This window comes from Phoenix dactylifera, chromosome 15 (assembly GCF_051530095.1).
Source record: "Phoenix dactylifera cultivar Ajwa chromosome 15, Ajwa_hap1_PhDact_Kaust_v1.1, whole genome shotgun sequence".
NCBI classification, from domain to species: domain Eukaryota; kingdom Viridiplantae; phylum Streptophyta; class Magnoliopsida; order Arecales; family Arecaceae; genus Phoenix; species Phoenix dactylifera.
Window position 1 is genome coordinate 9,953,131 of NC_143204.1, and position 72,089 is coordinate 10,025,219.

The 72,089-nt window shown below is 39.7% G+C and overlaps 2 protein-coding genes and 3 non-coding genes across 5 annotated transcripts; all 5 read left to right on the forward strand.

Moving 5' to 3' along the window:
* The first annotated feature begins 7,200 nt into the window (after nucleotides 1-7,200).
* LOC103724266 (truncated FRIGIDA-like protein 1) lies at nucleotides 7,201-11,875 on the forward strand. The gene is made up of 3 exons (XM_008815475.5): nucleotides 7,201-8,098; nucleotides 10,871-11,046; nucleotides 11,132-11,875. Exons 1-3 carry the CDS (start codon nucleotides 7,330-7,332, stop codon nucleotides 11,717-11,719), a joined length of 1,533 nt encoding a protein of 510 aa, XP_008813697.1. The 5' UTR covers nucleotides 7,201-7,329; the 3' UTR covers nucleotides 11,720-11,875.
* LOC113461091 (small nucleolar RNA SNORD96 family) lies at nucleotides 9,587-9,675 on the forward strand. Its single transcript, XR_003383121.1, has one exon. It is a non-coding gene; the product is annotated as a small nucleolar RNA SNORD96 family (small nucleolar RNA).
* Nucleotides 10,006-10,095, forward strand: LOC113461092 (small nucleolar RNA SNORD96 family). The gene has a single exon (XR_003383122.4). It is a non-coding gene; the product is annotated as a small nucleolar RNA SNORD96 family (small nucleolar RNA).
* On the forward strand, nucleotides 10,501-10,591 carry LOC113461090 (small nucleolar RNA SNORD96 family). The gene has a single exon (XR_003383120.1). It is a non-coding gene; the product is annotated as a small nucleolar RNA SNORD96 family (small nucleolar RNA).
* A 38,992-nt stretch (nucleotides 11,876-50,867) lies between the features above and the next one.
* On the forward strand, nucleotides 50,868-51,323 carry LOC149751213 (uncharacterized). Its single transcript, XM_089927618.1, has one exon. It carries the CDS (start codon nucleotides 50,868-50,870, stop codon nucleotides 51,321-51,323), a length of 456 nt encoding a protein of 151 aa, XP_089783744.1.
* Nucleotides 51,324-72,089: the final 20,766 nt, after the last annotated feature.

Genomic DNA, 72,089 nt, shown 5'->3' on the forward strand with positions numbered 1-72,089 from the left:
ATGAGAAACATTGAAAAGTTACTTTTCCATGAGGCGGAAATTACTCCATTTTTATTTTTTTCCAAAAAGACCCTTCAGCATTAAAGAAACATTAAAGAGGCATTAAAGACCTAATTTTTATTAAGGGCATAATACGAATTATACATAACTTTCTCAGAAAAGTGAATCACCAACTAAACATAAGCACTTTGGAAATTTGTCACTTTTCCATTATCAGCCAAATATGCCAAAAGTACTTTCCTAGGCATCATATTTCTAAGAATTTATTTTTCAGGAATCATATTCTTAGGAGGGAAAATACTTCCCGCGAATCAAACGAGCCCTTCGTGTTTGGCGGGATCGAGAGTTCGGGAATATAGAAGTCGCGGAAGGTGGGTGTCTTTTATCCCAGACGTGCAACCAGGTGGGGTCACAGGAAGTCCATCGGTAGGAGGTGATAGAGTTGGAAAAGGAGACTAGGATTTTTGAACAGAAATTGGGGTCAGATACAATTGGGTGGGTGGAGAAATCAGTAGATATGAGATATTATCTGAGCCTGGGTTTGTGTGGGGCATTTGCAGGTATATTGGTCTTTTAGATTCGTGCCATGTAAGGAATGGTAGTAGATGTTGTTTCATATTCTGATTTGGATATCAAACCATATATATTTGACAATTCAGACTATGCTCATGCAAAATTAATATGAGCAGCCAATGTACCAAAAAAAAAATAATAATAATACATATGCAACATATATCAACCAAGGTCACCAAGCAGAGTTACGGATGGTATGAACCATAACAGCATGGGCTTGTAGAAGGAGAAGGTTTGAGTAGAACCAAACAAATTTTTACATACTTCAGTAGCTTACTAGAGGGAAGGATCCACCCTAAAGCTATAGTAATTTTTTTTTCCTTTTTAAAGAGCTGGAGGGGCTCTAATCCCACCTACTACTCTATACCCCTAATCTCGCTAAGCTAGAGCTTAGACTCTTCATTAGATCGAGCCAAAGCTCATGGAATTGGGACTATACTAATTGAGAATCAAAGCAAGGATTAATACCACACGAAATTGAAGCCCCAATTTCTTTCTCAAAGGGCAAAAGGTAAAACTTTAGATGCAAGCTTTTGGTGATTTGCAATTTCGTATCAGGCACTGGGGAGTGGTCACAAGTTAGTATTTGGTTTGGATTCTTTAAATGTGCCAACAACTTATCTTTTATTTATTTGTTTTTTAAAAAAAAGGTGATCCAAGATGAAAGGAATCCAAAGAAGAAGTAGGAAACCGATCCCGAGGCCAAGGGAAGAGAAGTCAGTTCCTAAAGTGGAGGACCAATCCAATCAAAAAGTAACACGGGCAAACAAATGTCTTCGACTCTTTTCTTTTTATCTATGTTTGTGCATGTTGCTTTTTAGTTGAACTAACCTTTTTGATGAGCCGATGGATCTGGCCCAACTACTAATTTTTCACAAAAAAAATGAGTTTGAGGAGATCTGATTGAGAATCTCTTCACTTTCATGCATGCCTTTTGGAACATGCATAAATGCATATATGGACGGGGTGATGCTTTACGTGACTCGTCTAGCTAGAAGCCGTTGGTTTGTTTTCCTTTATTTCCTCCCTCTTAAATATGAAGGATCTTGCTTTAGTTTACTTCACTCGCAGCTTCCTACTACTTGCTTCTATAATTTGCGGCAGTAAAATTTGACCAGTCCAAGAGAATGACGATCGTATACCTTTTTTTTAGGGGGCGATGAATCCACTGTTGGATCATGCATGTCTCAGTAGTTTGAGATCTTTGCAGGGCATGAACCAATGGCGAAGATGAACCCTTCTTTTGCACGAAAGATTCAACCTAATCCTTTTTGGGCTAGCCAGGTTGTGGATCAAGAGTTATGAAGGTTGACTTAATATAAATATTTTTTTTTGCTTAAATTTTAAACATGTTGGGAATAGGACGGTGTGAGAATATAGCTTTATTGGGTCAGGTCAGGTTGGATTGAGTCCAATTATTTGGAAAAGTGTGGTTAATCCCTTTCAGTTGCTAGCTGTTTATCTTGAATAGAGTAATAAAGAGGAGTCACATGAAATGGGTCAACTTGTTAGCTTAGGGTTATACCATGCAGAATAAAGTGGCCTATATAAATGAGTCCAACGATTCATGACCAGTGCGCGGATTTGACTTGAACTGTTGCAAGCCCTAACTCGGGTAGCAACATCCCGTGACTTTGCCTGGCCATATACGTGCCAGCCCATTATTTTTTGATATGCATGCCTTGTAACTTTCAAGGGAGGAGCAACCTTACATCCAAACGTTATAATAAATAAATAGTTAGATCCCAGCTGCAAAGATAGTAGAGAAGCCAACTGCAAAAATGCTATTAAAGCCACAAAATATGTCACAAGCTACAATTCCCAAGCTTATAGTATTAAACTGGTAACCTGTCTAGGCCTAAACATTCCTACTTGAGCTAGGTTCTTTGCCTAGTCATGGGGGAAGGTGGTACCTGCAACAAGGTGGTGAAAGAAGCCTCAGAACGAGTACATTCATTCATATTTTATATGAGATCAAAATCTGTTTTCTTGGTAGGAAGAGGATGCTTCCAGGTCGGAGATGACTAATTAATCCAATCCCTTCGAGTTCTCTAGAGGGAAGTCCAACTTGGGGAGCATGTTTCCTTGGTTGCAATTTGAATGGATGCAGGTGCTATGGTTAGGTTATATCATTATCCTAATATATTCTATTCTTGGTCTCTTGGATGGATCCCTATGGATACCTCCGCCACACAATTCCTACTCGGTCTTCAATGCTGCACCTTGAGCACACACCCGTTTAAGTGTCACTGAATATACCGATTATTAGCTCATCCAATGGACGGTGTAGAGAATAAGAAAAGGATGAGAAAAAATTACACAGATTTTCCTCCAAGATTGGGCCAGTTACACTTAAAATTCTAAAAGTTTAAAAAGTTTCAATTCGTCACCAAAACATCATTTCCATTGCAATATGGCCTAGCCGTCTATCTAGATCTTGACATCGTTGATGGAGTGAGAAAATGACCTAAATATCCTTGATTCAGAGAGATCAGATCTTAGTTTTTATATGATCTCAAAGCGTTATGTCCTTTGTGATTAATCCACTTGCACATATATTAAAGCATTGTATCCTCTATTATTCATCTATTGCATAGATCTCAAAGCACTCGATCCTCTATCATCCATCCGCCTGCACACAGATCTCAAAGTGCTTCATCCTCTATCACCATTCACTTACGTAGATTTTAAAGCGCTCAATTCTCTACTATTCATCAACCTGCATAGATCTTAGAGTACTTCGTTTATCATCTATCATCTGCACAAATCTCAAAGCACTTCATCATCTATTATTCATCCCTTGCACATATCTTAAAACAGTTCATTGTCTATCATCCATCCACTTGCACAAGTCTCAAAGTGCTCCATCCTCTCTTATCTATCTATCTGTATAGATCTAAAAACACTCCATCTTCTGTTATCTATCTGTCTAGATAGATCTCAAAACGCTCCATTCTCTATCATCCACCCACTTGCATAAATCTCAAAATGCTCCATTCTCTGCAATCCAAGCATCTACACAGATCTCAAGGCACTTCATCCTTTATCATTCATCTGCATGCATAGTTTTCAAAGCGCTCTATTCTTTATTATCCATCCACATGCATAGATCTCAAAGCACTCTATCCTTTATTATCCGTTCATCTATACAAATCTCAAAGTGCTCCATCCTCTATCATCTATCCATTTATATCGATCTCAAAGTACTTCATCCTCTCTCATCCATCTATTAACATAGATCTCAAAGTGCTCCATGCTCTGTGTTGCATCCACTTGCATATATTTAAAAGCACTCCATCATCTATCATCCATTCACCTACATAGATCTTAGAGCGCTCAATTCTTTATCATTCATCCACTTACACAGATCTCAAAGCACTCATTCTTTGTCAACTATCTATTTGCATAGATCTCAAAGCATGCAGTCCTTTGTCAGTTATTTGTTTGTATGGATCTCAAAGTGCCCTGTCCAAGTGATTCTTCTTCCCTTCTTTCACTTTATGCTAAAATAATAGTCCTTTGCTAAATTAAAAGGAAAGGCAATTTTAAAATTTTACAAAAGTTTAGGTATTATGTGATCCTCACATGATATTATTTTATAACGACGATGGATGATTGGGTCATATTGCAATGAATTTGAAATTTTGGTCGCTAATTGACAACAAAGAGGGGTATTTCTGTGATTTTGTCAAAGAATAATAATATACAGTGTATATTGAGAAATACTTTTAAAAATATCTGATTATGTCCAAATCTATTTTTGATAAAGTATGGCATAATTTCAAGATATTTGAATGACTCGACAAATAGCTAGTGTTAGCGAGCAAACATTCTATATAAACATCCTATATTTGAGTCTTCTCCCAAATTAGCTGGACTCTTGTAATAGGGTGTATTAACCAAAGAAAAGATTGGAGCCACAAAGGCAATGAGTATCATTCTCAAACTTCTACATGGTATCTATCAAAAGAGAACTCCTGAACAGGGAAGATAGGAGGAGGCAGGTGATATATCAAGAAGGAGAACTTCTGAATAGGAGAACAAAGATGATGAGAGGAAGAACACTACTTTTATTCCTCCAAAAGTTACACCTTACATGCATCGGATCTCTATTTATAAACAGGACTTAGTTACTGTACACAGTTGATACAACTCTACCAACTAAATTCAGTTATCCCAACTAATTAGCTGAATTTAGTTGTTAGTTAGCTTCCTCCTTATCCACATCAGCTCCAGCTCGGCTCCAACTTCTTGTAGCAATCCGCATTAGCATATACAGTGGCGTATCAGCCATATCAGGAACAAAGCAATGAACAGAGCACTGAAAATAGTGAAAGTTTCAATGATATATATAAGCTGTTTTGGTTCAATGTACACTTCATAACCATTGAATTTCAATACTCCCCCTCAAGAGGAGCAATGAATGTTGAGAATACTCATCTTGGACAGGAGGAATGAAACTAAGCAGAGCTGAGTGACTTGGTGAGAATGTCTGCCAACTGATATTGGGAACGAACATGCAAAGTGTGAATGAGTCCAGAATGAATCTTTTGTCAAATCGATGGCAATTGATAGTCCCTAGACTCTACCACAAGTGTATCGGTCGCGACAAGTAGAATGGGGCAAAAAGAGTATCGTTTCCACGACCTCCTCATTGCTAGCCCGAGCAAAGAAGAAATGGGAGGTGGGCAAGATCTTGGCTTCCTTCCTCAACTGATCCAGCAAAAATGGATAAAGAAAACAAAGAGAGGGTGGGTGGGTTGGGGGGGAGTAGAGCAAAACAAGAGATACTCTACACCCGTCTTAAGGCATTTCACTGATAAAGACCAATGTTGGTGTGAAGTAATGTCCGAGGCATTCTAGGTCTTAATAGAAAACAACACTTGGAAATTAGTGCCATATGATCTAACTAAAAATCTAGTGGGATCGAAATGGATATATAAAAAATAATAGAATGCAGATGGCTCACTAGGCATATGACAAAGCTAGATTGGTGGCTTAGGACTACAATTCAATTGATGGATGGATGTTTACAATAGTTTAATTAGTTTGTAATTGGATGGATGTTTGATTTAAGCAACTAAAATCGGAAAAATAGAGATAAGGGGTTAATATGCAATCCTGTTTATTTTTTACAAAAAAAGGAAGGTATTTTTTGATAGGCTAGGTTCCTTTTTTGCTAAATTTTGTTGAATGAATAATGATAAAAATATCACATTCATCTCGAATGTTTATAAACAAAATGTAGGAGGAAAATTCAAATCTGACATTTTTGGCTTGACGAAAATAACTTTATTTTTATGTCAATCATTGAAATTTCTTTCTTCGGCTCTCAAAATATAATCAAATAGAGTCATGTATTTCATAAAATTTTTATTTTTATTAGGAAAATTTCATGTATATAAGAAAAGTATGATGTCCTCTAGTTTTTATGCATATTAGGAAGATAGGAGAGAGAAAGCCGATTGCTCTACAAAATTCACCAAAAATTATAGAAAAGCTAAAAAAATTCCCATTTAGAACATCATTCCCTACCACCATATGAAATTTTGAAATAAAAGAAAAGCTTGAAATTGATGCCGTGTTGTTTCCTTGATTACAAGTCACTTTATTTGAAGTTTTTAGGACCTTTTCACTTTTTCAAATGTTATAATCGTGAGAGTTATTTAGTAAAGTATGTTGACATCAAAATACCTGAACTTTTGGTGTGACATTTTTATAAGCCTTCTTCGATCATTAATAGGACTCTTTTCAAATAGGCTTAATATTCTCTCAAACAAGTAGGTTAGGTCAAGTGCATATTGAACTAGGTAAGCAATGTTAGTCCTAAGATCATGAACTGATAGTATCAAAATAATTAGTTACTTCATAAGAAAGACCATTTATCTTTACAATAGCTCTACTTATGCTTTAGGTGTAGGAGAAAAGACCTTTTTTTAAGATAATTTTTATTCAGAAATTTAATAGATCTACTTTAAATATATTATATACATGTACGTACGTATGTATGTGCATATGTGTGTAGAATCTAGATTATCTTATTTTATTAAACAAAAAACAATAATAATTTTTGTATAGTTTATATTGTTAATTATCAAGAATTTACTATGAATTTTTTATGCAGACTATGGTTAATCTTTTGGAACTGTCACTTCAACCTGCAAACTTGGTACCTGATTTGGATCAGACCCGGTGCCAATTAGACTAATTAAAATTGAGAGATGGGTCTGGGTCCAAACTAGATGGACTTTGAATATGGCATGGCTTGTAACACATCCCTAATTAAAGATCTTTATCATTTTTTTTCTTATTCAAATTGACCCAGCTTGATTCTGCTAGGCATGGAACAAAATTTAGATCTGCAACCGTACAGGTCTAGATCCATGGCTACTATTAGCAGGATCCAATCTGAGTATCAGGAGCCGCATATGGTCCGTCATTCAATGGTGTAATCACTTGTGCTGACGGCGGATTTGATCGCAAAGAAGATTTGTACAACCCATTCCGCCGCCTCTTCTACTTGCAACCCTAATCGAACGCAATCGTTTAACAAACTCAAACCGTACGATGAAGATCTAACGTCGGAAACAAATCTCTCCATCTTATATGTAACCGCTTCCATCACCCCCGCTTTCTCCCGTCCTCAGGCCCGCGTCGCGACCCCACGCTGCGCTAGTGTTAGGGTTTCGTTCCCGTCCGCCTAAGGTTAGGGTTAGGGTTTCCTTGATCCTTTAGGGTTAGGGTTAGGGTTTCTCTATGGCCGCGGAGATGGCCGCGGCGGAGCTTGCAGAGGCCATCAAAGTCATTCCCTCGAAGAAGGAGGAACTCCGGAAGGCTTTCGAAGCCCTCCAATCCTTCTCCCCAGCCCTGGCCTCGTTCACCCTCCAATGGAGGGACCTCGAGGACCACCTCTGCTCCATCGAGAGATCCATCGAACTCCGCCTCAAGGAGCTCGAATCTAAGTCCATCTCCGGCACCACGCCCCCTCCGGTGGCCGCCGTGGTGAAGGTCGAGGCCGAGGCCGAGTGCGTCCCCCGGCCAGAGCTCAGATCCTTCTGCGTCAAGATGGACGGAGTAGGGTTGAGGTCGTACGTAGTCCAGAACCGGAAGGATCTCCCAGCGATTAAGAACGAGCTTGACACCGCCATACGGTCGGCCCCGGACCCGGCCAAGCTGGTCTTGGACGCCATGGATGGGTTCCACCGTCCGAAATCCGAGGGGGAGAAGGACGGTAATCTCCAGGTGATCAGGAGGACGTGCCTCAATCTTTTGGAGCGCCTCCGGGCGGTGGCGCCGGAAATCAAGCCATTTGTTAGGGAGAGGGCGAGGGAACTGGCGGTGGAATGGAAGGGGAAGATCTCGGATGGTGCAGATAATGTTCTAGCTTTCTTGCAGCTCGTAGCTTCTTACGGGTTGGCTTCAGAATTCGATAGGGATGAGATCTTGGATCTCTTAATTTCCGTATCGAGAAGGAAGCAAGCTCTTGATCTCTGTAAGATTCTCGGAGTCATGGAGAACATGGCCGGTAAGAATTGGAAATACCTATGTCCGTATGATTCATATTATTATAATTTCGATAAAGTTTCCTTGTTGCTTTGTTTTGGTTATTATATGTATTTTGTTTTCGAGTAGTTAGAATTGCTTGCAAATAGCTGAAGAGATTGTTCCATCATCTAGTTGAAAAAAATTCCCGTGTTTTAATTGAAAGGCTTATGCCTTTGTGGTATTTGTTTTTGCTGTTGCTCCTGTACGCAATCTGCTCGGGTGCAATGTTGAGGTATATGACTTGGAGAATTATCTTAGAGAACCTCAAATGCCCCTTTTGAATGATTGCGTTTTGTTTATCGGCAGCATTTCGGGCATTGTTGTGGCTTATATATTTTCTGGTGGGGCTTGTTTTCCGCTTTTTAGGATTATTGGAACATTGGTGGTAGCCAGTTTATTTGGAGTTGAAGTGATATTTTTCTGCATATTCTGTTCAATTCAATAGCTGGTGCATTTCATCTCCTTATTCGTTTTTCTGATATCATGTTTGATTTCCTTTTTACTGTCATGTTATTTTAAATTTGCATTTAGTTTAGTATTTTCCAGCAAAGTTGTTTCTATCCTTCTATTGCACCAATTCGGTCACAATAAAATGTGTCAAGGAGAAGCGGGAGAACGGAATAAAGTAAAGGAGTGAGCTTCTTCTGCAAAATCATGTCATTAGCCTGTCCATGAACCAAACTTGATCTTCAGTCCTTTTCCAATTGCCACTTTGGTTATCGTGCTTCTGCCCCTGATTGTAATCTTTGTTTCTAAGTATCAAATATGGAAGAATGATATTTACATGTTTCTTGTTGACATGTGCCATCACGTTTTTTACATCATTTATTTATGTTTATTTTTTTTTTAACATTTTCTTTTATATTGTCCTTTTCTGATAAAATTCTTGCATACTAATTTTTCACTATGTGCATGAACTTTTGCATGTTTTACATTACTTTTCCCCGTTTTGGGCCTAACTCTTGGTTATTGCATATCACATGTATTTTTTACAGCATGCAATTTTTGTTTGCATGACTAACCTCTTGTATTTTAACTATTTGAGTGTCTGGTTTGGTTTATGCTCTGACTACCAAATTTTTTTATTGCTGATAGTTGATTTCATGAATTTCTATGCAAGTAGTAACAGTTAAATTTTATGCACTAACAAGTAGGTGGCTCATTTAACGATTTTTTTCTTCTCAAAAATCTTTAGCACTTATGGATTGCCTTGGACCTATAGGTTCACTCGAGAATTTTAATAATGTATTTTATTTTGCAACATTTTCTATTTTTTTGGGTAATGGACTTTTGAATAAGAATGTCACTACAGCTGCTAGCAGATCACTACCTGCTATAGTCTCTGAATAAAAATAAGGTGAATAAGAAATAATTTTTGATTATTATCATTTTGGTGTCTTTTTGTGCTTTTATTTGCACTATTTTCTGCTAATTTTTGGGAATCTATTTCTTTCTTTTTTGCAATCCATTGCCCATGATGATACCTTATATCACTATACCATCTTTCGGGACTGATTGGTGTATTTTGCCAGGATGATATTTTGCAATCTGAGGCACATTTTATTTCCATCATTTCACTATTTTATTTTCATTGCTGTTACATTTAGAAGTACTTTTTCTGGTCAAAATCTTTTCTTCTTTTGATGTTTATTCTTGTCTGTCTATTATTGCTTATTATTATTAATATTTTGTTAGCTAGGAAGATACCTAATACCAATATGTCATCTTTCTGGACTGATTGGTGTTTTATTCTTGCTGGAATTCTGCAATTCAGAGGAATACATGTTTGATGTCATATCTTCTGTTTATGAAGTCATTTGATTGAATAATTTGTCTATTGAAAGCATATGCTTTGTATTTTCTTGTAGTCATTTTTATAAAGTCCTTTTGCCTATGAAGATACCTCATTCGAAAACACCATGTTTTGGCACTGATTGGCATTTGTAGCCATGATGCCATTCTGCAATTTTGAGGCATATGTTTTCTGTCCTCATAGGCCCTTGATTCTATCCCATAAGGTTACTTGTCATTTAAGAAGTATTTTACCAAGATAAGTTTACTAGATTTATCCTGATTAAGGGAATTATATCTCATAATTTTATATGATCCTCCTCTTTTGCAACTTACAACATCATTTAGTTGTGATTATATCTTCTTTCTTTTTCTTTTTTATTTTTTCATCTTTTTTTACAGTGCTTTATTTGAATTTTTTTTCTTAATCTGTATTAGTCAGAATGCTGATATCATATTGAATGTTGTATCTAATTAGCTCAACACTTGGATTCCAATAGATAAGCAGCACATTATACAATAGAAAACTGTGATGTATCTTGTGTTATGGTGCTTTCATTGGTGAACCCACGTACTTTTGTTTTAGTTCTGTGGCCAATGAAGATAACCAACTGGAAAAATACCATCTTTCGGGACTGATTGGTATTTGTAACCATGCTGTCATTCTGTAATTCAGAGGCCTGGATTTTTTTCCTTGTTCACTTGCTTGCACCTCCTCTTTTTCTTCTCATTCTTCTTCTTGGTCACTTCTTCTTTACCCCTTGACCTTCTGATTAAGAGGTTAAAAGGTTTGTTGTTCAACGGTAATCATAACTGGTGCTTGCTTTGGTAAGATACTGGCTATAATTTATCTGAATTTATCTATTGCACATTTCATGATAGTCATTGTAGATGGGTTTAGCTCCCCCCATGAAGTTTAGTGTGGAATTATGACACCTGCAAGCATTTTTGCTTGTGGCAGATCTCATTGGGGGCTTGAACAGCAAGGGCAGACAACTTGATGCTGTCAAATTTATCCATGCTTTGAATGTTATGGATAAATACCCTCCAGTGCCTATCTTGAAAGCCTACTTAAAAGAATCCAAGAAGGCTGCTCAAGAAGTGCGAAAGAAAGGAAATAATTCTATTAAGTCACAGGTATGGCGGTTTGCCCTTTGCACACCTCAAGTTAGGATGTGCAACCATGAACTCAAAGTCCCACTTTGCATGTTATCTTCTACAGAATGAGGCTATTGTGAAAGAGCTTGCTGCTCTTAAGGCAGTAATCGGAGCTATTAAGGAGTACAAGCTGGAATCAGAATATTCATGTGAGACTCTTAAGAAGCGTATTGCTCAGTTGGAGCAACAAAAGGCAGGCACAAAGAGGACGGTAGCAGCTGCTGCTGACTCAAGTTCGAAAGCTGAGAAGCAGCCGCAGAAGTCGAACAAGCGGCCTCGGTCAACATTTAAATCACCTGCTGCCGAATCTAAATCTTTTGTCCCACTTGTTCAAAACCAGTCCCAGTTGGGATTGACAAACAAAGCTCCATACATGGGTTCAGTTGGGTCGTATGACCTTCCTACCACTGGAGGTTTTTATGAATATTCAAGACCAAGTATATCTGGGACTCACTTGGGGTTGCATTCAGGCCCAAGCATATCTGGAACTCTCTGGGGGCTGGGTGGAGGCCATTTGTCAAGATCATATCTTTACCCATCGGAGCCCCTTGGTGGCTCCAGCCTTTATGATAGGCCAGTTACCTATGGTGGTCGCCCCCCTTCTCCTTATGGCTCCTCTCTTTATCCGTACGATATCGGGATGAATATGTGATTTTTTAATGGCAATATTTCTTGCCAAGCCGCCTACAGAGTGAAAAGTAGTAGTAGCTTGGTGATCTTATAAACCGCAATTGTCATATACAAGGAAACTTTATGTTATTAGATAAGTTTTGAGATGTTAATTTATCAAGTATTTTGATTTGTTTCATTTTTGTTTTTCAATCTCTATATGGTATAATCATAAGGAATCTGAAGTTCCATAATCATTTTTGTGGAACTTTGAAACATTGTCTGGCCAATTTCCCCTAAATGGCTGTTCAGTTAGTTTTTTTATCAAAGTTTCCAATTATGTTTCAAGGTTGAATTATGTAGTTTCTGATCCTGCAAGCTGTTTAATGTAGTTAGACAATTTTTAGATCAAATTCCAGCAACATTTGTTTCACACCATCGTTTATTCAGATGAACTTGAGGGGGAATGCATCTTTGTCCGGGTTCTACAGTAAATCTTATCTTATAATTTGTTGCTCAGATAAGTGAAGAAGAATGGAAATGAATTAACTTTTAGCGAAGGGACTTCAAGGTATTTTGTAAGATCCTATTTTAAGTTTTCCATTCAGCTTGTTTTTATTTTCATGTAATTTGTGCTTAGAATAAGTGGATTTAAAATTGGGCTATTTGCAAAATTCGAAGAGCCTCTTTGAATGTGGTAACGTGCATGCACATTCTGTCATTGCGTATCGTTAGCCAGATCATCATCCAGGTTTTCAAACTGGCTGGTTTTGTTCAATTTGTTAGGCTGTTTTCATTCCTGCCACTCTCATTTCAATGCATTTGTGGTGGTCTGATGGTGTGGCTGTGGGTGCACTTGGCCCCCGGGATCAGTTTACACACTGGTTGCATTTCTTGACAATTCTTGTGGCATATTGAATTTCCTGCAGTTTTTGCGACTATGGTTTACTTCTTTAGCTTTCGTAAATGTAATTCTCTTCCCTTCAGGTATGGTAGGTTTGTCGCTTTTCAAGTTGGTCGTAAAACTATGTCTGTACAGCTAGTCTAATGGGTTGGTTTGTCTGGTTTTAGTGAACCATGAATGTTTTTAGGGAACAATGAGTACTTGTTGCTACCCATGAAGAAGTGGGCTGAGCATGAGAGCAGTACTTATGACCTTGTGCGGGTCACAGGCATAAAAAACAGCGCATATGACATCAAAAACAATAAAATGATGCAAGTAATATGATCCAATTAAATTAAACATTTCAACAATATGTACCTTTTATTTATGGGAGGAGCATCTACACAGGTATTTTTCTTTTTTTTTTTATTTATTTTTTTGGGCCTTCCAGTCAATTTTTTGAAAGGCCGAGGTTGTAAATTCTCATCATCATTTTTTGGGCCAAGATTAGTAAGAGATAATGAATGGATCACACAACTATATGCTTTTAAGTATTCTTCAACTGTATGATACACATTACAAAATTTGTTTAAATTTTTTTTTTGTATAACCAATACATATCACAGCATGTTTATAAGGTAATTCAATGATTTTCTATTCACCACAGCTACAAATCAACAAGTGGGTATTCTTGCTTGCTTACGGGGCTTGTATCCAATCTAGATCTAGCAAAAGGAATAAGTTTGCACTACCAAGCACATCTTTTCGTATACTTCTTTTGTACTCAACTTCGTCATATTCTTAAGCAAGTCAAGAATGGGTTTGTTACTAAACTTTCTCACCTATTGAATAAAAGACTCCGTACATTTTATTTGTGATGTAGTCCCTCTAAGTTTCTAGACAAAAAGCATGCCTTGCCTTTATTGATGGAGGTATTTTCATCATGTTGATAAGCTTTGGCATCATGCTCCTTTATTCTTTTCATGGTATCTTGTCTCAGCGGCTGATCATATGCTTTGATAGTATTCCAAAAGGCAAAAGTCAGCAATAAGCTAGGAAACTTTGATCTAAAATTGCTATGCAGATGCCTAGAATAAAATCTATGACTAGCATCTAGTAATATCAACCTCGACCATATTTTACGCAGATTAGGCAGCTTGAGTAAACCATTCAAAATCAAACTTCTAAGCAAATCAAAGTATAGAATGTCAAAGAACTACATGCTTTTTGCTTTTCAGATATTATAATTAATGGGCTTCCTATTGTGCCATCACCAATGCAAATATATAGGTGCTCTAAAAAAAACTTTTAGCTATCCTTGCACTCAACTCCACCGCATCATAAGCCACAGAAAATAGTCTCTTGTTTTTATCAATAGAAATTGCATTAACTAGTACACCACCAAAGTGCCCAATGGCATCCATCCAACCTTAAATAGGGCATGCACCCTTCTAATACCCCTTTATTGCCTCAAAGGATACAAAGATTCTTTTAAACACTGAGAGTTCTTTGGATTGCACATGTCTCTTATGCAACTCAATTTTGGCCAGTATACTAAGATTTTTTACCCTAAGTAGTTCATATACCTAGGTAAATTAAAATAGGACTCACTATGTTTTTCCTTAAACTCTTGCAGAGCATTTGTTTTTGCTCTATATGGCTGCATCATGTGAGGCTCAACATTATACTTTTCAGCCAAAATCTAGTACATTAGCTCATACCGTGTGTATCATCCTTTAAGTGAGGCTCTAATACTTTAGATAATTTGTAGTTTGCATTTTTGTTTTTTATAGGCCTTACTAATGTATACTGTGGCTATAAAGTTTTTAACATGATGTACTATTGTCAGATGTACTGGAGGCATAACTTCTCCAATTACAACTCTAATCTAAGCATGGGGCGGTCATTCTCTTAGGTTTATTCTTATCCCTCTTAAGTTCATAGCCATCCTAGACAACATAATCTCTCAATACATTTCTGAACTCATTGACATGCATAAATAGCTGCTATTTCTCAAACACAATTTACCTCCTCTCTACAACCTTAAGAGGTTTGCCCTTTATATTCAGTGAGGAGAAGTTCCTTCTCACCTTACCACGGGACTACTCATCATCGTTTACTGAATCAATTGACTCAACATAGTTCACAGCATCCAATTGATCATCACTACCATCATCCTCAGATCTCTCACATGACCCCTATTAATTGAATCATTTACATTCAAATCATTTGACTCTTCCTCCATCATCTAATCACCATTATCTGAGTTAGAAAAAGGACATACTTCACCTGATAATTTAGGCACATCATTTTTCCTACCCATATCTACTGGTGCACTCTTCCTACAATCACCTTATGTCTACCCCCACTCTCACATCTAACTTGACTTTCAACTTTTCCTCCAACTTTCTCTCCAACTTAACCTCCAACGTCAGCATACTTACATGCCATCCAGAAAGATTAACTATAGTAGGAACTGGATTATCAACATTATGTTTAACAAACAAGTGTATGTCACCAATACCTTCATGTGTTCTAAATATATACATCACATCCTTATCATTCTTAATCAAAAGCCCACTGCTACTGCCCCATGAGATAGTAAACGTCACATCCATCTTACCGATGAGTTTATATGAATCAACCATCATTTCCAAGTATGAATAATAATCTTCATCTACATTATTAATTCAATAATCTTGATTCCTATAGTGCACAACTAAATTATGATGAGTCATTGCATCTAATCAATCACTGTAATTAGTTAATATAAATTTAATAGTTCAAATTCAAATAAAACTTTCGTAGTTAACAATTCACTATTTAAAAGATGTTGTTCCAACCAAAATGATAAACCCAAAAGAAATAGTTACAAACAGTGATAAGAAATCCTAGTGAAACTGATAAATCCCTTACATGAATCAGTTGAATAGTCATTATCCAATCAATCCATTGCATGAAAGAGTAAAACAGTCATTATCTGATTAATATATTAAATATCCAGACCTTTTCTTTAATTTGATAGAAAATCTATATTAATACTGTTCTTAATGCCGATTTAATTGAGTCGACATATAAGGTATCTAATGCACCCTGTTTCAGTCAATATCATAAGAAGTTGATTATTATTGAAGTACTAAAAGGGTTTTTATTAGATAAAACAAGATTGGAGGTTTGGAACCTTACGAACTCTATACATATCTATCACTTTCAAAACATCTGTACCATCTTAAGATTAGAGGTTTGGTTACCATCCCAAGGTACCATTAGCCAATTAATTAGCAGAATAAAATTTTCTGTGCTTGTATGTAAGATTCCAAAAAAATATTTTTATTGCTTTTTGGAGTTTGCTTCTTGATGTGGAGATTTAGATGGATGAGTCGACCCATGAAATTTATGAGCCGACTCCAATAAAATTAGAGTCAATCCTAGAAATAGTTGAGTCGACCACAGAATGGCCACAATAGAAAGACAGAAAGTATTAAAAGATAGTCCGTTGAAAAGTCAATTTCTGAAATCAACGAGTTGACTCCTAAAAATCTCAAATCGATCCTTAAATTGAGAGAGCCAACTCCACAAGCGCCACAAACGAAAGATAGAGCACAATAGAAATAAAAGCAAGTTCGAGCTGACTCTTGAAGATCACGAGTCGACTCCTACCCTGGAGCTATATTTATTGGAATAACATTTAATTCTTTTTGTCTTTTGCTATAACAAGTTTTTGAAAGTGAAACTTGGGGAAAAGGTCTGTCCAAATCTTAAATTGGATTGTATTGAGCTTGGAAAAGGCTCGAGATAGGTTTTGATTGATTGGTCTGAAAAAATTAACTAGGTTGATTGTGAACCCAGAAAACAATCGGTGACGGTTTCGGTTGATTGATCTAAGAAAATCAACTGGATTTGGTTATGAACTCAGAAAACAATTAAACTGTAATCTAGTTATAGATTATAATAATATTCTCAACAAGTTTTGAAGAGTGGATGTTAGTGCAAGATTGGCGTGGAACTACTATAAACATCTTATATTTATTTTATTTATTATTTTTATTTTAATATCTTGTATATTTACTTACTACTTACTGAAATCATTATTCATTTGTTAAGCATTTAATTCTACTATATTGTTTATCAAAGATTTTTAAAAAAACTCAATTCACTCCCTCTCTTGAGTTACATAGCTGGGCAACAAGTGGTATTAGAGCTTTGAGGATGATAGTGGTATTTTGATGATTAACACAACCATTGAGGGAATATCTAATTAAATACTACAAGTTAACATAATACATCATTACTGAGTTCGTCACTCTCGGTACAATAGAAGAATAAGATCAAGATGTATTTCAATGATTAATAATGAGATAAAATTTGCGATAGAAAAGGGATAGTAAATTCTAAATTCTAATTCGACAAAGTTTCAAGTAAAACGTACTCTTAAGGGGACAATAGTAATTTTCATTGTTAAGAGTATGTAGCACTACCATGGCATACATTCAAAATTGCTTGAAGTATATTTCATTGATTGTATGGATGAATCTAACCTTAAGTTGCAGCAAAGTGCGGAATGAGTCGACCCCAAGATTGGTGGAGTCGACCCCGGCACATCATGGAACCATCAGGCATACTTATGCAAAAATGGCACGGATGAACAGTAGTTGAGTCGACCCCAAGCTTGCTTGAGTCGACCCCATCTTCAAGCCTCAAGAAAACAAGTCTCTGAAATTTCTTGAGAGGGCCGACCCCAACCTTCCTTGAGTCGACCCTAGATTGAGTCGACCCCAGGAATGCTTGAGTCGACCCCAACTGAACATGAGTCGACCCCAAGGCTGTGTCATTCAATACTGTCTCTCTGGAATCCCTGAGAGGGTCGACCCCAATGGAACTTGAGTCGACCCCACTGTACCTTGAGTCGACCCTAGTGAAAAACGGCTGAAATGTAAGGTTCTGTGTTTCCTGAGAGGGTCGACCCCAATGAAGCAGGAGTCGACCCCAGTGAAAGTTGGGTCGACCCTAGTGAAAGTTGAGTCGACCCCAAGTCTGATGAACAGTGGTTTGAGTCGACCCCAGGAAAGTTTGGGTCGACCCCAGCACAGGCAGAAGCATAACAGCTAGTTCTGCAGAAGTACTTTTTGTCTTCCCAACAGTAAGTAACAGCTAGTTTTTGAAATCTAACCAATGGGGGGTGTCCAATGGATGAGGAAAACTATTTAAAGTGACACTATTCATCAGAGAAAACATCCTTTTGAAAAATATCAAAGCTCACACAAGAAAGACAAGAGTCCTAATTGAAAGTGAATCCTAGGTTCTTTGGTGTTAAGCATGCTGATTTTTTTTTTTAAAAAAAAACCATGGCTGAACCTGATCGGATTGCCTACATACTCCTTCATAAGGGGGATCAAGCCATACGTAGTTCTTTTTAAGTTTTAAAACGCAGCGGAAAAATCGAATCAAACAATTTAATTCATACATGCTTACAAGATCAAATCTAGAAATCAGCACCTTAAGAACACATAGGATTATGCCGGAATCATTTAAACAATTATGCTAAAACTTTAATGCATGATTAACTATTAGATCTGAAACTTAAGAACTCTATTCCGATTAATCTCCGAATATCCATTGAATGGATTCTGGAGATATCTCCGTGAGGAGCCCCAAAAGAGGGTAAAACCTCGGAGAATCAGACCTAGATCTTGACACCATAATAAAAGATTAATGTAGGATTAATACCTTTTATGATGGATGAAACTTGTGGATCTGATCCTCGACTTCGCAGCCACGCACACGAATGGCCTCTACGAGACGTCCACGCGAAGTTCCTGAAGAGATCCAATCCTGCGGAAGTGCTAGCTTGCGCAGAATTTCTTGAGGCTGAAATTTGATCTTCCAAATGCTATCAACTTTTGATCCGCCTTCTTGGAAGAACTTGGAGGAAAGGTTTAAAGGGATTGAAGAGGACTTAGATCTGATCTAAAGACTCTTATCAGGGACCCCTAACACTAATGGCGCGATGGACTTAGAGGAGGAAGAAGTCAGCTAGATTGAATGCAGAATTTTTCCATGCATGAACTAGGGTTCCTCTCTTTTCTTTTCCCTTTTTTTTTCTTCTTTTTCTCTCTTTTTTCCTTGAATTCGACCACCAGATGATGGAGGTCCTTTTAATGTTGCTCTCCTACCTAACTTTATGCCAACCATCCCATATTTGTGGAGGATTTTGTGGGGTTTTGAATTTTGAATTCAAAATTCAAGTTCATGTGCCATTACATGATGAAGCTTGATCTAATCTAAACCATTCATCATGCTGCCACTTTTCTCTTTCAATTTCGAAATTTCCATGCCCCCAAACAGATTAGAGGGTCACGTGGTGATTTTGTGATGATTAAATTCGAAATTCAACCTTAATTAGAAGTGAGATAAAGATAAGGATGACATATGTCATGAAGAGAATTTGATCTTATCCAATTCTTTTCATGAATTTATTTCTCCATTTCGACCCATCTAATGATGAAAGAGGTCCCTGATGTTGCCAAGTGTCCCGTGGCACCATTAAATAAATTAAATTAATTTTTAATCAAATTAAAAATCAATTTATGGCGCCATGCATGGATATGTGACAAGTGGATTTCAAGATCCGAACAGTTTCAGATCAAACCCATTTAATTTAATTAAATCCTAACAATTAGAATGATCCAATTACCATGGGTTGAACCTAATCCAATTAGGTCAATTCCTAATTAAGCACAAATTTAATCTAATTTAATTTGGTCAACCTATGTCCTCTTGATTCAGACCTAATCCAATTAGGTCAAAAACCCTGATTGAGCCCAAAATTGAATCTAATTCAATTTGGCTCATCCTTAGTCTAATTACTCAATCCAATTGAGTTCATTAGCAATCTAATTACTAATTAATCCTCCGATAATTACTTTAATTATTTTATAAGATAATTTGCCAATCAAATTGACCAAATTACCCCTGAATGATTCTTAATCATTCATCAGCCTTCTTGATCAATCAGGAATCTTCTATGCGTGTGACCTCATAGGTTCGAACCTAAGCCGGTAGTATAGGAACGACTTCCTACACTAATCGATGTGACCATCTAGCAATGGTACCCGACGTCTGAATAGGCCGAATATATGCGAAGCAAATATTCTGGAACCCTGAACTATGGTTACTGTATAATTCAATCCCTTTGACTCTTAATGCCAGGATGACTTAGAGCTCACTGTCAACCCTATAATTAGTACATCTATTTTGTGATTAACTTTAGATATCCCGTGACTCCTCACTGGGATTACCCTGGCCAAGGTTTTGCTAAATTAATCACAAGACATTATTCCTGTTTCCAGGAGGGGTCAATTCCATCTTGACTCATAACTGACTACGCAAGTACTTGACTGCACCCAGTGACCTTCCGTCACTGAATTAGAAATTCAGGTAGTCCGGTACCAAAGTACAGTGAGTTGCTTGCTAGTCACAGGTTGCGGTCTCAGGTCAGAGGGCCAAACTTATATCCATATCCACTCGGAACATCTCTCGACAGTAGAGCGTTCCAGAATTGGTCACGTTCAGTAAAATGTACTCCTACACTTCACCTGTATGGCATACCAGTGTCTCCACACTCCTTGGTTAAGAGGACAACCAACGTATATGTCATACAACGACCTAATCTCGATAATGTTGTCGTCCTAGTAACAACATATTATTTGGTCGCGAACAAGTTTAAGGACTCAAAGATAAATCCTCCTTTATCATAACATAAGTCCTAAGGACTTCATCATATAAGAGTTCATTTGAAGATGAAATGATGAATAATGCCAAATAATACTTTATTAATTTGTCAATTTATTTACAAAATTCAATCATTAATATGCTGACGATTGACATTTAGGATACAATTCCCAACAACTCCCACTTAGCCTAAAGCCAGTCGGCACAGTATCTAATACCCATCTTCGACTTGTGTTCGTTGAACTCTTTGATGCCGAGGACTTTAGTAAATGGGTCAGCCAGATTTTCTTTTGTGTCAATCTTCTGAAGATCAATATCACCTCGTTCTATAATCTCTCGAACCAGGTGATAGCGTCGCAGAATATGCTTGGTCCGCTGATGTGCTTTAGGTTCCTTTGCCTGAGCTATGGCTCCAGTGTTATCACAAAATATAGGAACTGGACCATCAATGGAAGGTGCCACTCCCAGCTTGGTGATGAACTTGCACAACCATACGGCTTCCTTGGCTGCATCAGATGCTGCAGTGTATTCTGCTTCACATGTGGAATCTGCCACTGTATGCTGCTTGGAACTCTTCCAGCAGATGGCCCCACTCTTAAGAGTGAAGATATATCCCGACACGCTCTTGCTATCATCTTGATCTGACTGAAAACTTGAATCGGTATATCCCTCAAGTTTTAAGTCAGAATCACCGTAGACAAGCCACTGATCTTTAGTATTTCTCAAATACTTAAGGATGGTTTTTACAACCTTCCAGTGTGTGGAGTGATTGATTAAAACCCCATTTGATTTTGATGAGCTCAAAGCATTTGAGTATATCTTTTGATTACTAATGAATTCAATTGAGTGTTTCAGTGAAAATCCTGTCTAAGTGTCCCAAGACTTGGTTCATAATTTTTGGATAAGTTAAGGAGTCTGTTTGAACCAATGTCTGAGACTCGAGTCGACTCCCGAGTATCACGAGTCGACTCCAAGCGTATCAAGTTCACTGGCACGAGCTCGAGTCGACTCCAGATAAGTACGAGTCGACTCCGACTGAGAACAGACAGAAGGACAGAAAGCTTCAACTCAGAACCTGTCAGCGAGTCGACTCCCGAAGTGCGCGAGTCGACTCCGATGTTCACCGAGTCGACTCCAAGGAAGTAAGAGTCGACTCCAAGCAGTCACAGGCAGAAAAGTCAGAGAACAGTTTTCGGGTCTGAGATTCGAGTCGACTCCAGTGGAACGCGAGTCGACTCCGATAGGTGGCAAGTCGACTCCAGAGAAAGCAAGAGTCGACTCTCAGCGGTACACAAAGAAAAAGTCAGAGAGCATTTTATGGACTCTGAGATTCGAGTCGACTCCCGCAATACGCGAGTCGACTCCAAGACACCGCGACCCCAAGACAGACAGAAAACCAAGTTACTGCCTCTGAGATTCGAGTCGACTCCCAGACAGCTCGAGTCGACTCCAAGACAGCTTCACGTCAAAAGGCAGAAGACCATCTTTCGGAAACTGAGAGCTGAGTCGACTCCAAGGAAGTTCGAGTCGACTCCAAGACTGGACGAGCCAAAAGACAGAGGATCGGGAGTTCGGGCTCTGAGATTCGAGTCGACTCCCAGGACAGTCGAGTCGACTCGAGTGGACAAAATTCAAAATTGGATCCACGGACTTCAGTGGATGAGCCGACTCCAAAATTGCCAAGTCAGCTCCAGAAGTTGACGAGTCGACTCCAGGTCAAGACGAGTCGACTCCCAGTCGTGAAGGCAACTTTAATTCAAATTTGGAACAGTTGCCGAGTCGACTCCGGAAAAGCTTGAGTCGACTCCCGCTACAGCCGAGTCGACTCCTGATCGCGCGAGTCGACTCCAACCCACCAACGGTCATATTGTCAGGCTGCGCAGAGTGTTCAGAACGGGCAGAAAAAGCACTCTAACGGCTAGTTTCCGTGGGGGTTGGCTTAAATAGCCACAGAGGACTGTAGCAAGGCAGAGAACAACCATTCCACTCCAACTAATCAAGCATTCAAGCTCTGCAACGTGCTCTTCAACGAAAAAGAGGAAGATTTGCATTTACTGCTTCCAACTACATCTTCCCAGCAATTAAAGCCTCCTTCTCCTGCATTCAAGTCGACTACTCTTTCAAGAGGAGACCAGAAGTTTAAGAAGCCATTCCTCATCTCCAATCTAAAAGCGTTTGAGGCTTCTTAACTTCATTTATTGTTCATATTGTTTTCATCTGCTTTTTGAGAAGCTCATTTTCTGTTTTCTTTCTACAACTTGTATTTACTTGGTTCAATCGGGGATTGAATCAAGGGGATTGAGGTTGGTTGGTGAGCCGAGTTAAAACCAACGTGTGTAAGGGTTTGATTGTGATCCCGGAAAAACAATCGGGGCGGTTCTAGTCGGTGAGCCTGGGAAAACCGACCGAGTTCGTTGTGAGCTCGTAAAACAACAAGTTTGGTTGTGAGCTTGGAAAACAACCGGCTGTAATCCAAGGGGGTTATAGTGAATTCCCAAGTGAGACTTGGGGAGTGGACGTAGGAGCAAGGGTTAGCTCCGAACCACTATAAAACCTTGTGTTTGTGTTGGATTGTCTCTCTTCTTCTTCCCCTCACATCACTCACAGCACTTAGCATTAATTAAATAACTTGCAATAGTTTTTAATTAGTCAACCACATCGTTTTAATTATTCAAATTATTTTAAAACCCAATTCACCCCCCCCTCTTGGGTTGTCTATCTGGGCAACAAGTGGTATCAGAGCCTAAACTCTTCCACCCAAGAGTTAAAAGATCAAAATGACAACCCCATTTGGATCTTCCCACATTGAGGGTCAGTCCACCCAAAGACCCCCTTTCTTTAATGGATCCGACTACTCATACTGGAAGGCTAGGATGAGAATATTCATCCAAGCCCAAGACTATGAGATGTGGACCATTGTAGTAAATGGCCCATACATCCCATCCATATATGTAGAGGGTATCAAGGTACCCAAACTAGAAAAGGATTGGGATGAACATGACATGAGGAAGGCACAACTAAACTCTAAAGCTATGAATGTGTTTTATTGTGCCTTGGATAGAAATGAATTCAATAGGGTCTCTACTTGCAACTCTGCAAAAGAGATTTGGGATAGACTTGAAGTGACCCATGAGGGCACGAATCAAGTTAACGAATCCAAAATTAATATATTGGTTCATAAGTATGAACTATTTAAAATGGATTCTAATGAGACAATCACTAGCATGTTCACTAGGTTTACTGACATTGTCAATGGCCTAAAAAGCCTTGGCAAGAGCTATACTAACAGTGATCTTGTCAGGAAAATACTTCGCTGCCTACCAAGGTCATGGGAAGCCAAGGTGACGGCAATCCAAGAAGCTAAAGACTTGAACAAGCTTCCACTTGAAGAGCTCCTTGGATCCCTAATGACTCACGAGCTAACCATGAAGCAACACAGCGAAGAGGAGTCCTCCCACAAGAAAAAGGTAATAGCTCTTAAGTCTACTTCATCTAACAAGGACTTGTCTTGCAGTAGCAGCAGTGACGAAGAAGAGAATGAGGAAGATGATGGTGAGGCTCTTCTTGTGCGCAAGTTCAAGAAATTCATCAACCACAAGAAGTCCTATCATCAAAGGAGAGGCCCCTCAAATTCCTACCGCAAGGACAAAGGTAAGGAAAGGGAAAATGAGGGGATTGGGTGTTACGAGTGCAAGAAGCCGGGTCACATAAGAGCTGAGTGCCCCTTACTGAAGAAGGGGAGTAAGTACAAGAAGAAGAAGGCTCTTGTCACAACACTATCCGACTCCGACTCATCATCCTCCTCATCAGATGATGAACAAGAAGAGAAGGCCAATTTCTGCTTCATGGCCAATGAAAACGAGGTAACTTCCGATACGCATCCTGATTTTTCTTTTGATGAACTTTATGATGCATTTAATGAATTAATGGTAGAATATAAGGCCATAAATCTTAAGAATAAAGAACTAAAAATAGCTAATCAATCATACCTACATAAATACGATAAATTAGTTAAGGATAAGGATTTAATCATCAAAGAAAATATAGAACTTAAGACAAGCAACCAACTTTTAACTCAAAAGACTAGTACCTTAACTAAAGATAATGAAAAACTAACTAAGGAACTTTCAGAACTTAAAAATCATAAACAAATCTTAAATAAGGATCTCACAAAAGAACTTAATGACCTAAAAGCAGAAAATCAAACTCTAACTAAAGAACTTAACAAATACAAACCCTTAGTTGAAAAATTTACATATAGTTCTGAAAAATTAAACATGATACTTAATAGTCAACGAGCCATATTAATAAAGCGGGTTTAGGGTATAAACCAAGAAATAAACAAAAACTTCTTAGTAACTTCTTTGTTAAAGCTGGGGAAACTAAAACTAAGAAAATAACTTGCTTTTGCTGTGGTACTATAGGTCATAAAGCGAATGTGTGTAATTTTAGAAAAAATAAAACAAAAAGGAAAATTAAAAGGGTATGGGTTCCAAAAGGAACCAACTTGACTAACCATGAAGGACCCAAGAAAACTTGGGTACCTAAGATGACATGATTTGCTTGTGTAGGAGTGTCTTGCAGCCAAGGTCAACAAAAACTGCTGGTACTTGGATAGTGGCTGCTCAAGGCACATGACGGGTGACAAAGATCAATTTTTCACCCTTGAAGCTAAGAATGGAGGTGCTGTGACTTTTGGAGACAACTACCAAGGTCACATCATTGGTATTGGTAAAGTTCAAATCACCCCTTCTACTTTTATTGATAATGTTAGATATGTTGATGGTCTTAAGCATAACTTATTAAGCATTAGTCAATTATGTGATAAAGGGTATGATGTTATGTTTAAGCCATCACTATGCATTATAACAAACCCTAATGATAATAGTTTAGTTTTTAAAGGGATTAGACGTGGAAATGTATATGTTGTAGACCTAGAAGATCTTGCAAAACATAACCAATGTTTAGTTGTAAATGAAACTAAAGATAATGATGCTAGTTGGTTATGGCACCGTAAGTTAGGTCATGCAAGCATGGACACAATAACTAAACTAGTTAAAAGAGACTCCGTGATAGGTTTGCCAAAATTAAAATTTGAAAAGAACAAAATATGTGAAGCATGTCAATTTGGCAAACAATCTAGGAACTCTTTTAAATCCATAAAATGTGTCTCTACCTCTAGGCCTCTAGAATTATTACACATGGACCTATTTGGTCCAACTAGAACAACAAGCCTAGGTGGAAATAAATATGGTCTAGTTATAGTAGATGATTACTCTAGGTACACATGGGTCATGTTCCTAGTGCATAAGGATCAAGCATTTTCTATGTTTAAGAAGTTCCATAAGGAAGTAACAAATGCTAGAGAGTCTTCAGTCATAGCCATTAGAAGTGACCATGATACCGAATTCGAAAATCAGTCATTTAATGAATTTTGTAGTAAGAAGGGGATAACCCATAATTTCTCAGCACCTAGGACACCACAACAAAATGGAGTGGTGGAAAGGAAGAATAGAACACTAGAGGAAATGGCTAGAACTATGTTATGTGAAAGTAACCTCCCTAAGTACTTTTGGGGAGAAGCCATTAATACCTCTTGTCACATACTAAATAGAGTTCTATTGAGACCCATTATAAAGAAAACACCTTATGAACTGTGGAAAAACAGAAAACCAAAGGTTAATTATTTTCATGTTTTTGGATGTAGGTGTTTTGTGCATAATAATGGGAAAGATAATCTAGGAAAATTTGACCCTAAATCTGATGAAGGAATATTCTTAGGTTATTCTACAACTAGTAAAGCCTATAGAGTCTTTAATAAAAGAACCTTAGTTATAGAAGAATCTATACATGTTGTTTTTGATGACTCTAGTGACATCTCGTCTAGTAAGAAGGTTAATTTTGATGATGATATGGAAATACTTGAAGAAAAGATAGATGAGATGGGATTACAAGATGATAATCAAAAGTTGATTGAAGGAGAATCATCAAGCCAAGAGGCTATTATGGATCATGGGCTAACTAAAGCTTGGAGGTATGCTCATGGGCATCCTAAGGAACTAATTCTAGATGATCCATCTCAACCCGTTAGGACTAGAGCATCCCTTAGGAATTTGAATAACCATCTAGCTTTTGTTTCACACTTTGAGCCCAAACATATAGAAGAAGCCGAAAATGATGTAAATTGGATAAATACAATGCTAGAAGAACTAAACCAATTTACTAGAAACAAAGTGTGGAATCTAGTAGAGAGACCTTCTGAATATCCAATTATTGGTACTAAATGGATTTATAAAAATAAACTTGATGAAAATGGAATTGTTATAAGGAATAAGGCTAGACTAGTAGCAAAGGGGTATAATCAAGAAGAAGGTATAGATTTTGATGAAACCTTTGCTCCCGTAGCTAGACTTGAGGCGATTAGACTACTATTAGCATATGCATGCTCTAAGGACTTCAAACTATTTCAAATGGATGTAAAAAGTGCATTTTTAAATGGGTATATTAATGAGGAGGTATATGTAGAACAACCTCCTGGTTTTGAAAATCATCAATACCCCAATCATGTATATAAGCTAAATAAAGCACTTTATGGTTTAAAACAAGCACCTAGAGCATGGTATGAGAGGCTTAGCAAATTCCTATTAGAACATGAATTCTCTAGGGAAAATGTAGATACAACACTATTTCTGAAAAAGCAAAATAAGGATATGTTATTAGTACAGATTTATGTTGATGATATCATTTTCGGTGCTACTAACAATCGCCTCTGCGAGGAATTTGCTGATTTGATGCAGAGTGAGTTTGAGATAAGCATGATGGGAGAGCTGAACTACTTTCTCGGGCTTCAAATCAAACAGTCTGAAGGAGGCATCTTCATCAATCAAGCCAAATATATCAAGGAGATGCTCAAGAAGTTTGACATGAAGGGAAACAAGTCAATCAGCACCCCCATGAGCTCATCATGCAAGTTAGACCAAGATGAATCAGGTAAATCTGTAGATCAAAAACTTTATAGAGGTATGATAGGATCTTTACTGTATCTTACTGCAAGTAGACCTGATATTATGTTTAGTGTGTGCATGTGTGCTAGATATCAGGCTAATCCTAAAGAATCACATCTAGTTGCAGTTAAGAGAATTTTTAAATACTTAATAGGAACTAAGAACATAGGGCTATGGTACTCTAAAGAATCTAGCCTAAACTTAATAGGGTACACAGATTCAGACTTCGCTGGATGTAAGCTTGATAGAAAAAGTACCAGCGGGTCGTGTCAATTTCTAGGAGAAAACCTTATCTCATGGTTTAGCAAGAAACAAAACTCGGTTGCATTATCCACTGCAGAAGCTGAATATGTTGCAGCCGGGAGTTGTTGTGCTCAAATCTTATGGATTAAACAACAATTAGAAGATTATGGCATTAAACAAGATAAAATTCCCATTAATTGTGATAATACAAGTGCCATAAACCTAACTAAAAATCCAATTCAACATTCAAGAACTAAACACATTGAGATAAGACATCACTTCATAAGAGATCATGTATTGAATGGTGATGTGACACTCCAATTTGTTTGTACTGATAATCAATTAGCAGATATTTTTACAAAACCCCTAAGTGAAGAGAGGTTTAGTGTGCTTAGGAGGGGATTAGGAGTGATTGATCCATCCTAGTGGTTCCACTAGATACATTGATTTTGATGATTACAATGTGGTTAAAAATAGAGTTTTTTTCCAATGATCTCAAATCAGATCTTAATTAAGTGATTTTCCGTCATTCGGCACGATTATAGCATGAGTTTTAGGTGCGTGCCAAAGTTAGAGACGACTCGAGTAAGTTTCAGAGCCGGCTCCTAAGGGGGAGTCGACTCGCGCATTGGAGGGAGTCGACTCGCAAAGATGGCAGCAGAGGGGGAGTCGACTCGCATACTGTCGGGAGTCGACTCGAGGTCCACAGGCGCATAAGGAGAGTCGACTCGCGCATATTCTGGAGTCGACTCGAGGTCGAGTCGACTCGCGACTCAGTGGAGTCGACTCGCAGTCGGGATCCGACTTTTTAACCCTAGATTTGTCGTTTCGAAAACACTTTTCTTTCAAGCCGCCACTGTTCAAAAAGCCCTAGAGCCGACTCCTAGGTCGTCCCCGATCGTCTCCAAGCCATTTTCCTGTCGATTCTTCGCCGGACATTGAGTTCTCCTCCCTTCCTAGGTCATTCCCGGTCGGTTCCGAGTCTTTTCCGTCGGTCCTTCACCGTCCTCTAGTTTTTTCCTCTCAGTTTAGGTCAAAATGCCGCGTAAGACCGTAGTTAGGAAGAGGTCCCGACCCGAGGCCGGTCCCGAGCGGCGCTCCAAGGCGCGGCACGATCCCGCGAGGCAACCACCTCTGGCTCGTTCCCCGCCTAGGGCGGTTCCCGCGAGGCCATTGGCCGAGAAGGTCGTCTCCACCGGGAGGTATGTCGATTTCGACTTCCTCTCCCGGGAAGGGTTCACCATAGGTGATAGACTTAGGGCCCAGGGCCTAGAGTACTTCCTTACACTGGACCTCCCCACATACCCGGGCCTTATTAGAGAGTTCTATGGTACCGTCCATCGGGGAGATGGAGGTATCGAGGGCACAGTAGCCGGTGTCCCTTTGCGTGTCACGGAGGATCTTATTGCCCACATCCTCCACCTTCCATTAGCAGGGGTGGCTCCCGCACACCCTGAGGATAGGGTTGAGGCCCTTACGGCCGTTCTAGGACATCCACCCCAGTCACCTCTAGACGAGGTATCCGCGGGCTCACTACCGATTGAGGTGCGGATCCTCTTGAGTATTTTGTCTAGATCCATCTTCCCTAAGACAGGGAGATTTGATTTTGTAAATGAGAGAGACCTAGCTCTTATGTTCTATATCCTTCAGGACACCCCAATCAACTTCCCTAAGCTCATCTATAGGTATATGTGTGAGCCCCTAGATAGACCTAGGCTCACCCTCCCATACGGCATGATTTTCACCCTTCTTTTTAGGGAGTACGAGGTTCCCATTCCTGAGGGGGAGCCCTTTCGCGCTTTGCGATGGACTGATCGCACGCGTGCGGGGACCCTACACAGGATGGGGTTTCGGAAGAGAGAGGGGGTATGGGTTAGGAAGTCTACCCTCACCGCTCAGACCACCAGACCTTCACCCAGTCCTGAGCCCGATTAAGACTACCCAGACCTTCCAGACCATCCAGACCTTCCATCCACTCCTCCTGCTCCTACCACCTCCGCCGGACCTTCCTCCTCGGCTCCACCATCCATGGAGCTCCGGATTGATCCTGAGCAGCTCCGGGAGCTGCGACAGGAGATAGTCAGAGATGTGAGGGATGAGCTGCTTCGGGAGCTCCGAGGTGCGGTGCCTGCTCCCACTCCTGCACCCGTATCTTCTCAGTTGGTCCCTTCCTTGACAGCCGTGACTGACATGACGGCTCATGTACGGGAAGAGATCTACAATATCCGGAGTTTGGTCCAGGCCCAGTTCCACAGCATGAGTGAGGTCATGAGCACCACTCGACAGATGCGAGAGGACATAGGTCGTGACATGCACACCACCACCGAGGGGGCCGAGCGCTTGTCGAATGTACTCATCGACAAGCTGGACGCACTTCAGACGTCGGTGACTGGGCTTCAGACGTCGGTGACTGAGCTCTCCACTACACATAGCAGAGCCACTACGTCTATTATCACGCAGCTTGGCCATGTTACAGATGCAGTCACCCTCCTCATGGAGCAGAGCCGATTGAGAGGAGGAGCCACATCCACGAGAGGAGGACCCACATCCTCGAGAGGAGGTGCCTCATCCTCGAGGAGGCCATAGATGTTTTTGTGTTTTGTCTTGTTTTACTTTACTTATTGTATTCTCACATGTATTCACATTCATATCAATACAATGAGTAGACATTTTATCTTCAATTATGTGCCATTTGATGATTGGTTGTGCCATAGATTGTGTGTGATTGCCTTCTTTTTGATATGATGACAAAAAGAGGGAGAAATAAAATATGTAAAAAAAAAAGGGGAGAAATATGTATAAAGTATGTAAAAGGGGCGAAATATGTAAAAGAAATCAATGGAAATCAATAAAAACATAAAACTCTTAAAAACACACAAATTTGTTCTAAGTGGATTCGGTACCTCGAGGCTCATTATCTCTCTTTTGGGGCTCCTAATGGAGTAATCTTCAGAATCTATTCAAGGGATATTCGGAGATTAGCTGAATCCTACACAAGAACAAATTGACAGATTTTTCCTCTAAATACAAAAAATTCAGTTCAAAAACTTCAAAGCATTAAAAGGAAATTCAGAGAATCAAAACATAGTTGAATGCATATGTTGAGGGGGAGAATCTGAATTTTAATCAAACTAAATCATTAATGACATATAAGCCAAACAATTGATTGCATAATATGAAGGCTTATATAATTCCAAATGAAAGGGGGAGCTTTAACTCCGAAATTTATTGTTTCACTCCTTTCAAGCTTGGATAAATTGAATTACCAGACATTTGAATTCATTTATGGATTTTATTTCATTATTTATTGAGCAATTCATTTTACATATACTCAAAGTTTTGTCATCATCAAAAAGGGGGAGATTGTGGAGTGATTGATTAAAACCTCATTTGATTTTGATGAGCTCAAAGCATTTGAGTATATCTTTTGATTACTAATGAATTCAATTGAGTGTTTCGGTGAAAATCCTGTCTAAGTGTCCCAAGACTTGGTTCATAATTTTTGGATAAGTTAAGGAGTCTGTTTGAACCAATGTCTGAGACTCGAGTCGACTCCCGAGTATCACGAGTCGACTCCAAGCGTATCAAGTTCACTGGCACGAGCTCGAGTCGACTCCAGATAAGTACGAGTCGACTCCGACTGAGAACAGACAGAAGGACAGAAAGCTTCAACTCAGAACCTGTCAGCGAGTCGACTCCTGAAGTGCGCGAGTCGACTCCGATGTTCACCGAGTCGACTCCAAGGAAGTAAGAGTCAACTCCAAGCAGTCACAGGCAGAAAAGTCAGAGAACAGTTTTCGGGTCTGAGATTCGAGTCGACTCCAGTGGAACGCGAGTCGACTCCGATAGGTGGCAAGTCGACTCCAGAGAAAGCAAGAGTCGACTCTCAGCGGTACACAAAGAAAAAGTCAGAGAGCATTTTATGGACTCTGAGATTCGAGTCGACTCCCGCAATACGCGAGTCGACTCCAAGACACCGCGACCCCAAGACAGACAGAAAACCAAGTTACTGCCTCTGAGATTCGAGTCGACTCCCAGACAGCTCGAGTCGACTCCAAGACAGCTTCACGTCAAAAGGCAGAAGACCATCTTTCGGAAACTGAGAGCCGAGTCGACTCCAAGGAAGTTCGAGTCGACTCCAAGACTGGACGAGCCAAAAGACAGAGGATCGGGAGTTCGGGCTCTGAGATTCGAGTCGACTCCCAGGACAGTCGAGTTGACTCGAGTGGACAAAATTCAAAATTGGATCCACGGACTTCAGTGGATGAGCCGACTCCAAAATTGCCAAGTCAGCTCCAGAAGTTGACGAGTCGACTCCAGGTCAAGACGAGTCGACTCCCAGTCGTGAAGGCAACTTTAATTCAAATTTGGAACAGTTGCCGAGTCGACTCCGGAAAAGCTTGAGTCGACTCCCGCTACAGCCGAGTCGACTCCTGATCGCGCGAGTCGACTCCAACCCACCAACAGTCATATTGTCAGGCTGCGCAGAGTGTTCAGAACGGGCAGAAAAAGCACTCTAACGGCTAGTTTCCGTGGGAGTTGGCTTAAATAGCCACAGAGGACTGTAGCAAGGCAGAGAACAACCATTCCACTCCAACTAATCAAGCATTCAAGCTCTGCAACGTGCTCTTCAACGAAAAAGAGGAAGATCTGCATTTACTGCTTCCAACTACATCTTCCCAGCAATTAAAGCCTCCTTCTCCTGCATTCAAGTCGACTACTCTTTCAAGAGGAGACCAGAAGTTTAAGAAGCCATTCCTCATCTCCAATCTAAAAGCGTTTGAGGCTTCTTAACTTCATTTATTGTTCATATTGTTTTCATCTGCTTTTTGAGAAGCTCATTTTCTGTTTTCTTTCTACAACTTGTATTTACTTGGTTCAATCGGGGATTGAATCAAGGGGATTGAGGTTGGTTGGTGAGCCGAGTTAAAACCAACGTGTGTAAGGGTTTGATTGTGATCCCGGAAAAACAATCGGGGCGGTTCTAGTCGGTGAGCCTGGGAAAACCGACCGAGTTCGTTGTGAGCTCGTAAAACAACAAGTTTGGTTGTGAGCTTGGAAAACAACCGGCTGTAATCCAAGGGGGTTATAGTGAATTCCCAAGTGAGACTTGGGGAGTGGACGTAGGAGCAAGGGTTAGCTCCGAACCACTATAAAACCTTGTGTTTGTGTTGGATTGTCTCTCTTCTTCTTCCCCTCATATCACTCACAGCACTTAGCATTAATTAAATAACTTGCAATAGTTTTTAATTAGTCAACCACATCGTTTTAATTATTCAAATTATTTTAAAACCCAATTCACCCCCCCTCTTGGGTTGTCTATCTGGGCAACACAGTGGTTGCTACCTGGATCAGACTGGTATCTACTCACTACTCCTAGTGAGTATGCCACGTCTGGTCTAGTACATGTCATGGCATACATTATAGATCCCACTGCCGAAGCATATAGAATTCTATCCATACTTTCTCTTTCTTGAGAGGTTGTCGGACAATCCCTTTTAGAGAGGTTAATTCCATGGCCCATTGGAAGATAGCCTTTCTTGGAATTAATCATACTGAACCTTTTCAGTATAGTATCAATGTATGTGGATTGGGATAATCCAAGCAATCTTCTAGATCTATCTCTATAGATCTTCATCCCTAGGATGTAAGATGCTTCTCCCAAATCCTTCATGGCAAATTGAGATGATAGCCAAATCTTTATTCCTTGTAATGCAAGAATGTCATTCTCGATTAAAAGAATGTCATCCACATACAAAACAAGAAATATAATAACTGAACTATTAGCCCATTTATAAATACAAGGTTCCTCTTCATTCTTAATGAAGCCATATGATTTGATCACCTTATCAAATCGTATGTTCCAACTCCGTGAAGCTTGCTTTAATCCATAAATGGATTTTTGAAGCTTGCACACCTTAGACTCATCTGCAGATATAAAACCTATAGGTTGCATCATATACACCTCCTCTTTTAAATCTCTATTTAGAAAAGCGGTTTTAACATCCATCTGCCAGATCTCATAATCTAAGTGTGCTGCTATCGCAAGCATAATCCGAATGGATTTGAGCATTGCCACAGGAGAAAACGTCTCGTCATAGTCAATACCATAATGTTGACGATATCCCTTAGCAACCAGACGGGCTTTATAGGTCTCTACTTTTCCGTCTACGCCCCGTTTTCTTTTGAAAATCCACTTACACCCTATGGGTTTAATCCCTTCGGGTGGGTCAACTAATGTCCATACATCATTGACCTTCATGGATTCCATTTCGGATTGCATGGCTCCAAGCCATGCATCAGAGTCATGCCTCTGCATAGCATCCATATAGGTGATCGGATCCTCATCGTTTTCATCAAGTTTGACAGGATCCCCGTCCTGGACCAAGAAACCGTAGTATCTGTCCGGCTGACGTGGTACTCTACCTGATCGCCTTAATGGTGCATCTAAGATGGGTTCTGGATCTGATCTAATCAAATCCGACTCAACTAGTTCAGTAGATGGTGTCGGATCTTCTACATGTTGAACTTTCCTAAGCTCAACATTAGAGCTTTTAGTTTCTTCACTAAGGAATTCTTTCTCTAAGAAAACAGCTTTATTGCTTACGAATAACTTTTGTTCTTTAGCAAAGTAGAAGTAATATCCTTTAGTTTCTTTAGGATAACCAACAAAGAAACATTTGTCAGACTTGGGTTCAAGTTTGTCTGTCTTCAAACGTTTGACGTACGCTGGACACTCCCAAACCCTAAGGTGAGAGAGCATCGGCTTACGTCCAGTCCACATCTCATGTGGTGTTTTATTTACAGACTTACTTGGAACCTTATTTAGAATGTAGCAGGCTGACTCAAGAGCATATCCCCAAAAGGATATGGGCAGATCAGCAAACCCCATCATGGATCGAACCATGTCTAACAGAGTTCGATTTCTCCTTTCTGATACACCGTTATACTGTGGTGTACCAGGAGGAATCCATTGAGAGAGAATCCCATTTTCTCCTAGATATGTCAAAAACTCACTGGTGAGGTATTCACCTCCTCGATCTGATCGAAGAGTTTTAATACTCTGTCCAGTTTGTTTTTCTACTTCATTACGATATAATTTGAACATTTCAAATGATTCAGATTTATGTCTCATTAAATAGACATAACCATACCTTGAAAGGTCGTCTGTAAACGTAATGAAATATAAATACCCACCTCTAGCATTTGTGCTCATTGGCCCACATACATCAGAATGTACAAGGGTCAATAAGTCACTGGCTCGTTCACCTTTTCCGGTAAAAGGTGATTTGGTCATTTTACCAGGAAGGCATGATTCACAGGTTGTCAATGATTCATAATCATTAACATCGAGGATTCCCTCTTTACTTAACCTGTTCATCCTGTTCTTGTTAATATGTCCTAGCCTGTGATGCCAAAGGTAGACATCCGTGACATTATCTATTTTAGGGCGCTTATTGGACTTGTACATTACATGAACAGGCTGTGACAAAATGTAAATGCCATTACTCAGAGTTCCATTCATTACAGCAGCCCATTCCAAATGATATTGCAATAATTCTTTTTTATTGATATTTCATAACCATTTTTGGCCAAAAGGCCTACAGAAATGACATTCAATAAAAAACTTGGACAATAGTGACAATCACTAAGGACATTTATATGAGAGTTAAATTCAAGTTTAAGAATTTCTAAAGCTAGAACTGGAACTGATCTTCCATCTCCAACATTTAGGAACCTTTCTCCTTCTTCAAATCTCTCACTGACTTGTAGCCCCTGCAACGAATTGCAAATATTAAAAGGACTACCGGTATCCAATACCCAGGTCGAATTATCACAAATAGAAAAATTGCAAGGTGTTATCATATAAGTACCTTGATTGGCAACTGATTGCCCACTTTTCTTAAGCCGGTTCGGATCGAGAGATGCAATGTAAAGAGGACAATTCCTCTTCCAATGTCCTTGCTTCTTGCAGAAGAAGCACTCCGCCTTGCTCTGATCAGCCTTTTTATTTTTTTTCTGACTAGGCTGAGCATGGTGCACTTGTTTCTTTTGGATTTTATTTTTCTTTTTCCCTTTCTTAAAGGGGCGACCCTTGGATGAACCTCCCACAAAGTTCACCGTCTTCTTAAGAAGTTGGTGATCATTCTCAAACGTCTGTAGTAACCCCAACAATTGGTGATAATTTACTACAGGTTTCGTCATACGAAAATGAGTGAGAAAAGGACGGTATGATCCAGGCAATGAGTTTAGTATGGCATCCTCCCAATTGATCATGAAGGGGAAAACCAAGAGAGCTTAGACGCTCGATCAACTCAATCATGTACAGTACATGATCAGTTACCGAGGTTCCATCTTTCATTCGGGCGCTGAAGATGGCACAACTAGTTTTGTGCCTCTCAACGCCGTCAGGAACACCGAATGATTCATTCAACACTTGAATAATATCTTCCGGCTGCGTATTCTCAAAACGCCTACTAAACTCATCACTCATTGCTGCCAACATGATGCATCGAACAGTGATCCGGTCACTAAGCCACTTCTGATAAGTGTCTCTGGCCGATCTTGATGCATTAGCAGCGGGCTGCTCAGTTGCTGGATCCGTTATCACATAAAGGATCCTTTCATGCTCTAGCACTATTTTCAGTTTCCTATGCCAATTATTAAAATTTGGACCAGTCAACTTGTCATTGTCCAACAATGAGCGAAGTGACAAATTAGTAGCCATTTCTGCATAAAAAAAAAATTGGCTATTAGTATATGAATTGACTAAACACATTAGACTTGGACTTTAGTCTAAAGGTACTCCCACTATTTTATACAAATTAGTAGCCTCTACCTCCAATTCAAAAAATTACTCCTAATTCTTTAGTGGGCACTAGAACCCAATAGATCGCATATAGGCCCGAGTGTGGCTCGGCTAACCCATATGCACCTATTGGTAGGTTCTAAACCAGTTGCTTCACCAAGCAACTTCTAGTGATAATTTTGCCCTAGGTTCTTCGGCAGGCGTGTGGCGCCTCCACCGAATACCCTAGTCAGGTCCAACCATTAAATGATAGGGTTAAGTCTAATCAACTAATAGACGACCAAGCCCGAGTGTGGCTCGGCTCACCTGACCGCCTATTGAAGGTACACTTAACTCATCATATATTGAATGACAATTCCAATGCTTGATAAGTACCAGGCGTGTCGCGCCTCCAATAATTATCAAAGCATTGGACCCATTATCACCCCACTTAATGGGAGGCTATGACCTAGTTATCCCCATAACCATTTCATTTTAAGGACCTAATAATTTTAGAGGATTTCTTAATTAGGATAGATAAGAAGATCCGGTTAGTCTAATTTCTCCCACTGACTTCACCAAATCAGATTAGACTCAAACCGGTTAAGGAGGCACCTAAATCAGTCAGACTGATTTTCCTTATAGGCATGGGCTAACTCGAATCATTAAGTGATCCAATCAAAATGTGATTGACCATGTCGGCCAGGTAAGTGAGATCGGTGGAAGGGATATGCCATTAACTTGGCAAAGACGAATCAGTGCGAGTAGCTCCCAATTAAAAACCACCGGTCAAAACTGCCAAACTTACCTTAGACACCGACTGGTTAATCAATTTCGATTTGATTACTCAAATAACTCAGGCTACACCTCTGAGCCTAAATCAAGTTCCATCTTGGTCTAATCAAAGACACGGACTTGATCCATCTACAACTATTGTAAATTGACCTAGAATTTCCTTGACCTAATCTAGTTACTACTTAATTAGATTTGATCAATTAATTCTATTTGTCCATGTATGATTCTAACCTTAGGTCTAACCCAATCCTAGGAACTTGATTCAAGCTAACCCATATGCCCAAATAATTATGCAATGTCAATTAATTGAGTTACAATTCTATTTCATAACACTTAATTCTCAATTAAGTTTAGACTTATGAAAGTTTTGATCATTGCATATTTTTTTTTTAATTACATATTAATTACAATCTTTCAGTTCTTAAAATATATTTTCAGATCTGAGTTTTTGTAATTAATCACATGTAATCAGATTTAATTCATGTTTAAGTCATTATGTTTTATGTTCATGCATCACATATACACAACAACATGAATTAATTCAAACAACATACATCTTATGTATTTATTTTTTCACTTTTATTTTCAGATCTGATTTATTCATTAAAATCAGAGATCATATAAATCATAAACTTTATTTAGATCTAATCTAAATAATATTATAATTTCAGATTTATTCATGTTACTAATCCTAACACAAACATGCATCATATGCATCCAAAATTTCAGATCTACTTAATCATGCATAATCAGCAATTAAATCAATCATAAAAAATACTTTAGATCTAATCTAAATATGTTAATGATTTCAGATTTAATTACAAGAATTAAAACATAAAAGTTTAAACATGAACCTGGCTCTGATACCACTGAAAGTGAATCCTAGATTCTTTGGTGTTAAGCATGCTGATTTTTTTTTTTAAAAAAACCATGGCTGAACCTGATCGGGTTGCCTACGTACCCCTTCATAAGGGGGATCAAGCCATACGTAGTTCTTTTTATGTTTTAAAACGCAGCGGAAAAATCGAATCAAACAATTTAATTCATGCATGCTTACAAGATCAAATCTAGAAATCAGCATCTTAAGAACACATAGGATTATGCCGGAATCGTTTAAACAATTATGCTAAAACTTTCATGCATGATTAACTATCAGATCTGAAACTTAAGAACTCTATTCCGATTAATCTCCGAATATCCATTGAATGGATTCTGGAGATATCTCCGTGAGGAGCCCCAAAAGAGGGTAAAACCTTGGGGAATCAGACCTAGATCTTGACACCATAATAAAAGATTAATGTAGGATTAATACCTTTTATGATGGATGAAACTTGTGGATCTGATCCTCGACTTCGTAGCCACGCACACGAATGGCCTCTACGAGAAGTCCACGCGAAGTTCCTGAAGAGATCCAATCCTGCGGAAGTGCTAGCTTGCGCAGAATTTCTTGAGGCTGAAATTTGATCTTCCAAACGCTATCAACTTTTGATCCGCCTTCTTGGAAGAACTTGGAGGAAAGGTTTAGAGGGATTGAAGAGGACTTAGATCTGATCTAAAGACTCTTATCCGGGACCCCTAACACTAATGGCGCGATGGACTTAGAGGAGGAAGAAGTCAGCTAGATTGAATGCAAAATTTTTCCATGCATGAACTAGGGTTCCTCTCTTTTCTTTTCCCTTTTTTCTTCTTCTTTTTCTCTCTTTTTTCCTTGAATTCGACCACCAGATGATGGAGGTCCTTTTAATGTTGCTCTCCTACCTAACTTCATGCCAACCATCCCATATTTGTGGAGGATTTTGTGGGGTTTTGAATTTTGAATTCAAAATTCAAGTTCATGTGCCATTACATGATGAAGCTTGATCTAATCTAAACCATTCATCATGTTGCCACTTTCCTCTTTCAATTTCGAAATTCCCATGCCCTCAAACAGATTAGAGGGTCACGTGGTGATTTTGTGATGATTAAATTCGAAATTCAACCTTAATTAGAAGTGAGATAAAGATAAGGATGACATATGTCATGAAGAGAGAGAATTTGATCTTATCCAATTCTTTTCATGAATTTATCTCTCCATTTCGACCCATCTAATGATGAAAGAGGTCCCTGATGTTGCCAAGTGTCCCATGGCACCATTAAATAAATTAAATTAATTTTTAATCATATTAAAAATCAATTTATGGCGCCATGCATGGATATGTGACAAGTGGATTTCAAGATCCGAACAGTTTCAGATCAAACCCATTTAATTTAATTAAATCCTAACAATTAGAATGATCCAATTACCATGGGTTGAACCTAATCCAATTAGGTCAATTCCTAATTAAGCACAAATTTAATCTAATTTAATTTGGTCAACCTAAGTCCTCTTGATTCAGACCTAATCCAATCAGGTCAAAAATCCTGATTGAGCCCAGAATTGAATCTAATTCAATTTGGCTCATCCTTAGTCTAATTACTCAATCCAATTGAGTTCATTAGCAATCTAATTACTAATTAATCCTCCGATAATTACTTTAATTATTTTATAAGATAATTTGCTAATTGAATTGACCAAATTACCCCTGAATGATTCTTAATCATTCATCAGCCTTCTTGATCAATCAGGAATCTTCTATGTGTGTGACCTCATAGGTTCGAACCTAAGCCGGTAGTATAGGAACGACTTCCTACACTAATCGATGTGACCATCTAGCAATGGTATCCGACGTCCGAATAGGCCGAATATATGCGAAGCAAATATTCTGGAACCCTGAACTATGGTTACTGTATAATTCAATCCCTTTGACTCTTAATGCCAGAATGACTTAGAGCTCACTGTCAACCCTATAACTAGTACATCCATTTTGTGATTAACTTTAGATATCCCGTGACTCCTTACTGGGATTACCCTGGCCAAGGTTTTGCTAAATTAATCACAAGACATTATTCCTGTTTCCAGGAGGGGTCAATTCCATCTTGACTCACAACTGACTACGCAAGTACTTGACTGCACCGAGTGACCTTCCGTCACTGAATTAGAAATTCAGGTAGTCCGGTACCAAAGTACAGTGAGTTGCTTGCTAGTCATAGGTTGCGGTCTCAGGTCAGAGGGCCAAACTTATACCCATATCCACTCGGAACATCTCTCGACAGTAGAGCGTTCCGGAATTGGTCACGTTCAGTGAAATGTACTCCTACACTTCACCTGTATGGCATACCAGTGTCTCCACACTCCTTGGTTAAGAGAACAACCAACGTATATGTCACACAACGACCTAATCTCGATAATGTTGTCGTCCTAGTAACAACATATTATTTGGTCGCGAACAAGTTTAAGGACTCAAAGATAAATCCTCCTTTATCATAACATAAGTTCTAAGAACTTCATCATATAAGAGTTCATTTGAAGATGAAATGATGAATAATGCCAAATAATACTTTATTAATTTGTCAATTTATTTACAAAATTCAATCATCAATATGCTGACGATTGACATTTAGGATACAATTCCCAACACTAATTTTCTTCATCCAAGTGCTTCACTCAAAGAGTCAAAAGGAAGTGGTAGAGCAGATTCTAAGGAACATTAAGAGCTCCATCAACCCTTGAAGAGTAAAGCAATCTTGACAAATAAGAGAGAAGTCTCATCAAGCGATAACTATATTCTAAACTCTTTTTTGTAGCTTATAATTGTTATATTTGCTCATCTAGGAGTTTCAACTTTCTTCTTTTTTTTAATCACCTTGTAAATGTTCGTTGGTGAGCCCGTAAAACCAACATAGGTTTTTGGTGAGCCCGTAAAACCAACGGTGTAGGTTTGTTGGTGTACCCGTAAAACCAATTGTGAAGGTTCGTTGGTGAGCCCGTAAAGCCAACATAGGTTCTTGATGATCCCGGAAAACCAAAGTATAAAGGTTTTTGGATTGTGAGCCCGAAAAACAATCCAACTGTAATCCACGGGGTTATAGTGAATTCTCAAGGGGTCGCTTGGGGAGTGGACGTAGGTGCTTAGGAGAGCACCGAACCACTATACTTCTTGTGTGTTTGCATTGTGTATTGTTTTAACTTCACTCACTCATCAATTGACTCAATTAAGATAGTAAAAATTTAGAGAAATCAATTCACCCCCCCTCTTGGCTTGTCACCTTGGGCAACAAGTGGTATCAGAGCAAGGTGCTCACATAGTATTTGTTGATCTCACAATCAAGAGACAAAGATCATGACAACCCAAGTAGGATGTTCTATGAGCGAGGGACAATTCACAAATAGACCTCCTCTGTTTAATGGCACTAATTACACATATTGGAAAGCTAGGATGAGGATATTCATTCAAGCTCTAGATTATGAATTGTGGAATATCCTAACTAGAGGACCACACACACCCACAATTAGTATAGAGGGCACAATCATTCCCAAACCAGAAATAGATTGGAATGAGAGTGATAGAAGACTAGCACAACTAAATGCTAAAGCAATTAATGTACTTTACTGTTCACTAGATGTAAGTGAATTCAATAGAATATCTACATGCATCTCTGCGAAAGAAATTTGGAATAAACTGGAGGTCACACATGAATGAACTAATCAAGTCAAGGAGTCAAAAATAAATATATTAGTACATAAGTATGAGTTGTTTAAAATGGAATCCACTGAGTCCATAATTGAAATATTTACTCGATTCACGGAAATCATAAATGGGCTAAAGAGCTTAGAAAAATCTTATACTAATTTTGAACTAGTGCGAAAAATTCTCAGGTCTCTACCAAGAGTTTGGGAGGCCAAGGTAACAGCAATTCAAGAAGCAAAGAACCTCAATACACTGCAATTGGAAGAACTTCTAGGATCACTCATGACCCATGAGTTGACCATGAGGCAAAATTCAGAAGATGAGATCAAGAAAAGAAACACCATTGCCTTGAAGTCTACCACTCCAAAATAAGAAACTGAATCAGAAGAATCTGATTATGAGGAGAAATATGATGAAGAAGGAATGGCTATGCTTGCAAGAAAATTCAGAAAGTTCATGAGAGAAAAGAAGAAATTTCATAAAAGGAAGCCCTTCCTCAAAGGTAACTCAAGCAAGAAAAAGGGTAAGGACAAAGAAAAGAAAAGGAAACACCAATTTGCTATGAGTGTAACAAGCCCGGATATTTCAAGATAGATTGTCCGGAATTGAAATGGATGGCAAGAAAACTTAAGAAGAGGAACTTCATGGCTGAATGGAGTGAAAGTGAGGAGTCAAGTTCGGAAGAGGAAGATCAACAAGAGACGGTCTAAATCTGCTACATGGCCAATGACGATGAGGTAGATTCTGAACTTGAATGTGATTTTACATTAGAAGAATTACATGATGCATTTTTAGAACTCATGGAAGAACACAAGAAATTAATCAACAAAAATAAAGTTCTAAAAGATGAAAATCAATCTCTTATCAAAGAAAAACTAAAACTATCTAATGACTATGAAACATTAAGTAGGAGATTCACCAATGAAACCAAAGTCAAATTGCTGAAAATGTCAAGTTAAAAGAAGATGCTGAAAAATACAAATTCTTAGTGGACAAGTTTACACTTAGCTCAACTAAATTAAATATGATTCTTGATAGTCAAAAAGCTGTATATAATAAAGCTGGTTTAGGATATAAAACAAATAGGAAACAAAAATACTTAAAGAACATATTTGTGAAAGCCAAAAATGAAAATATAACTTGTCATTGCTGCAATAAATTAGGACATAAAGTATATGAATGTAATTATAGAAAGTCTAGCTACAACAAATTGAGTAATAATTATAAGCTAAAATTCAAGAAAATTTGGGTTCCAAAAGGAACATCAAGTACTAACCCTAAAGGACCCAACATAGTTTGGATACCTAAAGCATATTCTTGATCTTGATTGCAGGGGTGTCTTGCAGCTAATAAGGTGGATAAACGATGGTATCTAGATAGCGGCTGTTCAAGACACATGACAGGTGATGTAGAACAATTTGTCACCTTGGAATCTAAGAAGGGTGGAGTGGTAACCTATGGAGACAATGGAAAAGGATTTATCATTGGAAAGGGTAAAATTTACATTACTCCATCCACCTTTATAGAAAATATTTTATTAGTTAATGGTCTGAAACATAACCTACTTAGCATAAGTCAGTTTTGTGATAAAGGTCTTAAAGTCACATTTGAAGCTTCAGTCTGTATAATCACAAATCCTAAAGATAATAGCATTGTACTTATAGGACAAAGGCTGAGAAATATTTACATGGTAGATCTTCATGAGTTAGGCAAGAAAAATGGATTATGTTTAATTACTAATGAAGAAAGAAAAAATAAAACAAGTTGGCTTTGACATCGTAGACTAGGACATGCTAGTATGGACTTAATATCAAAACTAGTCAAGAAGGACTTGATAAAGGATGCGCCAAAATTGATCTTTGAAAAGGACAAAATCTGTAGACCATGCTCATTAGGAAAGCAAACAAAATCATCTTTCAAATCAAAGAATATAGTATCAACCACTAGGCCTTTTGAACTAATACATATGGATCTATTTGGACCCACTAGAACCGTGAGTTTAGGAGGGAAGAAGTAATGGACTAGTTATTGTAGATGATTTTTCAAGATATACATGAGTTTCATTTCTTGCACATAAGAATGAAGCATTTTCAGCATTCTTGAAATATTATAAAAATATTATAACTAAAAAGAAGCTTACCTTAATAGCAATTCGAAGTGATCATGGAACTGAATTTCAAAATCAACACTTTGAAGAATTTTGTAATGAAAATGGTATCTCACATCAATTTTCAGCACCTAGAACGCCTCAACAAAATGAGGTTGTTGAAAGAAAAAATAGGACCTTGGCAGAAATGGCACGCACAATATTGTGCGAGTCAAATCTTTCAAAGTACTTTTGGGCTGAAGCTATAAGTATTGCTTACCATATTCTAAATCGAATTTTAATATGACCTATAACCAAGAAAACTCCTTATGAACTTTGGAAGAATAAGAAACCAACTGCTAAATATCTTAGAGTATTTGGATGTAGACGTTTCATTTTAAACAATGGCAAGGAGGATCTAAGTAAATTTGATGCCAAGTCAGATGAAGGTATCTTCTTAGGATACTCTACATCTAGCAGGGCATAAAGAGTATTCAATAAAAGAACTCTTGTAGTTGAAGAGTCAATTAATATCATTTTTGATGAGTCTGATAGTGAGTCTCCTAGGAGAGAAAATACTCTTGATGAAGATGCAGGAATTATTGACTTTGAAAAATTGAATCTTGATGACGTGCCAAATTAAGAAAAGAAAAATGATCGCGTGCCACCACAATCTCAAGACTTGCCAAAGAAATGGAGGTATGCACATGGACACCCTAAAGACTTAATCATTGGTGATCCATCTCAAGGGGTAAGAACTCGATCCTCTCTTAGAAATTTAAATGACTATCTTGCTTTTGTTTCACAATTAGAACCTAAGACATATGAAGAAGCTGAAAAAGACATAAATTGGATAAATGCTATGCAAGAAGAATTAAATCAATTCAAAAGAAGTAATGTATGGACATTAACTGAGAGACCAAAGCATAACTCTGTAATTGGAACAAAATGGATCGTTAGAAATAAATTAGATGAAAATGGGATAGTTATAAGAAATAAAGCTAGACTTGTAGCTAAGAGATACAATCAAGAAGAAGGGATAGATTTTGAGGAAACATTTGCTCCCGTGGCCAGATTAGAAGCTATTAGATTACTTCTAGCTTTTGCATGCTTCATGGATTTCAAATTGTATCAAATGGATGTAAAAAGTGACTTCTTAAACGGTTTTATAGAGGAAGAAGTATATGCAGAGCAACCTCCTGGTTTTGAGAATCATAAATTGCCAAATCATGTGTTTAGATTACATAAGGCATTATATGGATTGAAACAAGCACCTAGGGCTTGGTATGATCGACTAAACAAATTTCTACTGAATAATGATTTCAGTAGGGGAAATGTAGATAAAATACTTTTTCTCAAAAGAAAAGACAAAAATCTGCTAGTAGTTCAAATATACGTAGATGACATAATTTTTGGTGCAACTAGTGATAATCTTTGCAAAGAGTTTGCTAAATTAATGCAAGGAGAATTCGAGATGAGTATGATGGGAGAACTAAATTTTTTTCTCGGATTACAAATCAAGCAAACTAAGGAAGGTATCTTTATTTATCAAACTAAGTACACAAAGAAAATATTAAAAAAGTTTGGGAATGAAAATCACAAGGGAATAGGTACCCCAATGAATCCCACTAGTAAGCTAGACAAAGATGAAAAGGGAAAAAGTATAGATATAAAGCTTTATAGAGGATTAATTAGATCTTTGCTTTACCTTACTATTAGTAGGCCAGACATAGTGTTTAGTGTGGGAATATGTACTAGATACCAATCAGATCCTAAGGAGTCACATCTAAGTGCTGTCAAAAGAATCCTTAGATATTTGAGAGCAACCACAAACATAGGTTTATGGTACTATAGAGACTCCTATCTAGATTTACTTGCATATTCTGATGCAGATTTTGCTGGTTGCAAATTAGATAGGAAGAGCACTAGTGGAACATGTCAATTTTTAGGAAATAACTTAGTATCATGGTTTAGCAAAAAGCAGAATTCGGTAGCATTGTCAACGGTTGAGGCCGAAAAAATAGCTGCCGGGAGTTGCTGTGCTCAAGTACTATGGCTCAAGCAACAACTAGAGGACTATGGAATTAAACTAGACAACATTCCTATAAAGTGTGATAACACTAGTACCATTAATCTTACTAAAAATCCGGTTCAGCACTCTAAAGCCAAACACATTGAAATAAGATATCATTTCATTAGAGATCATGTGCAAAATGGGAACATATGTATTGAGCATGTATGTACTGAGAAACAATTAGCTGACATATTCACAAAACCTTTAAGTGAAGATAGATTTTGCATGCTTAGGAGGAAATTAGGCATATGTGATCCTTTTGATTAAGGAGATATAAAAGGAACAAGTTGTCTCATGATACTCTCCTCCCATTTTGAAAAACCCATGAAACATTAGTCAAACTAGTCATCTATAGATTTCTTACTCATGTATCATTGTCCCATAAAGAATTTATAAGGATTGGAGGAAAGGAAGAATTTTTTTTAAAAAAAGAAAGGAAGAGAAAGAAAATTTTCTGAACTGGGGCCGACCCGAGCCAGAATGGGGTCGACCCCACGTTGAGTTGACCCAAGAAAAATCTGGGGTCGACCCAATGGCGGGACCCTGTTTTTAAAGAGAGACCCGTAAGCTATTCTAGGGCACTGTTTCATCTTGTCCTCTTCCTAAAATCCTATTTCCCACTTTCCAACCCCTTCCAATCATCTCCAAACAGTGCTAGATTGCTTCTCTATGCCGTTAGATCAAGACCTAAGGAAGGATTTGGTGAAAATGGGACCCAAACGAGCCGTTGCTAAGAGATCCGGAAGAGTCTCACGCCCAACCATTGTAGATAGACATGCTAGAGATTCATCTACAGTTCTCCCACAAGGTGAGACACGTGTTGAGCCTTCTCCACCTCCTTTCCTTTCAGTTCAACTTGCTAAATATGCGGGGAGACCGGTAACCACGGAAAGAAGGATCCACTCCGAATTTTTGGATCAAGAAGGGTTCCGGTTGGGGGATTGGATCCTAAGGCAAGGATGGGAGTATCTTTGCTCCCTAGATTTGGTGACCTACCCGGGCTTGGTTCGTGAGTTCTATGCCTTCCTAAAAGTTGGAATGGGAGGGCTTGTGTCTGAAGTCCGAGGTGTACGGGTTAGGATTTCAGAAGGAAGTTTGAGTGAGTTGCTCCATCTTCCCTGCGAAGGTGCAACTCCAGAAAGGCCGGAAAATAAGTTGAGAGCTCTACAGTTGATCCTTGAGAACGATAATTTTGACTATTCCGAAAAAGTGATAGCGAGCTCTCTATCAGCTGAGATGAGGTTGTTACACAACTTCATAGGTAAGATTTGGTTTCCGAAAAGTGGGAGATTTGATCATATGTCTGAGAGAGATTTGGTCATTATGGAGCACGTTATTCAAGGCATTCCCCTGTACCTCCCAGCTATGATGATCAAGCAGATGAGAGAGGCTATATGCAAGTCGAGAGTCTCCCTGCCCTATGGTATGATACTCACCCTGGTCTTCCGACAGCATGACATATTAGTAGAGGGAGAGATCTCCAGGCATCTATTATTTACCGACACTTACACTACACGGTCCCTAGTTCGCATGGGTTATGAGAAGGTGAACGGGCAGTGGGTGCGTGAAGGAGCAGGGATACATGCACCAGAGGGTGATGCACCAGAGGATGGAGACCCCATCCCTGAGGCTGAGGTACCTGAGGTTCATCCTACGGCACCTTCAGAGGCTGGCCCATCGTCATCCGTACCCACGGGATGCACAGAGGAGTTTTGGAGTAGGATGACTAAGCTTGTGTCAGCTTAGGTGAGGACTCTCTCTGACGGATTGACGGGCAGGATGGACATTATGACTGCTGAGATTAGCGATCTCAGAGAGCAGGTAGGAGCATTACGGAGAGAGAGAGAGGCTCATGATCCATCTGTGCCCCGAGCAGCTGAGTCGGAAGTTTCGGCACAGAGTCATCCAGCTCAGCGAGGTCCACGCCAGACTCAATCCCATCAGGCTCGACCTCCCCTCGCCACTTATACTAGAAGGATGAGGACTAGATCACAGCCCTTAGATACCCCTAGGCTGGTGTTAGCATTATGATTAGTGCTTAGGATTTATCTAGCTCTCATATGTATTTTGCCTTGTTGATGTACTTTGCACTTTGATTGAAGAACATTGTATTTTTGACATTAATGTACTACAATGTTCCATTTTGATCAATGAAACTTGACTGTTTATTATTTACTGTATCCACTTATCTATTGCCATGCACCTATTTGATGATAACAAAAAGGGGAAAAAGTAAGGAAAGAAAGAAGTTGCAATAAGTTGACAAATAAGTTTGAAAATTATTATAGAAAATAATATATGCTTAAGGGGGAGCGATATGTAACAATGAAAATGTTAAAGTCTAAACATTTAATTAAATTTCAGAATTTGGCACATACCTCTCATATCTCGATACATAACCTGAAACTCTTGCTTTATCTCAAATTTTTGAAGTTTCATCTTTAACCAAATATAAAAGAAAGGGGGAGAAAATCAAAAGTTTAAATTGGCAATATTTGGATGAAAAAGGGGGAGACTTCACTCTCAAATTTGAAAAGCTGAAATTCAGCAACTTGAGCTCTTCTAAAACTAATTTTAAGATAAGTATCAATCTGCTCATACTCAATATTTTGTAATCATCAAAAAGGAGAAGATTGAGGATGATAGTGGTATTTTGATGATTAACACAACTATTGAGGAAATATCTAATTAAATACTAAAAGTTAACATGATACATCATTACTGAGTTCGTCACTCTCGGTACAATAGAAGAATAAGATCAAGATGTATTTCAATGATTAATAATGATATAAAATTTGCGATAGAAAAGGGATAGTGAATTCTAAATTCTAATTCGACAAAGTTTCAAGTGAAACGTACTCTTAAGGGGACAATAGTAATTTTCATTGTTAAGAGTATGTAACACTACCATGGCATACATTCAAAATTGCTTGAAGTATATTTCATTGATTGTATGGATGAATCTAACCTTAAGTTGTAGCATGGAATGAGTCGACCCCAAGATTGGTGGAGTCGACTCCGGCACATAATGGAACCATCAGGCACACTTCTGCAAAAATGGCACGGATGAACAGTAGTTGAATCGACCCCAAGCTTGCTTGAGTCGACCCCATCTTCAAGCCTCAAGAAAACAAGTCTCTGAAATTTACTGAGAGGGCCAACCCCAACCTTCCTTAAGTCGACCCCAGGAATGCTTGAGTCGACCCCAATGGAGTCGACCCCAACTGAACATAAGTCAACTCCAAGGCTGTGTCGTTCAATACTGTCTCTCTGGAATTCCTGAGAGGGTCGACCCCAATTGAACTTGAGTCGACCCCACTGTACCTTGAGTCGACCCCAAAAAGTATTGAGTCAACCCCAGTGAAAAACGGCTGAAATGTAAGGTTCTGTGTTTTCTGAGAGGGTCGACCCCAATGAAGCAGGAGTCGACCTCAGAAAAGTTTGGGTCGACCCCAGCACGGGCAGAAGCATAACGACTAGTTTTGCAGAAGTACTTTTTGTCCTCTCAACAGTAAGTAACGGCTAGTTTTTGAAATCTAACCAATGGGGGGTGTCCAATGGATGAGAAAAACTATTTAAAGTGACACTATTCATCAGAGAAAACATCCTTTTGAAAAATATCAAAGCTCACACAAGAAAGACAAGAGTCTTAATTTTCTTCATCCAAGTGCTTCACTCAAAGAGTCAAAAAGAAGTGGTAGAGCAGATTCTAAGGAACATTAAGAGCTCCATCAACCCTTGAAGGGTGAAGCAATCTTGACAAAGAAGAGAGAAGTCTCATCAAGCGATAACTATATTTTAAACTCTTCTTTGTAGCTTATAATTGTTATATTTGCTCATCTAGGAGTTTCAACTTTCTTCTTCTTTTTAATCATCTTGTAAAGGTTCGTTGGTGAGCCCGTAAAACCAACATAAGTTTTTGGTGAGCCCGTAAAACCAATGGTGTAGATTTGTTGGTGAACCCGTAAAACCAATTGTGAAGGTTCGTTGGTGAGCCCGTAAAGCCAACATAGGTTCTTGGTGATCCCGGAAAACCAAAGTGCAAAGATTTTTGGATTTGTGAGCCCGGATTATAGTGAATTCCTAAGGGATCGCTTGGGGAGTAGACGTAGGTCCTTAGGAGAGCACCGAACTACTATACTTCTTGTGTGTTTGCATTGTGTATTGTTTTAACTTCACTCGCCCATCAATTGACTCAATTAAGATAGTAAAAATTTAGAGAAACCAATTCACCCCCCTTCTTGGCTTGTCACCTTGGGCAACAAGCCTGGTACTTGAGACATTCGTTGACCTAACCATCAAGAGTTAAAAATCTATGACAACCTACGTTAATACCTCTCTTACCGAGGGACAATCCACAAATAGACCTCCTCTATTTATTGATACACAAGATACTTTTTGGAATGCTCGCATGTGTATTTTTATTTAAGCGCTTGACTATGATACGTGGAATGTCATAGTAAATAGTCCTCACACATTTACAAAGATTATTGATGGTGTGTCTCTTCCGAAACCTGAAGGAAAATAAGATGAATTTGATAAAGAGATGGCTTAGCTAAATGCTAAAGCCATGAATGTTTTATACTGTTTTCTAGATGCTAATAAATTTAATAGAATATCTACTTGCTCTTTTGCTAAAGAAATGTGGGATAGGCTAAAAGTAACTCATGAAGGTACTAACCAGGGAATGACTAGTTCGTTCTAAGGAGTGATTGTGCCAAGAATCATGCACGACGGAGATGGAAGGAAAGGCGAAAGCTGGCAAAGTGGCGGCGGGGGTTGCCAGGGGTGAGGGCCGGGCGCAGCCTCATGGAACGAGGAACCGATGGCTCGGGCGAAGCCCAGGGTCTGGGCGACCCATCGGGTCTCAAAAGCAGAGGTGGAAAACCTCCGGCGGATGTTCAAGGCAGTCCTCGAGCTGCCGGACGAGCCAATGAGGCATTGCGGAGAGAGTGGGATGACCTAGTGGTGGTGGTCTGTAGCCTCGACCGTCGAGTGCCGGTGGACTAGGTGGCCAAGGATGTGGCGGCCCAATGAAAGATGGAAGTGGAGGTGGTGGTGGTGCCCCTGGTCGACGATCACCTTGCTCTGAGGTTTAAAACAATGGCAGATTGGGAGCGGGCCCTCATTAGAGGGCCGTGGGTGGTGGCAGGCCAACTCTTGGCCATAGAGCCGTGGGTTCCCGACTTTGTGTCAGGGTTGGATGCCATGAAGATAGCGGTAGTGTGGATTCGGCTCCGTCGGCTGCCGATGGAGTACTGGTCTAGTGAGACTATCCTCCAAATTGCTGCGATGGTGGGTCGGCCGCTCGCTATCGATAGAGTGACGAAGCAGCAGTGGATGATGGGCTTCGCTCGAGTGAAGGTAGCCATCGATGCTTCCGCGCCACTGCTGCCCGACGTCCTAATCAAGGGAAAGATGAGGGTGCTGTGGCAGTTCTTTGTCTACAAAATGTCCCAAAGTTTTGCTTGGGCTGCGGAAGGATCAGGCACTTAGGAGGCAGCATATCGATTCCCGTCTATGGTGCAGGCGGAGGAGGGGCTAGATCGGCAGTGGTCCCACCACCCCCATGGTGGTGGAGACTTGGGGTGACCCTGGTGAGCCAGAGTCGAGCTCGGGGGAGGAGATTCGAAGGTTGATTTTTGACCCTTGGCTAGCGGCGACGCAGATCCAATAGCCACGAGCAGTGATGGGGCTACCACGACCGAGGAAGACGACCGAGTGCATGCCCGAGTTGTTGTGGAAATAAATGGTCTGAACTTAGTCCCACATCGACTAGATAGAGGAGAGGTCTGTTCCTTAAATAGAGGGGGGCTGCCTTTTTCTCTTCAGAGGTGCCTTTTGTGGGGCAAAACCATGCGTGGAGAAGAGACTATGAAACCCCCCCAAAGCGGATAATACCTCTGAGGAGAAGCAGTTGCTTCCGCTGTCTGAGCCCGGTGGGCACTGAGCTTTGGGGTTCGGGGGATACCCTCGGCCTCATCAATGGTGCTTTCATTAAGAGCCCTTGACTTCGACATAGACCCCTCCGCTGGGGGGGGGGCTATGTTTTAGGAATAAAGGGTCCGAACTTAATCCCACATCGACTAGATAGCGGAGAGGTCTTGTTGTCGAATTCTTGTTTACCTAAAAATACGCTAAACAGATCGTTGTTAGAACAGACAAACAAAGTTTAATTTAATTATACTCTTACCTTTTCTATTCAAAGAATAGTGGTCGTAAGAGGTCGATCCACAGGGAGGCGATTGGAGTTGCATAAAAATTAAAATGTTTACTCGGATTCGAAATCGATTTTTGAATGGTAGAAGAAAAACATTACTTTGAGGATGTTAAATGATTCTCTGGTCTACCAGAGAATGTTTTCTAATTGAAATTAACTAAAAGACAGGTACTTAGATTCAAAAAGCATTTATATATTTAACTAATCAAAGAAGAGCTTTGGCATAGAAAATGGATGGAAGCTAAGAAGATTGAAGCATGGAACATAAATTGTATAAAAGAAAATTAAAAGATTGCATAAAAAGCGGAAATTAAACTGAACCTAGAACAAGTATTGCATGAAAGAGAAATGATAGATTTGATAAAAATAAATTGATTACAAAAATAAAATGAAGATTGGAAGCCTAATGCTTCCTCCTTCTACAAAATAAAACATAAAAACAAAGGAAGAAAAATCACAAAACTTCCCTTTCTTCTCCTCCCCTATTTTTTTATTCTTTCTTTTCAAACCAAAACAGAGCCATGCTCTGTTTCTTTTTTTTTTCTTTCTCTCTTCTCTCCCAAAAGAGAAATGGGTCTAAAATGTTCCAATCCTATCAGCAGTCTCAGTCTTGGGGATTAGAGTAATGATAGTATAATTAGCCTCCTTAATCAGTCTTCCTGATCAAAAGAGCTGCCCTTTTACGTAGTTGCCTCGGTCTAAAAAAGGGTGGATCCTCATTGTTGGAAGTTCCAACCACTAAGAATCCTAGTGAACCACACCATCACTTGCGACTTTTCATTTTCGACACTCAAATTTTTATAAAGACTGGACTAGCAAAGAATGGAAGATTAGAAACCCGAAGGGTTTAATAGAAACTCTTCTTGACTACATAGCGAAATTGCTACCCAGGAGTATGTTAGGAATCAAACAGCAAATGCGGAATATAAAGGATAGTAGGAGAGATGAATAACACGGCAAAAGCAATAGCAAAACGCACAAGACAAACAAGTTTATGTGGTTCGGAGTCTCTTGCTCCTACGTCCACAGCCGCACAGATCAATAATTCACTATATGATCAAAGGAGGTTACAGAGATTCAAGAGAAGAGAAAACAAACTCTCTTTCTCACAGCAAACAATCTCTCTCAAGACGAGCAACACGACGTCTTGCTGATGCACACAAAGGATCTTCCTTTTGGAACCTCTCGTTGATGAGTTCTAGGGTTTCTCTGGGTTGCAACCTTTCTCTCGTGTCCCTCAAGAAGTCTATTTATACCTCCAAATCTCTTACTTGATTAGGGCTACCAAAAACCTTGGCTTGGACCCGGTTCATAACTCAGCCTTGCGTGAAACCCGTGCTCGAGTCGACTCCCGCAATTCTGCGAGTCGACTCGGAAAACAGTCCACAGAAAAATGCCTCTCTGTCTGCCTGTGGGAGTCGACTCCTGGAGTTCTCGAGTCGACTCCAACACTGGGGAGTCGACTCCCATTCTGCTGGAGTCGACTCCAAAAGCTGTGCCAAGACTTCCTGCGTGCCAGAGTCGACTCCAAGTCTGCTGGAGTCGACTCCGGACCTTGCTGAATGTTTCTTTCTTTGCTGATTCAACTCCGAATCTTCTCGAAACTCTTTCCAGCTTGTCTTCCCTTGATCCTCCACCACCATAGTGCACATAGGAGTCTAGAAAAAAGAAATGGATCAGGCTCCACAACCCAACAACTCTCCCACTTGGAGACTGATACATCCAGTTGTGCATCTATCTTGAAAATAAAACAAACTTCCATATCTTGATATGTATTCTCTGTGCGGCACCTCCATTCAACTATCTTTGGAGGCCAATTGAGGCCATGCATAGCCTCAATTTCTCTGTAGTGACTGTCTTAGTCAACATATCAGCTGAATTCTTTTCTCCTTGAATCTTCTCAAGTAACAAAGTGCCATCTTCTAGCAACTTTCTGATGAAGTGATATCTCAGCTGTATGTGCTTCGTTCTTGCATGAAACATTGGGTTCTTAGCTAAGTGAATAGCACTTTGACTATCGCAGAATAGTACACTACATTTCTGTTCTCTGCCCAGCTCTTTCAGAAGGTTTTGTAGCCAAATCATCTCCTTGCTGGCTTCTGTAATGGCAACATATTCTGCCTCAGTTGTCGAAAGAGCAACGATCTTTTGCAGTTGTGAGAACCAGCTCACTGCTGTCCCGCCTACGGTATAAACATACCCTGTGGTGCTTCTTCTAGTGTCAGTATCACCTCCTAGGTTTGCATCCACAAAACCTTGTAGTGTTTGACTGCCTTTTCTATAACACAAGCCTACATTTCTGGTGCCTTTCAAATATCTTAGGATCCACTTGACAGCCTCCCAATGTTGTCTACCCGGATTGGCCATGTATCTGCTCACAGCTCCCACTGCATGTGCAATGTCGGGTCTCGTGCATATCATAGCATACATCAAGCTGCCTACAGCTGAAGCATATGGTACCCTTGACATCTTCTTCAGCTCCTCATCATCCTTGGGTGATTGCTCTTTTGAAAGTTTGAAATGGCTCGCTAAAGGTGTCTTCACAGAATCTGCATCTGTCATATTGAATCTATTCAACACCTTATCAATGTAGTTAGCTTGAGAAAGCTTCAGTGTTCCAGCCACCTTATCCCTTTCAATCCTCAGCCCAAGCATCTGTTTTGCTGCACCCATGTCTTTCATTGCAAACTTTCTTGATAGCTCTTTCTTCCATCTTTCAATCTCTTATAGGTTCGGTCCGGCTATCAACATGTCGTCAACATACAAGAGTAAGATGATAAAACCGCCATCAAGTACCTTATGATAACAGCAATGATCTTCTTGGCATCTTGCAAAACCATTGTTGATCATGAATCCATCGAACTTTTTGTACCACAACCTCGGGGCCTGTTTCAAACCATACAAACTTCTCTTCAGTTTGCATACAAGGTTCTCCTTGTTAGGAACTGCAAAGCCGATAGGTTGCTGCATGTAGATGTCTTCATCAATCTCTCCATGGAGAAATGCAGTTGTAACATCCAACTGCTCCAAATACAGATTTTCTGCTGCCACAATACTCAGAATCACTCTGATTGTTGAATATTTGACTACTGGAGAGAAAATCTCAGTGTAGTCGATACCTTCCTTCTGTTGGAAGCCTTTCACAACCAACCTTGCTTTGTACCTTTTGCTGCCATCATGTTCCTCTTTAACTTTGTAGACCCACTTGTTCTGTAAAGCCTTCTTGCCTTCTGGTAGTGAACTGAGTTCCCAAGTTTGATTTCTATCCAAGGACTTCATCTCGTCCTTCATGGCTAACTCCCACTTCACCGAATCTTCACTTTCCATGGCTTCTTCATAACACTCGGGTTCACCTCCATCTGTCAATAGCAGATAATGTAAAGAGGATGAATATCTATCCGGTTGTTTGGAGATTCTTGTAGATCTTCTCAGCTGTGGTATACTTGGTTGAGGTTGTGCCGCAACAGTTTCTGAATTTTCAGAATTTCTCTGAACTCTTTTGGCAACGTCTTCTTCTGTAATCTCTTGTAACTCAACTTGCTGTTTTTCCTTGCTTTGCTCCCCTGCACTCTCAAGATCTGAAGTATTCTTGTCCTTATAGAGAACTCGCTCATTGAATATCACATCCTTGCTTCTGATGACCTTCTGGTTCTGTGCATCCCAGAACTTGTAACCAAAATCATCTGTACCATATCCAATGAAGAAACACTTTCTGGACTTTGCATCTAGCTTGTCCCTTTTCTCTGCATTAATGTGCACAAAGGAGACACACCCAAAGACCCTCAAGTGTGACAAATTTACTATTTTTCCTGTCCACTCTTCTTCAGGCAATTTGCAATCTAGGGGAACCGACGGGCCTCTGTTTATTAGATACGCTGCGGTGTTGACTGCCTCAGCCCAAAACATCTTGGGCAAACCAGCATGGATCCTCATACTATTGGCTCTCTCGTTCAGGGTTCTGTTCATTCGCTCAGCCACCCCATTTTGCTGCGGTGTGCTTGGTATTGTCTTCTCCATTCGGATTCCATTCACTGCGCAGAATTCCTTGAACTCACTGCTGTCATACTCACCGCCATTGTCAGACCTTAGTCGTTTTATCTTTGCACCAGATTCATTCTCCACCAGATTTTTCCACCTTTTGAAGGTGACAAATACCTCTGATTTGTGCTTCATGAAATAAATCCAAACCTTTCTGGTAGAGTCGTCAATGAACGTGACATAATAGTGTGAGCCTCCAAGAGATGCAACCGGTGAAGGCCCCCACACATCTGTGTGTACAAGCTCTAGCTTTTCTGTCTTCGGTGTTCTTCCACCCTTTGAGAAACTAACCTTTTTCTGCTTCCCAAATATGCAGTCTTCATAGAGACCTACATCAACAGTTTTCAGATCTGCTAGCTTGTTCTTCTTCACCATCATCTTCATACCTTTCTCACTCATATGTCCAAGTCTGCGATGCCAAAGACAACTATCTGCACCTGTTTCTGTTAATGCCACCGTATCCTTGGTGTCATTGGTCATGTAGAGAGTCCCCAACTTGTTCCCACGTGCTATCACCATAGCTCCTTTGGTGATTTTCCATGAACCACCTACGAAGGTAGTAACATACCCTTCGCTGTCAAGCTGCCCAACAGAAATCAAGTTTCTCTTCAAGCCTGGGATATGCCTCACATTCTTCAATTTCCACACTGACTGATTCATCATCCTGATATGAACTTCACCTGTCCCCACAATATCTAAAGGCTCATCATCAGCGAGATAAACCTTTCCGAAGTCTGCTGCAGTGTAGTTTAGCATACACTCCTTCCGTGAGGTAGAATGAAACGAAGCTCCAGAGTCTAGTATCTACGATTCCATAGGGCTGTCCACGCTGAGAATCAAAGCATCGTTGGCTTCATCTGTGGTTGCATTCACGGACACCTCGTTCTGCCCCTTGCTTGGATTCTTCTTTCTAAGCCAATAATTCTTCCTCGTGTGGCCCATCTTGCCACAATGCCAGCAGCCATCGCCTTTCGATCTAGACTTGCTCCTCCTCTTAGACTTCGATCTGCCACGGTTTTCACTGCGTTGCACAGTTCTTCCTCTGCCTTCAGATGTGTTCAGGATCGAACCAGATTTCACACCAGACTCCCTCCTTCTGATATCTTCACTGAGTATCAGATTTCGGACCTCCTCAAACTTCAGTTTGTTTGAGCCGCAGGAACTGCTTACAGCTGTCACCGTTGCACCCCAACTTTCTGGCAAGGAGGATAGAAGAATTAGGGCACGAACTTCATCTTCAAAACTGATTTCCACCGAACTCAACTGGCTCGTAATCAGATTGAACTCATTGATGTGATCAGTAACAGAGGAACCTTCACTCATCTTCAGATTGAATAAACGGCGCATCAGGTACACCTTGTTGGAGGCCGAGGGTTTTTCATACATATTCGACAATGCTCTCAGCAAACCTGCTGTTGTCTTCTCTTCCAAAACGTTGAACGCAATGTTTCGAGCCAACGTCAAGCGAACAACTCCCAAAGCCTGACGATCCATTAAATCCCAGTCGGCCTGTGATATATCTGTCGGTTTCATACCTTCAAGAGGTAGATGAAGTTTCTTCTGATATAGATAATCTTCGATCTGCATCTTCCAGAAACCAAAGTCTTTGCCGTCAAATCTGTCAATCTTGACCTTGCCTTCTTCAGCCGCCATTGCTCCCACTTTTTCCTTTGAACCAGATGGCTCTGATACCAGTTGTTAGGAATCAAACAGCAAATGCGGAATATAAAGGATAGTAGGAGAGATGAATAACACGGCAAAAGCAATAGCAAAACGCACAAGACAAACAAGTTTATGTGGTTCGGAGTCTCTTGCTCCTACGTCCACAGCCGCACAGATCAATAATTCACTATATGATCAAAGGAGGTTACAGAGATTCAAGAGAAGAGAAAACAAACTCTCTTTCTCACAGCAAACAATCTCTCTCAAGACGAGCAACACGACGTCTTGCTGATGCACACAAAGGATCTTCCTTTTGGAACCTCTCGTTGATGAGTTCTAGGGTTTCTCTGGGTTGCAACCTTTCTCTCGTGTCCCTCAAGAAGTCTATTTATACCTCCAAATCTCTTACTTGATTAGGGCTACCAAAAACCTTGGCTTGGACCCGGTTCATAACTCAGCCTTGCGTGAAACCCGTGCTCGAGTCGACTCCCGCAATTCTGCGAGTCGACTCGGAAAACAGTCCACAGAAAAATGCCTCTCTGTCTGCCTGTGGGAGTCGACTCCTGGAGTTCTCGAGTCGACTCCAACACTGGGGAGTCGACTCCCATTCTGCTGGAGTCGACTCCAAAAGCTGTGCCAAGACTTCCTGCGTGCCAGAGTCGACTCCAAGTCTGCTGGAGTCGACTCCGGACCTTGCTGAATGTTTCTTTCTTTGCTGATTCAACTCCGAATCTTCTCGAAACTCTTTCCAGCTTGTCTTCCCTTGATCCTCCACCACCATAGTGCACATAGGAGTCTAGGAAAAAGAAATGGATCAGGCTCCACAACCCAACAGAGTAAGGTAAGGACTTGCAGGACTCTTTCGCTGAAAGCTGCTCGTTACCAGCAGATCAACGTATCACCCACTTCAATCAATCCGGCCTGAACCTTTGGGTAGGCTCCGCAGGATCAACAACCATAACTGCACGGAGTACGGTAGAATTCCCCGGTACGGTCATTCGGGAAGTCCCTCCGAGGACGACTCCCATACAATTCTTGCGATTCATGTGCCTCCGGCCTTACTTCACAATCTTACCTCGAACTCGGTACTAGTCAGCCTCTTTCCTGTCTCTTGTGCAAGGCTAGCTACCGAGTGCTCCCTCCCCTGTTCTTTGGCCCAACCCCCTCCGAGAACCTCCACCCTCCCCTCTTCGATGGCCTCTCCTCCCCTCCTCTTATAGTCGCGGGGTGCTGAAATTTGGGGAGGAATCACAGGCGGCCGATTGCAGACGCTTGGGATGAGATGCGGAAGAGGGAACGTCCGGGGTGCGTGATCGATGGGAGGAAGGCGTGTCATCCGGGATGCTGAAACGGAGGAGGAAATGGCCATGATGCGGACGGCTGGATGCTGCGGGATCGCTGGGAGGTGGATCCGGTGGGAAGACGCTGGGAACGTTGATCACGGACGGCTGGACGCGATGCTTGGATCATGCTTGCAGTCGGACGGGCGTGGGAGGCTGGATCACGGAAGAGGAGCTGGAGATACTGCATTTACTCGGAATGACAGCTGGGAAGCATGGTGATTGCGGAGGATTTGGAGACGCCTTGCAGCTGGGATGCAGCTTCGCCAGCGAACGCGATGGACGATCGTGTGGAAGGCGGGACGGCTGCAGATGCAGGGACATGTGCTTCGGTTGGGACCTCGCTGAGAAGAACCCGGGGAGTTGATGAAGAACTATATGGAAATGGCTGAAGAAGATGGCTTGCTTTGAATACGTTGAGGATGGAAAATTCGTGGAGAACATCCGCTGTTCCAGAAAGATGGCAGGGATGAAGACATGCTGAGTCGGAGGACGTCGGGGAGGTGTTGGCTGCGAGTTCGGGCGTTGGCTCGGCCGGGATTCGGCAGCGAGGACGCACGCGAAGAAGATGACGTGTTGCCGAGGTTGAAGAAGGCAGCGTTGAAATGAACAAGGGAAACCAGAGGCTGTGATGTGTTGTTTGGGATGAGGTGATGGCAGGATGATGGGAGGTTGTGGCAATAGTTTGCTGCAGACGTAGCGGTGGGAAGATGAAGACTTGGTGGCTGGAAAGTTGTAACCTGGGAGTGGCTGTTGGGAGGAAGATAGATGTGAAAATATTAAATTTTTCGTTATGAATAGTATTTTCATGTTGTTGCCCAAGGTGACAAGCCAAGAGAGGGGGGGGGGGGGTGAATTGGTTTCTTTTAAATTTAAACTATCTTACTCAAGTCAAATAGATGGTTAGTAAGCTAAGGCAATTCACAACACAAACAACACAAAGTATAGTGGTTTGGTGCTCTCCTTAGCACCTACGTCCACTCCCCAAGCGACCCCTTGGGAATTCACTATAATCTCGCGGCTTACAGTTGGATTGTTTTCCGGGCTCACAATTCAAAAACCTTTGTTGGTTTTACGGGCTCACCAACGAACCTTTACAATTTGGTTTTTCGGGTTCACCAAAAACCTTTGTTGGTTTTACGGGCTCACCAACGAACCTTTACAATTGGTTTTCCGGGTTCACCAATCAACCTACTTCGTTAGTTTTCCGGGCTCACCAACCAACCTTTACAAATAGTTTGACAAACAAAAAGAAAGATTCAAACTCCTAAATGAGCAAATGAAACAATATTAACTACAAAGAAGAGTTAGAAAGTATTTATCGCTTTGAAGTGGCTTTGCTCTTCTTTGTCAAGGATGCTTCACTCTTCAAGGGAGGATGGAGCTCTTGATGACTCTTTGAATCTGCTCAACCCCTTTCTTTGATTCTTGAATGAAGTACTTGAATGAAGAAGATTAGGGCACTTTTGTTTTCTTGTGTACTCTTTGATATCTCTTTCAAAAGTTATTCTATCTGATGAATAGTGCCCCTTTAAATAGCTTCCCACATCCTTTGGACAAGCCCCAATGGTTAGATTTGAAAAACTAGCCGTTACTGACCTTGGGAAGGACAAAAAGTACATCTGCAGAACTAGCCGTTATGCTTCAGCCCGTGTTTGGGTCGGCTCAACCTGTCCTTGGGTCGACCCAACTTTCACTTGGGTCGACTCAAACATTCCTTGGGTCGACCCTCTCAGAAAATACAGAAACTTGAAATTCAGCCTTCCTTCCCTTGGGTCGACCCAACCATTCTTTGGGTCGACTCAAAGTTCACTTAGGTCGACTCAACTTCTTCTTGGGTCGACTCTCTCAGTAATTCCAGGGAACCATTTCCTGACTTCTTTTTTTGTTTTGCCTTTGGGTCGACCCTCTCAGGGTTTGGGTCGACTCAAGCTTGGGTCGACTCAACCACTGTTTGGGTCGACCCTCTCAGTAAATCCAGAGAGCCATTTTTCTGTTTTGTTTCAAGAATCTTGGTGTTTGAGTCGACTCATGCTTTCCTTGGGTCGACCCAACTCACTGTTCATCTGTGCCAATTTTGCAGAAGTGTGCCAAATGACTTCTTGATGTGCCGGGGTCGACCCAATCAATCTTTGGGTCGACTTAATCCACTCTTTGCTGCATCTCAATGTTAGATTCATTCAAATGAACAATGAAATATATCTATGTCAATTCATACAAATATACCGAGAGTAATGGACTTATAAATAAAGTATTGATTTAACTTATAACATAGTCTAGATAATTGCTTGTTAATCATCAAAATAACACTATCATCCTCAATCTCCCCCTTTTTGATGATTACAAAATAAAGAGTATGAACCTATTGTTATTTGTCTTTGAAATCAGTTTTTGAAAGGGCTTAACTTGCTGAATTTCAGCTTTTCATATATAAGAGTGAAATCTCCCCCTATATCATTTAAATGTTGCCAATTTGACTTTTTGAATTGCTCCCCCTTTCATTTATAATTCATTAGCGATGAAACTTCAAAAATTTGAGATAAAATATGAGTTTCAGGTTATGTATCGGGGTGCGAGAGGTGCGTGCCAAATTCTGAAATTTGATATAAATTTTTGACTTGATCATTTTCATTGTTGCAAATTGCTCCCCCTTAGATGTATATGCTTTCTTATATGATTTTCAATTTGTTTTACAAGTTATTTCTCTTTCTTTCTTTACTTCTCCTTTCTTTACTTTCTTTACTTCTCCTTTCTCTACTATTCCTCTTTCTTTACTTTTACTCTTATCAATCTTTCTTTACTTACTCTAAAGATATCTTTACTTCTCCCCTTTTTGTTACTTTATCTAATCTACAAAATCTTTACTTCTCTCCCCTAAGATCTTTACTTCTCCTAAAATAAATACTCTTACTTTACTTCTCCCCCTTTTTGTTATCATCAAAAAGATACATGGGAAAGATGCAATAAATAGCAAACTTCAAACTTCATTGATCAAAATAGAAACATTTTTAAAACAGTCATGCCCAAAATGAAAACAAATACAATGTTCCTCAATCAAAGTTTAAAGATACATGATAAAAGCAAAATACACATGAGAACTAGATATCTGGCCTAGGCTCTAAACATAAATGCTAAGATCAGCCTAGGGAGACTCTAACGGCTGGGATCTAGTCCTCATCCTCCTAGTGTATGTGGCGAGGGGAGGTCGTGCCTGGTGAGACTGTGTCTGGCGTGGAGCACGACGAGCTGGATGACTCTGTGCCGAAATCTCTGACTCAGCAGCCTGTGGCACAGATGGTCCATGGGTCTCTCTCTCTCTCCGGAGTGCTCCTATCTGCTGCCTCAGATCACTGATCTCAGCAGACATGACATCCAACCGGGCGTCCAATCGGCTCGTCAGCCCGTCAGTGATAGTCCTCGCCTGAGCTGACATGAGCTCAGTCATTCTGCTCCAGAACTCATCCGTATCTCTCGAAGGAACGGATGATGATGGTCCAGCCTCTGAAGGTGCAGGAGGATGATCCATATGCTCCTCATCCTCATCCTCTGGTGCATCTCCCTCTGGTGCCTCACCCTGAATGCCTGCTCCAGTGTGAATCCACTGCCCGTTCACTTTCTCATATCCCATGCGTATAAGTGTCCGTGCAGTGTATGTGTCAGTATGATGCAGACTCTTGGATGCCTCCTCCTCGAGAGCTAAACCGTGCTGTCGAAAAATCAAGGTGAGTATCATACCATAAGGTAGTGATACCCTGTTGCTGCACATCACCTTCCTCATCTGTCTCAGTATCATGGCCGGAAGATTTAGGGGAATCCCCTGAATCATACACTCCATCACTGCTAGATCTCGCTCTGTGATGAGATCGAATCTCCCGGTCTTTGGAAATAAAATCCTATTTATTATACTGAGCAGTAATCTCATTTCAGCGGAAAGAGAACTAGCTATTACCTTCGTGGAAAAGTCGAAGTTCTCATTTTTCATGATCAACTTTAGAGCTCTCATTTTGTTTTCTGGCTTTTCCGGAGTGGCTCCTATGCAGGGTAGATGAAGTAGCTCACTCAAGCTCTCCTCGAAAACTCGAACTCGAACCCCTCGAACTTCCGAAACAAGCCCTCCCATACCAGTTTTGAGGAAGGCATAGAACTCCTGAACCAATCCGGGGTAGATTACCACATTTAGGGAGCAAAGATACTCCCAACCTTGCCTTTGGATCCATTCCCTCAACCGAAACCCTTCTTGATCAAAGAACTCGGAATGGATCCTTCTCCCCGTTGTAACCGGCCTTCCCGCAAATCTTGCAAGTATCACTGAGGGGGAAGGAGGAGGAGGGGCCTCCGCACGTGCCTCACGTCGTGGAGACACAGGAGATGGCTCCGTAGGTTGCCTTTCCTCCCGTTGAATCCGTGTGACTCTTCCGGATCTCTTGGCTACGGCTCTTTTGGGTCCCATTTCTCTAGGATCTCAAGGAAATCTACTGGTTGGAGATGATTGGAGAAGATTTGAGAGTGGGGAAAAGGGTTTTCGGAAGAGGACAAAGGGTAAACAGTGCCCTAGATATGCTCTCGGGTCCCCTTTTAACAGTGGGGTCCCGACGTTGGGTCGACTCAAGATTTTTCTTGGGTCGACTCAACGTTGGGTCGACCCTATTCTGGGTTGGGTCGACCCAAGTGCAGAATTTTTCTTTTTCTCTTTCTTTTTACTTCTAAAAATTTTCTTTGCTTCCAATCCTTATAACTTCTTTCTGGGACAATGATACATGAGTAAGGAATCTATAGATAACAAGTTTGACTCATGTTTCATGGGATTTTAGAAATTAGAGGAATGTATCATGAGACTACTAGCTCCCTTTTATATTTCTTCAATAAAAAGGATCACATATGCCTAATTCCCTCCTTAGCATGCAGAATCTATCTTCACTCAATGGTTTCGTAAATATGTCGGCTAATTATTTTTCAGTGCATATATGCTCAATACATATATTTCCATTTTGCACATGATCCCTAATAAAATGGTACCTTATTTCTATGTGTTTGGCTTTAGAGTGCTGAACTGGATTTTTAGTAAGATTGATGGCACTAGTATTATCACACTTAATAGGAATATTATCTAGTTTAACTCCATAGTCCTCTAGTTGTTGCTTAAGCCATAATACTTGAACACAACAACTACCAGCAGCTATGTATTCAGCTTCAGCTGTGGACAGTGCCACTGAATTCTGCTTTTTGCTGAACCATGATACTAAGTTGTTTCCTAAGAATTGACATGTGCCACTTGTGCTCTTCCTATCTAATTTGCATCCGGCAAAATCAGCATCTGAATATGCAAGCAAATCTAGACATGAGTCTCTTGAGTACCATAAACCTATATTGGTAGTTCCTCTTAAATATCTAAGGATTCTCTTAACAGCACTTAAATGTGACTCCTTAGGATCGGATTGGTATCTAGCATATATTCCTACACTAAATACGATGTCGGGTCTACTAGCAGTAAGGTAGAGCAAGGATCCAATTATTCCTCTATAGAGCTTAATATCAATACTCTTCCCTTTTTCATCTTTGTCTAGCTTACTAGTAGGGTTCATTGGAGTGCCAACTCCCTTATGATTTTCATTCCCAAACTTCTTTAGTATTTCCTTTGTATACTTAGTTTGATGAATAAAAATGCCTTCTTTAGTTTGTTTGATTTGTAATCCTAGAAAGAAGCTTAGTTCTCCCATCAAACTCATTTCAAATTCTCCATGCATTAAATCAGCAAATTCTTTGCAAAGAGTATCATTTGTGGCACCAAAGATTATGTCATCTACATATATTTGTACCACTAATAGATTTTTGTCCTTTCTTTTGAGAAATAGAGTTTTATCTACATTTCCTCTACTAAAGTCATTATTAAGCAGAAATTTGCTTAATCGATCATACCAAGCCCTAGGTGCTTGCTTTAATCCATATAATACCTTATGTAGTTTAAACACATGATTTGGAAATTCATGATTCTCAAAACCTGGAGGTTGTTCTACATATACTTCCTCCTCAATAAAACCATTTAAGAATGCACTCTTCACATCCATTTGACATAATTTGAAATCAATAAAACATGCAAATGCTAGAAGTAATCTAATAGCCTCTAATCTAGCTACAGGAGCAAATGTTTCATCAAAATCTATTCCTTCTTCTTGATTGTATCCCTTAGCTACAAGTCTAGCCTTATTTCTTATAACTAATCCATTTTCATTTAATTTATTTCTAAATATCCATTTTGTTCCAATTACTGAATTATGCTTTGGTCTTTCAGTTAATGTCCATACATTACTTCTTTTGAATTGATTTAATTCTTCTTGCATGGCATTTATCCAGTTATTATCTTTTTCAGCTTCTTCATAATTCTTAGGTTCTAATTGTGAAACGAAAGCAAGATAATCATTTAAATTCCTAAGAGATGATCGAGTTCTTACCCCTTGAGATGGATCACCAATGATTAAGTCTTTAGGATGTCCATGTGCATACCTCCATTCTTTTGGCAAGTTTTAAGGTTGTGGTGGCACGCAATCATCTCCCTTATCTTGATTTGGCACGTCATCAATATTCAACTTTTCAAAGTCGATAATTCCTGTATCATCATCAACAATATTTTCTTTCCTAGCAGACTCACTATCAGACTCATCAAATATAATATTGACTGACTCTTCCACTACTAAGGTTCTTTTATTGAATACTCTGTATGTCCTGCTAGATGTGGAGTATCCTAAGAAGATACCTTCATCTGACTTGGCATCAAATTTACTTAGATCCTCCTTGCCATTGTTTAAGATAAAACATCTACATCCAAACACTTTAAGATATTTAGCAGTTGGTTTCTTATTCTTCCAGAGTTCATAAGGAGTTTTCTTGGTTATAGGTCGTATTAAAACTCGATTTAGAATATGGCAAGAAGTGTTTATAGCTTCAGCCCAAAAGTACTTTGGAAGATTTGACTCACACAACATTGTGCGTGCCATTTCTGCCAATGTCCTATTTTTCCTTTCAACAACCCCATTTTGTTGAGGCGTTCTAGGTGCTGAAAATTGATGTGATATTCTATTTTTAGTGCAAAATTCTTCAGTGTTGATTTTCAAATTCCGCACCATGATCACTTCGAATTGCTACTAAGGTGAGTTTCTTTTCATTTATGATATTATTATATAGTTTCAAAAATTCTGAAAATGCTTCATTCTTATGTGCCAAAAATGAAACCCATGTATACCTTGAGAAATCATCAACAATAACTAGTCCATATTTCTTCCCTCCTAGACTTGTAGTTCTAGTAGGTCCAAATAAGTCCATGTGTATGAGTTCAAATGGTCTAGTTGTTGATACTACATTCTTCGATTTGAAAGATGATTTAGTTTGTTTTCCCAATGAACATGGTCCACATATTTTGTCCTTTTCAAAGATCAGTTTTGGCACATCTTTTATTAATTCCTTCTTAACTAGTTTTGATATTAATTCCATACTAGCATGTCCTAATCTTCGATGCCAAAGCCAACTAGTTTCATTTTTCTTTTCTTCATTAGTAATTAAGCATAAACCATTTTTCTTGCCTAACTCATGAAGATCTACTAAGTAAATATTTCTTTGCCTTTGTCCTACAAGTACAATGCTATTATCTTTAGGATTAGTGATTATGCATACAGATGCTTCAAATGTAACTTTAAATCCTTTATCACAAAATTGACTTATGCTAAGAAGGTTATGTTTCAAACCCTTAACTAATAAGACATTTTCTACAAAAATAGATGGAGCAATAAAAATTTTACCCTTTCCAATGATATGCCCTTTACCATTGTCTCCATAGGTTACTACTCCACCCTTTTTTGATTCCAAGGTGACAAATTGATCTTCGTCACCGGTCATGTGTCTTGAACAGCCGCTATCTAGATACCATCGTTTTTTCACTTTATCAGCTGCAAGACACATCTGCAATCAAGATCAAGAAGAAACTTTAGGTACCCAAACTAAGTTGGGTCCTTTAGGGTTAGTACTCCATATTCCTTTTGGAATCCAAACTTTCTTGAATTTAATCTTTTGATTATAACTTAACTTGTTTTGACTGGACTTTCTAAAGTTACATTCATATGCTCTATGTCCTAACTTATTGCAGCAATAGCAAGTAATATTTTCACTTTTAGCTTTTACAAAAATGTTCTTTAAGAATTTTTGTTTCCTATACGTTCTATATCCTAAACCGGCCTTATCATATACAGCTTTTTGGCTATCAAGAATCAAATTTAATTTGGTAGAACTAAGAGTAAATTTATCTACCAATGATTTATATTTTTCAGCATCTTCTTTTAGCTTGATATTTTCAGCAATTAGATTCTTGGTTTCATTTGCAAGTTTTCTACTTAATGTTTCACAGTTATGTGACAGCTTTAACTTATCTTTGATAAGAGATTGATTTTCTTCTTTTAGAACTTTATTTCTATTAATTAGTTTCTTATGTTCTTCCATGAGTTCTAAGAATGCATCATGTAATTCATCAACAGTAAAATCACAGTCAAGTTCAGAATCTACCTCATCGTCATTGGCCATATGACACATTTGGGCCATCTCTTGATGATCTTCCTCCTCTGAGCTTGATTCCTCACTTTCACTCCATTCAGCCATGAAATTTTTCTTTTTCAACTTTCTTGCCATCCACTTCAAATCTGGGCAATCTATCTTATAATGCCCGGGTTTGTTACACTCATAGCAAATGGGAGTTTCTTTTTCCTTTTCTTTGTCCTTACCCTTTTCTTTGCTTGAGTTACCTTTAAGGAAGGGTTTCTTTTTATGGAACCTATTCTTACCTCTCATAAATTTTCTGAATCTTCTCCCAAGCACAGCCATCCCTTCTTCATCGATTTCTTCATCATCATCCGAATCTTCCGATTCAGTTAGTTGTTTAGGGGTGGTAGTCTTTAGAGCAATGGGCTTTCTTCTCTTGACCTCATCTTCTGAATTTTGCCTCATTGTCAACTCATGGGTCATGAGTGATCCTAGAAGCTCCTCTAACTGTAGTGTGTTGAGGTCCTTTGCTTCTTGAATAGCGGTTACCTTGGCCTCCCAATTCCTTGGTAGAGACCTGAGAATTTTTCGCACCAAATCAGAGTTAGAGTAAGATTTTCCTAAACTCTTAAGCCCATTTATAATGTCAGTAAAACGAGTAAACATTTCAGTTATGGACTCAGTAGATTCCATTTTAAACAATTCATACTTGTGTACTAATATGTTTATCTTTGACTCCTTAACTTGATTGGTCCCTTCATGTGTGACCTCAAGTCTGTCCCAAATTTCTTTGGCAGTAGTGCAAGTAGATATTCTATTAAACTCATTTACATCTAATGAGCAGTAAAGTACATTTATAGCTTTTGCATTTAACTGTGCTAATCTTCTATCACTTTCATTCAAATCCATTTCTGGTTTGGGTATGATAGTGCCCTCTATGTTAAGTGTGGGTGTGTGAGGTCCTCCAGTGATGATTTGCCATAGTTCATAGTCTGAAGCTTGAATGAATATCCTCATTCTAGCTTTCCAATATGTGTAGTTTGTGCCATTAAATAGAGGTGGTCTATTTGTGGATTGCCCCTCACTCATAGAACATCCCACTTGGGTTGTCATGATCTTTAACTCTTGATTGTGAGATCAATGAGTACTATTAGAGCACCTTGCTCTGATACCACTTGTTGCCCAAGGTGACAAGCCAAGAGGGGGGGGGGGTGAATTGGTTTCTTTTAAATTTAAACTATCTTACTCAAGTCAAATAGATGGTTAGTAAGCTAAGGCAATTCACAACACAAACAACACAAAGTATAGTGGTTCGATGCTCTCCTTAGCACCTACGTCCACTCCCCAAGCGACCCCTTGGGAATTCACTATAATCTCGCGGATTACAGTTGGATTGTTTTCCGGGCTCACAATCCAAAAACCTTTGTTGGTTTTACGGGCTCACCAACGAACCTTTACAATTTGATTTTCCGGGTTCACCAAAAACCTTTGTTGGTTTTACGGGCTCACCAACGAACCTTTACAATTGGTTTTCCGGGTTCACCAATCAACCTACTTCGTTGGTTTTCCGGGCTCACCAACCAACCTTTACAAATAGTTTGACAAACAAAAAGAAAGATTCAAACTCCTAAATGAGCAAATGAAACAATATTAACTACAAAGAAGAGTTAGAAAGTATTTATCGCTTTGAAGTGGCTTTGCTCTTCTTTGTCAAGGATGCTTCACTCTTCAAGGGAGGATGGAGCTCTTGATGACTCTTTGAATCTGCTCAACCCCTTTCTTTGATTCTTGAATGAAGCACTTGAATGAAGAAGATTAGGGCACTTTTGTTTTCTTGTGTACTCTTTGATATCTCTTTCAAAAGTTGTTCTATCTGATGAATAGTGCCCCTTTAAATAGCTTCCCACATCCTTTGGACAAGCCCCAATGGTTAGAGTTGAAAAACTAGCCGTTACTGACCTTGGGAAGGACAAAAAGTACATCTGCAGAACTAGCCGTTATGCTTCAGCCCGTGTTTGGGTCGGCTCAACCTGTCCTTGGGTCGACCCAACTTTCACTTGGGTCGACTCAAACATTTCTTGGGTCGACCCTCTCAGAAAATACAGAAACTTGAAATTCAGCCTTCCTTCCCTTGGGTCGACCCAACCATTCTTTGGGTCGACTCAAAGTTCACTTGGGTCGACTCAACTTCTTCTTGGGTCGACTCTCTCAGTAATTCCAGAGAACTATTTTCTGACTTCTTTTTCTGTTTTGCCTTTGGGTCGACCCTCTCAGGGTTTGGGTCGACTCAAGCTTGGGTCGACTCAACCACTGTTTGGGTCGACCCTCTCAGTAAATCCAGAGAGCCATTTTTCTGTTTTGTTTCAAGAATCTTGGTGTTTGGGTCGACTCATGCTTTCCTTGGGTCGACCCAACTCACTGTTCATCTGTGCCAATTTTGCAGAAGTGTGCCAAATGACTTCTTGATGTGCCGGGGTCGACCCAATCAATCTTTGGGTCGACTTAATCCACTCTTTGCTGCATCTCAATGTTAGATTCATTCAAATGAACAATGAAATATATCTATGTCAATTCATACAAATATACTGAGAGTAATGGACTTATAAATGAAGTATTGATTTAACTTATAACATACTCTAGATAATTGCTTGTTAATCATCAAAATAACACTATCATCCTCACATGTAACACTGTTCATATGAACAGTATCATCTCGGAACACTGTTCATATGAACAGTGATTTCAGCATGAATAGTAACTTGAGGAATGAATAGTATTTTCAGCTATTCTTTATGGGATTGGAGGTTAAAAAGTTCTTTTTCTTTGGGAATCTCTATTTCGAAAGAGTGCGGGTGCTAATCTGGAAAGGAGGGAACGCGAGGATCACTGGGAGATCGCACACGGGCTTGGATGTTTGGGTGCAAATGTGCTCGATCAGATCATGGTAGGATTGGGTCTGCACAGTTTGGGGCCATGATGCATCCCTCTAAACCCTACCAAATGCGCATTTAAACTTTAATTTATACTAACCTGTGCCAAACAAAAATATAATATTAACTTAGTGATTTTATCGTTATATGTTAGCAGTAATACTAATTTAAGCAGCATGTAGATCGCACTTTTGTGCTCTCATCATACCCCCCAACTAGCTTATTGCTAATCTCTAGCAATTAACGAGCAAACAATAAAATGAGGGCACAAAAGATGTAGTCTAACCCATGACTTTTTATTGAAGCTAAGTACATAAAACTGAGATACGTACCCACTTTCGTAGAGCATCACGATTGCACTTAGCACGTGTAACAAGCCTTTAAACCCCTAGGTTACCCTAGTGGACGTGTGTTGTCTCGTGAGGGTTTGTAGTGAAGTTATCCACAAACTTCATCAGTCAGAGATTTACAATTTTTAACTCGAAATTTGAACAAGTATTACTATATGAAACTAGAATTGCAAGGACAATAGAGACTTGTTGCTATTATATTTAAGCAGACTCTAACTCAAGTTTCATTACACCCCATCTATCTGCTAACAAGTCAAGAATGTAGTGAGGTGCAAGATAGTATCATATAATTGAGTGGCTTTCACTTACTTCCAACATGATCACTCCAATTTTCAAGACTTTCTAGAGTTAAATGGTAATGAACACCCCAGATTTATTTATTTATTTATTTAATCAGACTGAATGCCAAGAAGAATGACTTGTGCAATATCTAGCCTTATTAAGCTTTCTAGCTAACCCATGTGACGAGTGTTAGGCTAATGACTCTCGATCCAGATGGCTCAGGGTACTAGGTGTAAAGACACCCTAACAGACTTAATAACTCAAGTCAACTAGGCTCCAAGGCCAAATTAGTCACTCAGAGTTTAATCTCAGCCATCCTCACCTTTTTACGCGAACACTCGCTGCTTGCCAAGCAAGAGACCTGGTTACTCAGTGAGAAGACTTACGATAAACTTATTTTATTTAATTTATTTTTTTATTTTATTTTATTATTTTTTTATCAATATTTTTTTTTGATTAGGGTGTTCATCACACATGTAACTTTAAATTATCCAGAAGATTAAAAATATTCATATTAGTTGCAAGTTTACAAACCCCACTATTCATGTGCTTACGTGTAGATGCTAAATCATCTTCTATCATGTTAGCAGGAGACAGGTAAGATGAAAACTCAAGCTAGAACTGCTATTATATTCCTTAACTCAAAGCTATTGTCAAAGCAATTCCTAGTTTATACAGCTAAAAAGATTAGATTTAGAGTTAGAAATTTGAAATCCCCTCTTTTTTTTTCTTTTTTTTAAAATCTTTTTAGGCAGAAAAATCAAAAATATTCTCACCCCCATACCTAAATCTAACATTGTCCTCAATGTTAAAGAAAATTTAAAGAAGATACCCTATCTGTAATCATCGCGGCTGACCTGTCGGACAAACAGGAGAGTCAACTTTTGAGTGTACTCGGAGAACACAAACATGCAATTGGA

Coding starts and splice junctions, on each gene's coding strand:
- LOC149751213 (XM_089927618.1), top strand. CDS start 50,868: ATGGAAGTGGAGGTGGTGGTGGTGCCCCTGGTCGACGATCACCTTGCT.
- LOC103724266 (XM_008815475.5), top strand. CDS start 7,330: ATGGCCGCGGAGATGGCCGCGGCGGAGCTTGCAGAGGCCATCAAAGTC. Junction 8,099..10,870: donor AGTCATGGAGAACATGGCCG/GTAAGAATTGGA, acceptor TGCTTGTGGCAG/ATCTCATTGGGGGCTTGAAC. Junction 11,047..11,131: donor ATAATTCTATTAAGTCACAG/GTATGGCGGTTT, acceptor TATCTTCTACAG/AATGAGGCTATTGTGAAAGA.